General features: G+C 38.7%; 6 protein-coding genes and 1 long non-coding RNA gene across 7 annotated transcripts in view; 3 read left to right on the top strand and 4 right to left on the bottom strand.

Moving 5' to 3' along the window:
* Positions 1–418: 418 nt before the first annotated feature.
* On the bottom strand, positions 419–11,150 carry LOC144650351 (uncharacterized). The gene is made up of 9 exons (XM_078510005.1): positions 10,959–11,150; positions 10,575–10,678; positions 10,387–10,429; positions 5,143–7,356; positions 4,903–5,000; positions 3,131–3,279; positions 2,421–2,515; positions 1,226–1,319; positions 419–690 (listed from the first exon to the last, which is right to left on the bottom strand). Exons 2-9 carry the CDS (start codon positions 10,616–10,618, stop codon positions 566–568), a joined length of 2,862 nt encoding a protein of 953 aa, XP_078366131.1. The 5' UTR covers positions 10,619–10,678; positions 10,959–11,150; the 3' UTR covers positions 419–565.
* A 1,054-nt stretch (positions 11,151–12,204) lies between these two features.
* LOC144648518 (CUB and peptidase domain-containing protein 1-like) lies at positions 12,205–15,526 on the bottom strand. Its single transcript, XM_078508048.1, has 2 exons — positions 15,284–15,526; positions 12,205–12,426 (listed from the first exon to the last, which is right to left on the bottom strand). Exons 1-2 carry the CDS (start codon positions 15,524–15,526, stop codon positions 12,205–12,207), a joined length of 465 nt encoding a protein of 154 aa, XP_078364174.1.
* A 6,985-nt stretch (positions 15,527–22,511) lies between these two features.
* Positions 22,512–24,247, bottom strand: LOC144648777 (uncharacterized). The gene is made up of 2 exons (XR_013569766.1): positions 24,113–24,247; positions 22,512–23,204 (listed from the first exon to the last, which is right to left on the bottom strand). It is a non-coding gene; the product is annotated as an uncharacterized LOC144648777 (long non-coding RNA).
* Positions 24,248–26,434: 2,187 nt separating this feature from the next.
* On the top strand, positions 26,435–36,932 carry LOC144652577 (voltage-gated purine nucleotide uniporter SLC17A9-like). Its single transcript, XM_078512632.1, has 10 exons — positions 26,435–27,145; positions 28,699–28,918; positions 29,527–29,626; positions 30,261–30,512; positions 31,253–31,349; positions 32,634–32,721; positions 33,149–33,183; positions 34,173–34,344; positions 34,778–34,807; positions 35,336–36,932. The coding sequence occupies exons 1-10, from the start codon at positions 26,933–26,935 to the stop codon at positions 35,473–35,475; spliced, it is 1,347 nt and encodes a 448-aa protein (XP_078368758.1). The 5' UTR covers positions 26,435–26,932; the 3' UTR covers positions 35,476–36,932.
* LOC144652605 (potassium channel subfamily K member 15-like) lies at positions 36,659–45,343 on the bottom strand. Its single transcript, XM_078512670.1, has 3 exons — positions 45,248–45,343; positions 40,131–40,751; positions 36,659–38,058 (listed from the first exon to the last, which is right to left on the bottom strand). The coding sequence occupies exons 2-3, from the start codon at positions 40,447–40,449 to the stop codon at positions 37,391–37,393; spliced, it is 987 nt and encodes a 328-aa protein (XP_078368796.1). The 5' UTR covers positions 40,450–40,751; positions 45,248–45,343; the 3' UTR covers positions 36,659–37,390.
* Positions 45,344–47,468: 2,125 nt separating this feature from the next.
* Positions 47,469–59,182, top strand: LOC144652568 (uncharacterized). The gene is made up of 6 exons (XM_078512623.1): positions 47,469–47,988; positions 49,984–50,327; positions 52,711–52,792; positions 54,410–54,635; positions 57,095–57,252; positions 57,554–59,182. Exons 1-6 carry the CDS (start codon positions 47,568–47,570, stop codon positions 57,775–57,777), a joined length of 1,455 nt encoding a protein of 484 aa, XP_078368749.1. The 5' UTR covers positions 47,469–47,567; the 3' UTR covers positions 57,778–59,182.
* Positions 59,183–64,201: 5,019 nt separating this feature from the next.
* The window catches only part of LOC144650350 (zinc finger CCHC domain-containing protein 24-like), a 7,432-nt gene continuing 1,382 nt past the window's right edge, over positions 64,202–70,251 (top strand). The window contains exons 1-3 of the mRNA XM_078510004.1: positions 64,202–64,440; positions 65,764–66,039; positions 69,731–70,251. The exon at positions 69,731–70,251 is cut by the window's right edge and continues 1,382 nt beyond it. Coding sequence (XP_078366130.1) covers positions 64,315–64,440; positions 65,764–66,039; positions 69,731–70,015 — 687 coding nt within the window. The 5' untranslated portion in view covers positions 64,202–64,314 and the 3' untranslated portion in view covers positions 70,016–70,251. The remainder of the gene's footprint in view (positions 64,441–65,763; positions 66,040–69,730) is intronic.

The raw sequence follows: 70,251 nt of genomic DNA, 5'->3' as shown, positions 1-70,251 counted from the left end.
CGAAAGATGGATCTGAAAGGCAGCTGCTGTGCATGTAATACTGAAAGTGGTATAAAAAATTATTGAAAACCAAATTAGTAAGGTTAGGCTCCATGCATATTTACCAGGTGTTTCGTGTTCATAGAGAGTCATCCAAATAATTTATCCACTCTTACAATGTCCCCTCGACATCCAAAACTTCATCCAGTTCAGATGCCATTGAATTGAGTAAAGCTAAAGTAGCAGTTACATCTTCTTTTTCAGACTCAGCCTCCATTTGCACATCAGGCAAATCTGAAGACAACACGTGATTTTCCTCAGTTTCCATGAGTTGAGAATTCTGCTTGTTATGAAGTCCTTGTGAAGAAAAACTAGACACATGGTTGTTTACGGAACTAGCAGTAGCTAACGAATGTGTTCTTGTTGGAAGAGATGGCGTCGAGGAAGAAATTTCAGTCTTGGGCGACAAAGAGTTTCTTGACGGTGGTGAATTATTAATGTTTAATAGAGAAGAAATTTTGGAAGAAGCTTCTGACACAGTATTTTTCATACTGCTGACAAAGTCATTTTCAGTAGTTGATGTCACTTAAGGAGATATGTCCTTTCTAGAAGGTAAATCCTTTATAGAAGTGTCCATTGATTCCACACTGCTGGAGGTCTCCTCAAGTTTGTTTTCCCTTTTAATAACATTTAAAAGCTCCATAGGGTTTTCTGAAAATAAAATGGCACTAAACTTAAAACTAGTGCATTTAATTAAGGTAAACAATTTGTAGGTAAACAACACGGTAATAAAATTCCTTGGAACAGTTGTACCTCCCATACACAGACAACCTGAGGATGTGAAAACCAGAGTACCTGCTTAGAAGGGGACACCTTTTCTTTTTTTGGGTTTGGCTTTTTTTTGCCTCTGCTTACAAGAAGCACCTGTTGACAAAGGCTTGATTGTATTCCTCTTTAGTATATTTTATGGTTGTTACCATAGAACATACTATAATTTTACAAGGTTTACGGCAACATCTTATGTAGCATGAAAAACATTTACACCTGGGCTTCAACTTGACAGCCAAAAGCCAGTAAGTAACAAACAAATTCTCCCAACTGGTCTCCATACATTTCTCAAACCAGCAGTTATGGGAATTTACCCTTTGGTCATCATTTCCTTAATACTTGAAACCTGTTGCTAGTTATGACAGATGTATAGTTATTATAAGAAGTTACTTTATACAGATGTAAATGCATCACATACCTTTAGCTAGTTTCCTTTCTTCTGCCAGTGCAGCACGTTCATTTGTTAAGAACACTCTATAGAGCATAACCATTTCTGCAGATGGATGCTCCCGCTACAACACAAGTAGTGAAAAAAGCATGTAAACAGTAAAATTAATACTGACTGGTTACAATCACAGGGTTCATACAAAAAACTGCAACCATTTTTCGAGGACTTTTCAAGGACTTTTCAAGGACCAAACTGAATTTTCAAGGACCACCTACCAGAATGTAATTTTACAGATGGTACATTAATGGACATTCCCAGTCCAAGCTAACAGGTTTTTAAATGCATAAAATGCATGCTGCATGCGCAGGACAATTAAGAGCGCTTTACACAGGAAAAGACCAAAGTCTATGTAAAGCAATTCTCTTTCGACCAAGGAAAAATGGAATTCAAGGACTTATCAAGACTGTGCAAACCCTGCAATCAGTGCTTAGTAGGAATAATAATAATAATAATAAAACCTTTATTTGAGTGTCAAAAAACTAAAATAGCAGTAATAAAACCACTAAATGGGGACACTTTAAAGTAAAAGAAAAATAACAAAATCGAAATATCCTAATAAATGCTAAAATCGGTTAAAATTGGTTAAAATATTTACAATATATACAAGTTAAAATACAAGATAAAATATTTTCAATATGTACAGTTAAAATACAAGCTAAGAACTTACATTAAGAACTACATAGAATACAATTAGCGCAGCAATTATCATTCATTAAAATATCTAAATCTAGCTTACGAATGTTTTTCTTAAAAGATGACAGTGTTGGTAAACTCCTAATGTCCTTTGGTATTATGTTCCATATCTTAGGCCCAACGTATCTGATCGTATGTTTGCCATATGTGACTGTATTAAATCTAGGGATAACAAATTCTTTGTTGCGTAAGGCATACTTCGTCTCAGACCTCTGAATGGAAGGAATGCAGCACTTGATACAATAACAGATGGAAAACAGAAATCTACAGCTGGAAAATGAATGTTACTTTGCAGTTTGCTAAACAGTTCCTGAAAACAGTGCCTGCAATATTATTCCAGACCATGTAAATCACTTTAACTAGAATCTAGTCAACCTTTGGCTACAGCTTACTGTTATTACAACAAGGGCTTAATGCTTCAAATAGAAATGGACAAAATAGGAAATTTAAAGTATATAAGAGGGCCACTTACCATACTCTCGTCAAACAAAAGTTGCCGGTACTTTTCCATCATTTTTTGGCTGCGTTTTACAAGCTGGGTTGACACAGCACCATAGAGATTGTCAGCTAGGTGTGAACAACAGTAAATTAGCACAACTACATGTACATAGTTACCTCTTATATAAATAAAGGGCTCAAAATTTGACTGATGCCGAGTCACAGCATTTCTGATTTCAAATGTTTAGAGGGATAAAGAAATTAAAGTTCTTAGCTTACTCTAGACAAGAAAATGTTCTCTAGCATCCCAGCGTCACCAATAAATGGACAAGTGTGCAAGAGATGACAGAGACCATGAAACATTTACTTGGACAATAATTATGCAGATTAGCAAGGAATTGCCATCTTCAATATTGGAAAAGACAAGAAATAACTTTAAAAATAATTCAACAATTTCTTCTGAGCATATCACTAATTGTATTGCGCTGGCCTGTTAAATGTCGTCCGCTGTTTTTAACACAAAGCAGCCAACAATACTCTCATGTATAGTATAAAGTTGTCAGAAATGAAAAACATATAATTAGCAGTGGAACAGTGAAACTTGATGGAATCTTGACGGTAGAAAAATTGCTTAACACTTATTTATAGCCTCATAGACTGGCATGAAATTGCAGTTTTTCCTCCATGAAACAAACCAATTGGCAATGAAATTGTCAATGAAACACACCAATTGTCAATGCTAACCTTTTTGAACATCATCAGGAGTTGGACTAGGGTCGTAACACACATGGTAAGGTGTAAGTCTCTTGATGACATCCTCGCGAGAAGTGAAAGCCGTTTTTACATCAGGACGAAGCACAGCCTGTTGGTCTTGTGAAAGGCCTTGTTTTAACCTGCATGGGCATAATACAAGAAATTAGTCCTGAGGAATAAAGAAAAACCTACAAGTACATGTAAGTGACTACGTCCTGAGACAAAAGAAAAAAATAAGATGGTTTTCGCCCAGCACTCGAGCAATACAGGCAAAAATAAAGTTACCAAAAAGACCTCTTAGCATGGTGACAGTTTAAGTACAGCTAACAAAAACCTGCCAAAAATTTAGCACTCAAGCTGACCCCCCGAGAGAAAAATGGATTTGAAATTGTCAATATTTCAGTGTAAATGAACGTTTCGCGCCAGTTCAAAACAAAATGGCGCGCGTTATAAACATTTTTACGAGGTTTAACTTTAATTTTCTCAAGAATGCGTTAGAACTTATCTATGGGGTCACTAAGACAAATGAATTTCAATAAGATCTTTTAAATAGTATATAAAATGTTGCCGTGCTATGAGTAGATTTTTGGTACTTAATTTTCGCACTCGTTGCTCGAATTTTCAGCGGAAACCGTCTTAATTATTAACTCTTTCAGTGCTAAAGTCGACTTTTGTCGACATTTTGAGGAGCAGTCAATGAACCACTTGTGACGTCATTAATTTAAAAGTCAGCAGATTTTGGTGATAAGCATCTGATAGAGCTAGGTTTGACCTTTTCAAAGAACTATTCATTTTGCGTATCGGTCGCATCCTAACAGAGCTAATCGAGAAAAAGTCAATCACTTTTTGGTGCAAAATCGGTGCTTAAAAAGGCCAAAACACCTGTAAAAGATCGAGGTCCTCTTGACAGGGTTTACCAATGTTTTTATCAAAACTTTTTTGGTCTAAAGGAAGGATGGATACAGTAGAAAGTAGTGGAAATAACAAAGCCAAGAGAAACGAAAGGAAAAGGAGCAAGAAAAAAAATGGAAACAATTTCGCAAAAAAAAAAAAAAAAAAAAAACAAGTCCAAATTTTGGCTTATGCGCATGCACCAAAGTACATTTTTGTACATTTTTTAATGGAATCTTCCTCAAAATCTTGCTGCATTGTGGAAAAGTGCTTTTTAAGCAAAGTTAAGGGAAATTCAGGATCGTACCATCAAAAATTCAGTTTAACGGTAGAAAAAAAAAACCAGTTTTTGGAGAAATTCAGCACTGAAAGGGTTAAAAAGAAACATTATCAAGATAACAATGACTTTTATCAAGATGATAACCAGGGCTTTCAATAACATTTTACAGTGTAATTAGATGACAACTCCCCTTTGTAGGGAGCTGCATGCATTTTAGCAGGTAGTTCACGACAGGACACCCACAGAGCCCTTTCCGGTGCCAGGTCCTATTAAAAGCCCTGGATACCTTTACTGTACTGTGAATGGATTCATTTCATCAAATTAAACAAACTGGCGTGAACTTCTTAACCTGCAAGCTTCACTGTATGTGAAATTCACAACTTTGTTTTGAAGTTCACAAATTTGATTGAAATTCCCAAGTTCATAGCAAACTCTAGGAAATTCTAGTTCAGAAACTGTTTGTCAAAGGTTTTGTGAAACGCATTGTAATGAAGGTACAGTGCATCTCAGGAGCACTTAATATTCTGTAGAATTTGTGATCATTTTTGGGGGGCTATTCACATTGTTATTTTAATGGAACAACTCAACTAACCTAGTAGCAGCTTTTGGTACGTCTGCAGCATCTGAAGAGTGTGGACGCTTCACTCCTTTACTTGTCTCCTGCTTTATCGGCACAGAAACCTTGACACTCTGAGAAATAACAGATAGATGGATGAAGTGACAGACAGACCAGACAGACAGAATGACAGACTTGTGAACAGACTGACTGAATAAGATAGTTCACCTTTTTCATTTACTATAACATGTTATTGGAATTTTCTTAACCACTCACCTGGGACACTGGTTGTCGGCCTGACGTTTGAAGTATTCTAGGAATGTGCTGCATTTTTCCTGGTGTCTTAACATTCACTTGTCTTTGTTGTTGAAGAACAGGTTGTGTTCTACTTTGCACAATAACCTGTTTTACTCCCGAGCCTTGCAGTTGCTGTTGCAACTGTAATTGTTTCAACTGATCTGGTGTCAAACTTTTAGCTTGCACATTACTTCCTGTTTGAAGACTGCTAGAAGTAAGTTTCTGTTTCGTCGCTTGTTGTTGTAACTGAAATTGTTTTAATGCCTGAAGTTGTTGTGGTGTAATTTGAATAGTTTGTTGTGTTTTGGCTCCCTGCAATCCCAGCTTTTGTAAAAGTTCCGGTTGTTTTATGATAAACACTTTTTGAACTCCTGTATTCTGTGCTTGTTGTGTTTGAGGAAGAGTGTTTTGTTGAGTTGTGGTCACAATTTGCATAATGGGTGTCGTTGTTGACTTTCCCTGCTGTATTACTGAGTTAACTTGCTGAACAATACCTCCTTGATTTAACACCTGCGCAGTGGAGGTTTTGTTGGGTTGACTTTGTACAAAAGTTACTCCTTGAAGTAGCCTAGCCCCTTGGTCCTTTGTTATTTGTTGTTGCAGCATCAGGTTCACTTGTTGTTGACCAGTAATGTGCTGCACCTGTTTCTGTTGATTATTCAAGACTTGCTGTAACTGAATACTAACAGGAGAGGCAGTAACTGTCCTTTGGTTAACATTAGAAAGCTTGGAAGGAGCACTTACGTTAACTTGTAAAGTCTGCGTATTTTGCTGTCCTCGTCCAAGTGATTGTGGTTGAATATTCTGTACTATGATCTGCTTCTGAACAGGTTGGGACTGCTGTTGTATTTGCTGAAATAACTGTTGAGGTTGTGGTTGGACAACATTCTGTGCAGATTTTTGTTGTGCCATCTGTTGAAGGAGCTGTTTAATAACCTCTTCTTGGACCACAATGTTCTGCTGTTGAGCTGGTTGAACAGTTTGTGTCGTAAGCTGCGGCTTTTGTTTCAGAGCAGCTTGAAGTTGTGCTGGACTCAGCACCTTCTGTTGTACGGTTTGAACGACCTGTGGCTGCTGCTGCTGCTGCTGGTTGGAAAGTTTCTGCTGAACTAATTGCTGAATTTGCTTAATTTGATTTGCAGGTAAGGGCTGAGATTGAACAAGCTGGGGTGGCGTTTGCTGAGTTGTCTGACTAGCTGGATTTTGATTTCTTATCAAATTTAAAAGCTGTTGTGCTTGGATAAGTTGCGTGTGGTTCTGTTGTTGGACATTTCCTGGGGACACTTGGTTTACGACGGTTTGCACCTGAGGCGTGATTTGATTTGACACTTGCTGGAGAAGTATCTTGTGCTGCGTACCAACCATTTGAGGAGGCGATGACATGCCAGTCTGAGGTAGTATATTTGGCTGCTTAGGTGCAATTCGTTTAACTGGAGTTGTCGAAAGAACAGGCTGCAAAATACCTGGTGATGATTTATTAGTATGAACATTTCCACTAGCAACATTAGTTCTCACATTTGCTTTAGAGTCAACTCCATTTAATGCAACACGATGTCCAGGTGAAACACTTTGCTGTCCAGCAGTAGTCTGTTTATGTGTGACATGCGAGACAAGAGGCAATCCCGAGTTTATTACCTGCATGCCACGATTTCCTGGAGATCCAACCGTTGAGCTACTCACAGCAGAAGAAACATTGGGTGTTTTAGGCTGGATTGGTATAGGCTTTTTTCCTTGAAACGTTGATGCAGAAGTCACAACAGGTTTAGGTACTGTAACTATCCCTGGTGAGGCAGAAGTGCCTAATCCAGCACTTCCAACTTTGTTAACTGCATTGCCAGCAGTTTCTAAACCAGGAGTCTTAAGAAAACTTACTCCAGTAGATACTGGAACTGATGAAGGAACAACACCGACATTGAAGGGTGCATTTATGCTTCCACTAGTTCTTGCAACACTGTTATTGTTAACAACTGCATTTACAAATGTGCTTTGAGGAGCAACAGACAGATTGATGTTAGTTGATGAGGTTCCAGATCCTAAAGAGGCAACTCTTGTATTTGTCGGCAATGCTCTAGTCACACCAGTAGTTCTAGTTGCACTTGTGTTTAATGTTGATGTTGCTAAATGATTCAGGTTCACATAAGATGATCTGGAAATGGCATCTTGAGGAGAATTCTTTGACAGAAGACTACTATCCTATTAACAAAATAAAAATAAAAAATGTATTTTATCCAAAGTTTTACTTCTTAAAAACTTCAAACATTAATGGCACACAAAAAAGAAATATCTCATCGATCATCGTCAACCATCACCTAAGAAAGAATACCCAAAGGACAGTTCAACATGCTTGCTTGAGAGAATTTTATATTTTTCTTAGACGATGATTGATAAGATTTTTTATTCTTGTGTCTCGTGTCAATTGTTTGGCCATTTTAATTAAAGATATTCGGCTATTACATTTTCCCATGAATCATAGGAATACTCTTATATTTACTGTATAAGCAATACAGCTATGTGCCACCAGACTGAACATAGTTTAGGCTTATACCAGCCACTTTCTTGAGTCATCAGCACTAGATCATTGCACTCAACAACACTTCTGATAGCGCTTTGGTATGATTTTCAGTGGATACAATTTTTACCACAATTAGGAAGGGAGATGTTGGTTTTACACTGTTACATTAAAACAAAATTAAGCAAACCTTACATGTTACTACAAAATATTTGGATATTAATTTTTGCTTGTTTTAAAACAAACTGATTTACATGTAGGTAGGCAGAAAAAGAGGGACAAACATCTTTTAGACAGTAAAAACTCTGATTTCATGTAAAGACCCCATCTCAGACTAAAGAGGCAAAATTTGAACCCCGTTACAGACATGGAAGGTCAAAAATGGAACACCATCGAAAATACTCATATCTATGTAGATGATAATGTCATGTACTTCACCTCCCCGAGGATAAAAGTGTGCTTCACTTAGTCAAGGTTCTTTACTGCACATACAATGGGCCCCAAAAGTGTTGACACTCGCCACTTTTTGAGTACCTCGGACAAATTTTACCCCTCACCCCTTAGATGTTACCCCCTCCCCCCGAAACAATGTTGGATTTGTCATCTGCAAGACTTGCCTCGGTTTTGTACAACATTGAAATGGGGGCAAGGCTATGCTCTAAGAAAAATTACAAGGAGCCCAAAGGTTCCAAACTATGAGATCCAGGGTGCCCAGCATAAAGCTTATATGAAAGAAATAAGATTATCTGGTCGCCCAAAGACAAAAGTTAGTCGCCTGAGGCACCCGGGCACCCTTAGAGCACAGCCCTGGGGGGAGGGGGAGTGGTTCACAAGCTGCACCGGATTTAAGGTGGAAAAATGGGAATGTTAAATTAGTATCAATTTCAACCAACTGTCTCAAGGACTTTTGGCGCCCATTGTAGTCTGGAAAAGGGTCATTTATAAAAACAGTTTTTTGGTAAATTATGGTATACTGTGGTACAATCCATTAAGCGATTACACTTATACCCACTTGCTATGTAGAATTGAACAAACTGTACCAATCTAAGGGCCTGTTTACATGGAGGGAGGGTGCCCCGGCTAACCGAGTTACCCGGCTAGAATGGATAAAACCTAGCCCGCCTTTACATGTAGAATTTACAACCCTTCTACCCGAGATGAGACAGCGTCATTGAAGCGTGACACGGTGTGAGAAAACATTGTAGCTCCAAACGATTGAAGAAAAATATGACTTTTTACTGAATAATCAAGGCCGTTTCCTCTTCAAACCTATTTTAATTTGATGTGCAAGTTCTCAGAAATTTACTGCGTTCATTTTTGGCGAAATTCAATCGAAATTCAACAGTATTTGGCTGTCAAATTGAAATTAAATTTGTTGTGTCATGAATTAGGATAATCATTCCAACGAAAATTTCGAATTAACTAGCTGTTGCTCAAAGAAATATTTTCCAGCCGACCGATAAAACTAATTTTGATCAAATAGCACTGTTTGGGTCCAGAATATATACATTTTATGCCATTTACTTCAAATTTAGTTCAAAAACACGCGCGAAAACCTATCCCGTCAAGCCGGGATAGCTCGGTCATAACCGTTTACATGGCAAAAAGCTGTCCCGCCTAGAAGGGTGCCCCGGGCAAGTAGACCGAGTGCCCGGCAAGGAGGGTTACCCTTCTAGCATGTAAAGGCTTCAGTACGTTTTCTTAAGAAACGTATGAAAAGTTGGCTCGCCCAGGGTAGCTCGGTTAGCCGGGTAACTCGGTTAGCCGGGGCACCCGCCTTCCATGTAAACAGGCCCTAACTCTGGCATTTTGAGATCTTGCAAGAGCATTTCCTTAGACTTTGACACAATTTACCTTCAAACAATTTTCTGGTAATATGGATTAGTTGTACTACATGTAGGTTTATGTAGTGGTGGAAGAATAGTACCATGTAGTTCCATTGGCCAACAAATTGAAATTATTATCCTTACAGAAAAATCTTTAGTGTTCCTAGTATCCCAAAGTCATAGGTTATCGAATTTACAACCTCATGGTGTGAAAAACAAAACTGTGTTACTTTTTCTTCTAAGCCTGGTTCTCATATGATCGCCTGGATTGTTTTTATCACATTGATCGTTTGCAAATACTGAGAGGATCATAGGCGATCAAAGCTATTGGAAGCGATCGAGATTCTCATATGATTGTCCTGATCGCCTGGTATGAGAAGAGACCTACGAAAAACAATCATTTTAGCACTAGATCCAACACAATTGCAGTCTTCAGTGAAAGAGCAAAACTCATGGCCTCCTATCTTTTCAGTTATTTCAGTTTTACATTGAAGGGAAAGAGAAGCTGGAAGGATAGAACATGGGTGATCCAAGCAATCGTGATCGCCCCAATCGCCGCAGACATTAGCGATCGTCTGATAATGTTCTCATATAATCGCCCCTATTGCAAGAAAACTTTTTGAAGTGACAGAGGCGATAGAAACGATTGGGTGATTATATGAGAACCAGCCTTTAATGTTCCAGATCAATTGTACATATTTGTATACCATGAAATCATGTGTTTGTAATTGAAATTTTGTTTCTAGACGTTTGGAAGGAGGGTAGCACAAAAAGGGGGAAACAACAAGCATATGTATTCAGTTACTAAGTCAATAAGTGCTCATTTACCCAAAAATCTTAAGAGTTCTGTCAAAAAGCACATGTTTCTAAGAGGTAATATATACCCACCTGACTGTTGCTCCTGAGAAATTCCTGCAGGGCGTTTGGGTCACTGTAGAAAAAAACAAATTTACCATAAGGCAATTGATTACCTTCAATTTATCTAAAATACATCACTTCCTCTTTAGGTCTTCCTGATGAGCTGAAAACATGCCATGTCAAAGCTAATAGTGCTGACAGTGACTATTTTAACTTACTTGATCACATCCAGAAGGCATTTAGCACTGCCATCATCCATCATTTCAAACGGAGAACGGCCAAACAAACTGCTGCTGCCGCCTTAGCATAAACTCCAGTGACCCTGCAGTTTAAAATAGGTGAAATTCGTAACGAAACTTGCAAAATATAATTTAAGAAATTACAATTTTCTCACAAAACAGGCAAATATAGAATTACTGGAAGACAATTAGAGCTTCCGGAACGATATTCGTGGGGCTTCTCTCCAATTCTCGATACTCCGAAACGTCTAAAAAAAATTTTTCGGCATCGGGGGGGTAAACAGCCCCCTATCCAAGAGGTACAGCCGGCAAAATAAGCGTAAAATTACGAACTCTATCTTCGTGTTCGATCGAATGGCCTACCTGTGCTTGTTTGCATATGACCAAATCCACGGGCTTTTATCGGTACATGGACCCGAATTGCTCCCTCATGTCGACTGGTAGGAGAATGTACTGTGTCTGGAAATGGTCGTTTCGGCCTCGGGCCGGGCAAATTTCCTGTTTTGGAGTGATTTTAGCTAAAATTTCACGACGGACATGCGACCGCGACTCGCATTTGTTCCAAGCAACGATATGTGGGGGGGTCCAGGGGCGCGCACGTGATCAATATGTTCAAAAGACTGGGTTCTATTTCCGGTGAGTTTGGCGGGAAGGGGCTGTGCGTGTTGATCAGATAAATTTTCTATAAGTTTTTTTGTTCATAAATATTTTTGAGACTGTCACACTGGCAAAATACGTGATTTTCGTGATTGCTCGATATTATTCAAAAAGTTGCTCGAATTTTCTAAAATTTGTATTATTTACAAAGTGCTCGAAATTAAAGTTGCTCCAAAATCCAAAAAAGTTGCTTTTGATGAAAAACGTTGCTCAAAAGTTGCCCCCTAAAATCCAAAACGCTGCCTGCTTTTTATCAAGAAAATTTCTCCAAATATATGCTAATTTCCCTTTGAAGATAAGGTTCAAAGGAAAATTAGCAGTTCATGCAATTATTTCACTGTAACAGAAGTATCTAAATTAAATAATATCTTCAGGCAAATTTTTTTTTGAATAACAACAGGAGCCATAATCGGGGATTATGGCTCCTGATAACAAGGATTTCTTTCAGTAAGAAAATCGTGAAGATATCGATGACGTTATGTTTGCTGACTAATTTTACATGGTTTTAATGAAGAATGAGTCGAAAGTCGAAACATCTACTCTAAAATTCGAGTGAAAATTTGTATGTATGTATGTATGTATGTATGTATGTATGTATGTATGTATGTATGTATGTATGTATGTATGTATGTATGTATGTATGTATGTATGTATGTATGTATGTATGTATGTATGTATGTATGTATGTATGTATGTATGTATGTATGTATGTATGTATGTATGTATGTATGTATGTATGTATGAAAATATTATGTATGAAACTGGTGGGAGCTCCCATGCCCACCCATGTTCAAAATCTATTATGGACAAAACAGGGGCTACTCTGGTTTCTGAGCTCAAAACCAGAGTTGCATACACACTAAAGACAGGAAAAAACTACAATTCATTTAATGAGTATTATTCTATTTAATGGATCCGCACTTTGAAATCATTTTGTAATTACTCTTTATGATTAGTTATTTTTGATGGTATCTGTGATCCACGGAAGAGCAGTTCGCACATCAGCCTGTCCATCGTAGCGGCCAGGCTGAGCGCAAGTAAACCGTCCCCAGCTGTGAACTCCCTCTAAATACCACCGGCCGTTTCGTTCATGTACCACTGGTCCACCCGAGTCTCCGCGGCACGTTCCGTGTCCTTCTTGTGTAGCGGTGGTAAGGAACTCCGAGTAAGGTAACTGAGAATGAAGAAGAAAACAGAAAAATAACAGCCTTGTCGCTATTTGAGATCTTCGTTGAACAAAACGTGTCTAAGAAACAAACCATAAATTTCACAGATGTTTAGATGGAAGCTTTACACAAAAACAGAAATAACACAGCTTTTACTTGAAATTTTAAACACAATAGTTTATTCTTTAAAGTTGTCTGCATTCAGACAGTACTTTTTTCAATTTGCGGCTTGTGGGAGAAGTCTGCGTTCGGGTCGGAGCATTAGGCCAGAGCTAATTACAATTTAGATGGCATTTAGTGACTAGAGTGTTTCTACTAGCTCCCTGGATGGGAATAAGTAAGGGTTATTTTTAGGCAACGAGGGGATATGTGATTTATTCACAGAGGGCGCAGCCCGAGGTGAATAAATCACATATCGCCGAGGTGCCTAAAAATAACCGGCTTATTCCCTACTAAGGAGGAGGGAAAGTGCTCGTTAAAAAAGCATTAAATGCTAAAAGAAGTGCTCGTTTTTTGCCAAAAAACGTGCGTTTTTCGCCAACGCACTCGCGCCTTCGGCACTCGCGGGATCGCGCCACCGGCGCTCGAGCAGTTCAATATTCATTTACGCTGCCCCCGAATAGAGAGCCTGCTCGCAGGCTAGTTTTTTTTGCCAAAAAGTGCTAAAATAATGCTAATTTTTTAAAAAAGTGCTCGTGGGTTACATAATAATGCTCACTTTTTTCCGATTTTTTTAAACAAAGAATATTACATTTTTCAGATTTTCAGTTAGATTTTTCAACAATAAAATATAACGATCAATGTTTGATGTCAGAGTACGCTCTCGAGCTATCTCTGCCTTGGCTGGCTGACTTTCATTGTTCCTTGATGACAACGTGGATGACGTCATCTTAGAAGGAGTGTGATGGACTGGGTTTCTAGAAGGCAATCACTGACGTATCAAACCGATCAAACCTATTCCCCAGGCCTCCTCGGCTCCTTTGACTAAAATGAGGGCATAATGCATCTTTGGACGCCATAAATGAAGTCAGATTGTGCTTTTTAACACAAAATTATACAAATAATCAGTCGAAAATCCAAAATAATGCTAGCAGTGCTTTTTTGGATAAAATGTAAAAAAAAAAATGCTCGCGAAGCCAAATAATGCCAAAAAAAGTGCTAGCACTTTCGGTAAGAGCCTAGTCTTATTCTTGGTTTTCACGTGACGTCATCAAAACATCAAAATTCTAAATCCAGAATCGCGAGCCCCCTGACTTTTTATCCTTCACTAGCTATTAGACGTCCTTAATATATATCTTATTGAAGGTTTTCAGCTCGATAGCATCCACCGTCTTTGAGAAATAACATTTTGAATTTCGGAGTTTTGCGCCACACGACATCAGAATGGCCGCCTGAAGGCTGGCTGTCACGTATGCTTAAAAAGAACGCCTCATCCTGTTATTTTTAACGACCTGAACAGTTGAGGCTTTACAAGAAGTGTTTGTATGAATGTTTACGTGTTCACGAAGGTGAGCTGACCGCGCTTTATAGCAGAAGTTAATGCCAGATGTTTTCATTGATTTCCGGCGGCCATCTTGGTGCCCCTACACATGGGATCCAATATGGCGGTTCCATACTGTGCTCTCTAAATTTGTGTTAAACATTATGACGGATAACTCGAGTACGGAATACCGTACAGACCTGAGACTTGGATACGTAGACTATCTTGTTATTTTCTACAACCTGTAAAAATCTTGATTTGTTTAACTCAATAGCTTTGGATTTATTTTTTGCAGCGCGTGACAGTATCGTTACTTGCGTGACAGTGAAAACCAGCAATTAGGCTAAGCCAGAATTGAATTGCCTTGAACTTAACCAGAAAAGTCTATCTTCCCTGCGTGACCAGCTTTCTTTATTCATTATTTATTTTAGGCGATCGCAGTCATTCGTTGAAGGTTGGAATGTTATTTATGTAAATGGAACCAAACAATTGCTTGACATGAAAATGAGAACCCTGGCTCATTACTCTCTTCGTCCACCTCAAAAAAGTCCCTACCAAAAACTTTCACCGCACAAAATTTTAAAGGAAAAAGTCCTAAATGCAAATTTCAACTTAAAAAGAGTCTCCACACCTCCCTGTAACGAATAGTACCCCTCAGGGGTAAGATACAACTGCTATATCTTAGCTCTGGTATTTCATAAACCGTCTTTTTATTTTTTGTGGTAGCAAAATACTTCACTAAATCAAAGTGCCCTTTGAGCTATCTTGTGTAACCTTTAATTATTAACTTTATTAACCCGCTTTGAAGTATCAACTGTTAATAGGGACAACGGACACTTCTGTTACCCATGCGACACGCTCTTATGCTTTAGGGACACATTTCGGTCACTGTTAATCTGTTTACGGTATACTTTTTATCTGTTACTATTTTCTGGTAATTTTACCCTGTCAGGAGCCGGGTTAGAAATTAAATGACTTAATGTGTTTCAATATTTATAAAACAGTAGCATAATTTCGAGTTTTTTTTTCAACTGTTTTTTTTTCCCTGTGTTTGATTGGCTTGTACACACCTAGGTGCGTAATTGAATGAGCTTAAGGTTTCTTCAGTTTAAGTAAAGATACGTTAAAAGTATTCAACGTCGTTCTGTTGGATGTAAATTGTATGTTTCAGTCTTTTTATCTACGAAACGAACAGGCCTCGATGAGATGACACAGTTTTATCTTTCTTACACAATTTCGCTTTAGTATTCTAAGTAGTAATTGTTTGAATCTTTCAATTCATGACCCGCCTGTCTCCTGATGAAATTATATTGAGCCACCAAAGCAACAAGCGCGAAATGTTTTTTTTTAAAGATGATTTTTGATGTTCATTACATGATACCTACATTTCGATACCATGGTTTAATGTCTCGAGGCACGATGACAACCTCCAACTCTTTTAACACGTCCGACATTGGGCCACCGTGGGAAGTTTGACCCCAGCCAGTTTCCCAGAGAACTGTTCCGACCGGCAGTTTCTCGGTGGACTCTGGCAAGCAGATAGTACCCACGTGACCGTTTAAAGTAGCGGGGTTTGTCAGTTTCATCAATGCGAAGTCATATCCACCATATTCATACTGAGGATGCATGATGTATTTACTGATTGAATGGATCTGCTCCTTCCCACTTACTTTATTGACATCATGTTCGCCAAGACTGAACGAGGGAAAAAATAGGTAGAGAAGATTGATATTCATGATTACTGTTTCCATGGAAAATACAAATTAGATTCAAATGTACTTAATTTATGGACACTGATTAACATGTGTAACGATGATGATGATGACGAGGACGACAACCGCTGTTTTTAGTTTAATAATTTTAATGAAAAAACCCCACCCTTTTAGCCTGAGGCAAGTCAGTTATCAGTTACTCTCATGGCGAAAGGACAGTTCTATTTAAAAAAAATAGAACTATCATGATGAATACTGAGAACAGCACGTTACTCACGTTATTTTGATGTCTGCAGCATTTATATCTTCCACACAATGTGCGGCGGTAATCACCCACTGTGGAGTCAAAAGCGAACCGCTGCACAGGGAATATCGAATGGAATAACTGCGTCTCACTTGACCCCTTACTTCCGCGTGCCAGGGCCATTCTCCTGGGCTGGCGTGTTGTCCACCCACGATCCTTTTGGACAACTTTACACCGCAATCACTCGGTGACACATCATGTATTTCCGCATCTTAAAGATAATCAGTGAAGTTCTTAACCAACAAACCTCTATTAAGATGATTTAAGGAAAAATGCTCCGAACGACCATAGGGTTCTTAGTGTGAGAAAGGTTATAAGTTGGTTCCTTCTTCGTGTAGAAGCACAGAACACGTCACAATAGAATACTGCATCGCAAACCTTTTGTTTTTATTATATTCCTCGATCTTTTGTCCTTTTGTTCTCTATTGTTATAGGTGAACTGTGTCTTCTACACGAAGTACGAGCCTATAAATTGATTGACGAGGCAGGGTTAGCCTGTGTTTAAGGTGACTCGATCGAAATAAATGACGTGCTGTATGCCTATCAAAAATTTCTAATAACTTCTGACTCGATTTCCCTGAAACTTTCGCATTTTACTCAAAATTTATCGAAGATTAATACGCACGTCAATATGTCGATGTAATGATTGCGAGTTTTGGGTGATGTTACTTTTATTAAACACATCTATTTGGATAACACTGCTATTTAAAGAAAAATGAGCCTTAAGATTTCGTTTAAACTACTGCAGTAAGCTCATTATAACATCTTTTTATGACTCTCTAAGTTTCCGAAAAATCGTCGGAACAGAAACCTCGATTTAAAAAATAACTCGGGCAAACTTCGAGGCTGGGAAAGCTCCAGCGCTTCCATATTTCGCCCAAAAGTACCATAACCGAAGACAAAGAAAGTTCAATGCATCAGTTTTGTTTGCTCAAAATCACATTCGGCTATTTGCAACGATGAAAAAGTTTAAGCAAATATTATAAACTCACCATTTGCGTCAAAATGTAGAAAGATCGCCAAATTTACGTTTTTCTAAATTACATGAAAAGTAACCGTACGAATTGCTTAAAACAACCGAACCATTAAATTGAACATCTTACACAAACTTTGCGCTACTTGACGTTTCTGGAGCTGCCTTGATTTGGATGAAATAATGTTTTATAGTGAAGGACTACTCAACTCTCTTTTGAACACGGCCATGTTGTTGTTTGGATTCTACAGCTAACGCTATGCAAATTTCCTTGGATTTGATGAGAATGTGAAGAATTTACACATGGATAAGGGGGGCACCTTACGGACCCATTCAACAGCGGTTATTTCATTTCGCATAAAGACTACAATGTGTTAATTTCAACTTTTTTACCGACCCTTAAGGACACCTCTGACATCAGAACATGAAGCAACTGAACACTTTCAATGCACGCCCCTTATCCATGTGCAAATTTTTCAAATTAATTCTTTTAACAATTCGTACGGTTCTTTTCATGTAATTTAGAAAAACGTAAATTTGGCGATCTTTCTACATTTTGACGCAAATGGTGAGTTTATAATATTTGCTTAAACTTTTTCATCGTTGCAAATAGCCGAATGTGATTTGGAGCAAACAAAACTGATGCATTGAACTTTCTTTGTCTTCGGTTATGGTACTTTTGGGCGAAATGTGGAAGCGCTGGAGCTTTCCCAGCCTCGAAGTTTGCCCAAGATTAATATTTTGATGATCAAATTGTATCGTGGTTTCTGTTCCGACGATTTTTCGGAAACTTAGAGAGTCATAAGTAGATGTTATTACGAGCTAATTGCAGTAGTTTAAACGAAATCTTAGCGCTCAGTTTTCTGTAAATAGCAGTTTTACCCAAATAGGTGTGTTCAATAAAGTTAACATCGCGCAAAACTCACGATCATTGCATCAACATATTGACGTGCGAATTATTTGTCGATAAATTTCAAGTAAAATGCGAAAGTTTCAGGGAAATCGAGTCAGAAATGGTGAAGTTATTAGAAATTTTTGATACAACACGTCTTTTATTTCGATCGAGTCACCTTAATCATTTCTGGGACTAGGCTTCAAGAAGTGAATTTGAACAATTAATATCTAGTTTGGAAGGGTATGAGTCTGTTTTTATTGAGTAAATTGAATATTTATATTTACAGTGAGGGCTACTCGATTGGTCATCTTTCTTCCAAGTGGCCCGGTTCGAGTAGCCGCACTGTAAATATGATATTAAGGTGGCTGGTAACGGTTTCAAACACTTTCCAGCTCTTATACTTTGACGGGCCAGTACTACAAATCTCTATCAGTTGATGCAACAATAATGGTATAAAATTAATGCCCAATGATTGGTATAACCTGTTTAAAACACCCTTAATTTTGGTTGAAGGGGTTTAAAACAAAAAAATAGCTCGGTGGGGAAGGGAGAAAACTAACATTTAAACTGTTAAATGTTGTGTTTACGTAATAAATGCAAATTTTGCTTTGCTAGAAAATTCGCTTGTTTCTTCAACGAGTGTTTCCTTTGCTCACCTGCATCAGAAATTGCCCCGTTTATCCTCCCTGGAGCCGTTTTTGCATCTACAACCCTTCCTTGGACAGGAATAAAAGATTTGTAGAGAAGCATTGCGACGGAAATTATAAAACAACACCGTAAAGGAGTCATATCTCTGCCGGCTCTGCTCTGGACAAGCTTAAATTAAAAAAAAAGATTATTTCATCTCATAAAGCGTCTCGTTTTCATAGTGATCAAGAATTTTATGGAAAGAAAAAAAATTACTTATAGTTCTTCTCTACTCTTTAGTGCCACGTAACGTACCTTCTTCTGTGATTTTCGGGTATAATGGAAAGTTTATGGAAGCCACGACAACAACGCAACAAGAATTTCCAAAGATCTATCCTCGGCCATCAGCTAAAGCTACTTTTGTAGAAGTAGTCTATACTACTTACCCTCTTTACTGCGTGTAGTCTTTCCTTGTGTAGTCCAGATCGACAATTGGAATAGAGTCATTTAAAAACATTTATATATCCTCGTTATGTATACGTTACCGTTTTAGAAACGAGCTGAATGTACAAATCAACACTCTTTACAACTGGAAAGTAGCATTTGATTTCAAATCAAGATAATCTGAAACTAGTATAATGTTATAATTCAAGCATGATTATTAGTTGATCCATAGATAAGATAAAAGCAATAAAAGTCGACTAGTTTCCTTTGACGCTCTGGTGCTATCCATCTTGATCTTGATTGTCACTTTATTTCAATGATGTACTGATTGCTGTTTCTATAGACAGGGTATCTTAATTATGATATTTAAATGTTTTTTTTGTTTTGTTGTTGAGCGAAGGACTAGTTCACATGGTTTCAACGAGCTCCAACGCTGTGGGATGCAATTTTTATACCAGTAAAACCAAGAAGTCCCGGGACTTTCTAAGTTTAATGAATGAATGAATGAATGTTTATTTTCCATGAAGTGATTTAAGTACATTAGAATGTATACTGATATAATAACTTGGGAGGAAGACTAAAGAAACCGTCACGGGCTTTTACAAAGTAGTCCCCTTTAGTAACAACTATTAAAAAAATACATTCAATTTGTATCAGTCAGGTAGTAAGATTATAGTAGTAAGATTTTATACATGTACAATATTAATATCACTCTAATTAAGTAATTTCTATATTTCATAGTTTTTTACTGAGCGGTCGCTGCTAAGGATAAAATATACTAAGACGCTGAGTATTTTATCCCAAAAGTCAATTATTTTGTTTCTTGACAAGTATTTTCCGTAATTATATAATATAAACAATAATATTTCTTCGGCTTTTACTGTTTACGTAAGTAACAGATAAAGACTGCAGCAATAACAATCCAAAAGAACGGCCGAGTGAAAAGCCTAACATGTGCATAACACATGAAAGGTCTGAACAAACAGATGATATTTGTTTTAAAAAACAATGATATTTAAATTCATTCGAAATATCGCTGATTATTGACCTTAATGAGCTGGATTACCTTTCCAGACAAAAGAATCCCCAGTAAAACAGTTTCACGTTTCTTAAAATTAAACGATTGGTACTTTCTTTACCTATAAGAGTGATTTTGACATTGGAAACATGTGGAACGTGACCAACACTTAAGTTCGATTTCAAAGTCAAATAATCAGGAGCTGATTCGATGTTATTCACGGTTATGTACTCACGGAGGAGTTTCTCTTCCCAGGGACATTGCTTCCTTCATTGTTTTCTTCATTTCCCGTCTAGATATCATTCACAATCTATAGATTTCCTACTCGTTTTTTTCCTTTTAAAAAATTTTAATTTTAAAAATTTTAAAAATTTAAAAAATCGAAAAATTAAAAAACGAAACTCTAAAGGAGCATTTTAAATGGCTCCTTTTAGAGATTTCGATTTTTTCCTATGATATAAACTGCTTGTTTTAGCGAGTCGCAATTTTACATATTTCACATTTTGGAGATTCCTTCTTTTTAAAGGTTCCGTCTCTCATAGATTCTCCCTTTGAAAATTTTCCAACCTACTTGAAATGAGTTTAAGTATTTTTTTGGTATTAAGTTTTGGTAGCTTGGACAACAACAGAAATGTCATTTTGTGAAATGTAATTCCACTGGCGACAGAAGACAGTCATCTTTTCTTTCTTTCCAGAATGAAATGGTATTGGGATTTATTCAATGTAAGAATAAAAGGGAATATAAAAGAGGAGCTTAAAGGCGCACTTTTTGTCTGCTGTTTTCTCCTTTTATTAGATATCCATTGTTTTTCACCCTGGCACCATTTGCTCTTGTTACTTCAAGCAAACCATCTCAGTAATGTAATGTTTACGACCAAATTTACTTTAAAAAAGATCCCAACTAAATCACTAAAGTCAACTTTATTACAGCGGTTTTCACTGCGAAAGTAATTCGCATTTGCTTTGGTTTTGCATTACAACGCTTAGTGATTGATATATTTTAAAATTCTCGCAACCAGTGCTATGAGAACTGAGTATAAAACCAGTAAAGAGGAATTGTACATTGACTTGGGTTGAAGCGTCTCAAGCCTAAGACCTTGGTTTTTGTGCATTATGCATGCGTTACACCACCACAGTAAATGTGGACACCCGAGTACCCCCACCCACCCACCCACCACTGCACCCTCTCCATCCCACAATCAACTGCGCGGTCTTTTGAAACTTAGAATAGGTAATCATAAATTACTGATTCACACATAGGGCAGAGTCTATAATCCCTTGGGATTTGATCATATCTGCCAGTTTCGATCAGTATCCTATTCTGCACTGCAAATCATCGCATCGTTAAGAGGGGATAATTCGGCGACCCGACAGGTCGCAGTGCAACTAAGTTCATCATGGGTGGGTGGGTGGGTAGGTATGTCCATACAAGACTCCCAACAATATTTACCAAACTTACCAGCTGGCTACTATCGCACTTGGCTTTTCCTTCCCCGCTGCACTGACAATGTCAATTTATTCATGATTTGTGTACTTTATGCGATGCTGATAATATGCAGTGCGAATAATAGAAAAATTGAAGACGAAGTTCATTTACTTTTCCATTGTACCAAATACTGTAGTTTTGGAGATGAGTTTTACAAAGAAATAGAAAATCAAATACCAAACATAACAAAGTACCTCCTATGCAAGCCACCAAAAAAAATAATGAATTCTGATAATTATTACTGAAATACTCAACTAATAAAGTTCATTGTGAGATGCTTATCTTTACGACATAATCGTAAAGTACTCGGGGGGTACTCGGGATTTCAAGTGGGTACTTAAAACAATCTGAAGATTTTTGGTAGTGCCTTGGCTGCGTAGTTCTGCGAATAAAGTACAAACAAACGTGCTTTGCTGTTGGTTTTTTAGGGGTCAATTTTTGATCTAGGGATTTTTTGCGGTTATGCCTCGAAGCCCTAGGGATTTTTTGAGTCTTAATATTTGTCCCCATTCGATCATCCCCGTCACTTGAAATCCCGAGTACCCCCCCCCCCCCCTGGGATTTGAAGTCCTTCTCCAATGTTTATGCAAAGAAGCAGTTTCTGGGTTTGGTCTGGTCTGAAATAGGGTAAGGTAGGTAAGGGTTTTAGGATGCGCGCTGTACACCCCGCCCAAATTTTTGGAGAGTACCCCACATGTATTGTTAACCGGATCATGACAGTGCCGGATCAGGGATACTCTTTGCACTCCTGGTACCGCTAAGGGTTTTCCTCCACTAATTTTTACTGTTACTATGTATATTTTGGTATCTCTTGGGGGCACGGTTTCAGAGTAAGTAACAAATAAATGGGAACTAAATAATTTTTTCCTAGGGATGTGGTTCTTGGCCCGGTGCGATCTACTAATTTTTTTATGCGGGGCCGCTCCGGTCCCGCGGTCCAACATGTGAAATCCCAACTCGTTTATAACTTTATACAGACAAAAGAAGGAGCCCATTTCGGGCGAAGCCTCACCGTATAGTCCACTATTGGTAATAGCCCTGGGGGTTCTCGACCGGCCAGGCTCTACATTGGTACAACATTTGAGTCACGAGTCATTTGAGTCAAGTCACGCCTCCAGTAATCCAGTTCAAAGATTTTGACAAGTTTTCCCGCCATATTTATTTCTCTGCATTGGGGCATTGCAGCACGCCAGGAGCCCGAAACAACTTCAAGGAAATTACACGGTAACGGTGAACCGGTGTTAATTCTACAACAGTAGACCAGCGCTCGGTATGTTGGCAAACGGAAGACAAAAGTCACTAAATGACAAAAAAAATGCAAAATAAATGAACAGGAATTTGCAATGGCATACCCAGTCGTTATTCCTCAACTGTGTCTTCAGATCGAAATAGAGTCTAAAGGTGTTTTTTACCGTTACAAAAACGAACAAATCTGACTAGTTTTGAGGTGGGAAATATAGAGGAGTTGAATGTACTGAACATCCTGCCATAATATTGAAATACACGGCATTTTAGCTTAATTATACAAGTTTTTCGCCTTAGTCTAGTCATTCTTGAGGTTTGGCAGTTTGCTAAAACTGAAACATTGCGTCAAATGATCCGATGTAAAGTTTAGCAATATTCATCTAAGACTTGTAGTCGGTGCAGCGGTCGTGTCTTCCTTTGCGTTCGTTGGTGCTTCAGTCTGGTTTGCTTCAGGCGTTGCCATAGTACCGGTAGGCATTTCATCGCTGGTCGAGATGGACGAGTTTGCTTGTGTTATGGGGGTCGGAGACTCTGTTGTCTGTGTACCGTTTTTTGATTTTTCGTTGGTTTTTGTATCTTTTGGATCCTCGTAATTGCCCAACCTGGGTAAAAAACAAATGACAGAAACATATTTACAGTGACCTATTTTCGCGTTGTTTAGTTCCCTTTGGTCGGGGGGGTTGGGCTGGGTTCTAGAATTCTGGATCATTAAATAAAGTGGAGCCCCAGTGCGCCTCCCCCTTCCCCTCTTTTTCCCCATCACGTAGCGCTAAAACCTAACTATATGTATTATTTTTAGGTTAAATCTTCATAACCCTGGAGCCCTAGCTCTCTTTTTGGACCCTAGCGGTTTTGAATAACCCATTACAATAACATTGTACGACCTTACTTACATCTATAGATATTCGATCAACTACTCTCTTGTTGCAAAACTGATTGAGTCAGATATAAGAAAGACATTAGAAAATAAGCATTCAAATAACAAACAGCTTGAACAGCGCAGTTTTCAGAATATGCTATAATTACGACATAATTAAAAACTGAGAAACCGTGAAAACCACCAAGCGTTGTTGTTAAAAAGTCTTAGAAGTGCGTTGAGCATAACTTACATTTGCACTGTAAAAATTTTCCAAAAAAATGGTCAACAGTTCTTCATCCATATATTTTGGAAACTTTTTCGCATTTTTCCCGATAGTTAAATCACAAAAGAGCTTGGCATCTGTGGCTTCAAAGCTCAGCTGTATTGTACGAAAACATCTGACGTCAGTTGTGCTGGGGCACATAGCACGAGAAAGAAAAACTCTACCTTAAAACTAAAAAAAAATCATTGCCAGTTCAAACTAAATTACACAAAAGTATGACAAAATTGGATTATGTCTACTTAGAATCAGTAAAAGTTGAAATTAATTCTTTAATAGAGTTAATTTCCTCGTTAAAGGGATGATAATGTACCGCTACCTTTTATGAACACAAAAACGTTCTTGATTTCAAAACAATGCAGTAAACTTACCCTCTATCCAACAAATGATTGATTGTGGTTGTGACAACGAACAGAAGAAGTATCGCGGTAGATACAAATGACATTTTTACCCTGAAAGTCAGCGGAAAAAGTCACGATAGCGGCTATTGTTGCTGTGAATCAGTCCTGTGAACTGAAAATCCAAAACACCTGTTCTGGAAGGTCTCTTGTTTTCGTAAAATCAGTTTGAGGCTAATTAAGAAACAAAAGAAGTCGTAACTTCTTTTTTGGTGATTCTGACGCACTACCGGGAGACCAACTGTGGAATATGAGTAATAGATCAGAAATAAAGCTTTGATTCTATTTTCCAACTATTCTTTCAAATACTCATTTCTTTTTTTACTGAAAAATGCTATTCTGGTTCCAAAGGATTTTTTTAAGTCGTCCGCTTGTCGACAACCGCGGTTACTTCTCCGCTTCAGGAGTAGGAAGACGTTTTTCTCGACATTTTTAAGTTTTAAAGGGAAATTGAGGAATTAAAAATTGCGCTATCTCGCGTTGTCTCAACAAGTTTTATCTCGGCGATCGAGGGTAAGAGATTGCAAGATCAGAGAAGCAGGTTTTTGTGCTGATGTTTCGGTGTTGCTTCTTTCCAGAAATATCACAGTATTTTACAAGAAAGATCAAGAAAGATCCTGTCCATAGTTGGATAATTCGTACACACATTTTGAGACATTTGGGTCAATCATAACTTTCCCAGGGCTCGATTATTTCAAGCTGTTTTGGGAGTCCGCGCGCAGGTAGTTTCCACCTCCTAAGTGAACTCTCCTTTGCTATTTCAATGTGTCTGAGATCTCAGATCGCGTATTTTGTTTTCCTTTTCGGCAGCTGAAGTATAAGCTCAAAAACACGCAGCAAGAGTAACGTCACATAATATCTGAGCATAGGTAAACAAGACGTGCCACAGTTGTGCATCCCTAAAATCAAAAGACACCCTTCCTTTTAGGTGTCTGTCTACAAGTAGGGCTTTCTACAAGTTGCTTGGCAACGTTTTGGCAACTTTTCATATTTCGAGCAATTTTTTCTCCACTAAGCAACTTTTTCCTTTCGAGCAACTTACGCATTTTGAGCACTTTCTAGACCGAAGTGTGCTCCAAGGGGTTTCCTCGAGGGTTTCCTGCTAGTGGGAAGGGTTCTTTCTGTAGAGAATTAGCTAAGACTGTTTGCCGACGCGGATATCTCAGAGCTAGGTACGAAGTCGTTTCGAACAGCAAGCGACTCATTAGTCTACTTTAGAATTTACAACATCAGTCATGTAAATATACGTTATCGCCTTCTTCTAGATCTTACTCAGTGAGAAAAATACTTGTAATTCAAGTCTTAACTTCCATTAGATACTTCCGTTCGTCAACCTCATGATCTGCTTCGAACTTTCTTCTCCTTCTAAGGAAAATTAGCTAAATTTACAGCGATTGCTTGATAAAAAGTAGTGTTTTGAGCTGCTTATTAGCGTGCATATCTCTTAAATTATCTTCCCTTAGTTACTAATTATCAGCAGAATTATTAAGATACATTGCTAACGTCATTGTCGGTTGCCCTATCGAAAGTTAATTAAATGTTTCGTGAGAATTTGTTTGAAATATCAAGATCCTTTCACTTTGGCGATTACTTTATTTCCTTTAGACTAGTTTATGTGTTAGGAGGAGAGAAAATTTGACAACTTCTTTTTCAAAGGACCAAGTAAGGTCAAAATTAGAACAGTATTAGACAACGTCCTGGGAATTTTAGTTGACTGTTCACAGCCCTCATTTTTTTCGTATTTTTTCGTCGGGCGCGGGCGGGCGGGCTGGCGCGCGCCATGGCGCTGGGGGGGGGGGGCGCTGCTCGCCAATTCTTGTTTGCTGGGGCTGTGGACAGTCTAGATTAGTGTCGGTAAAGATACCCGGCCCACCCACTTGGGCTTGGCCAAAGCAAGTAAGTAAGTAAAGATATCGGTAAATGTCGTAAATTAAGACGTAGAAGCGCAATTAACAATATTATGATAATCGTAAACTCCACCCAAGATAAGAATTCTCTAACTTTTTCCACTATCAATTTTATTTGGTAAAAGAAAATATTTTTAAAGTCTTTTTAATTCTTTTTAAGGGAAAAATTTTAAATTTTTTAAAAAAAAAAAAAAAAATATATTTTTAAAAAAAATTATTACTCTTAGCGATTTTTACTTTTTATTACTTTTAATGTAAATTTTTAATTTTTAAGATTTATTCAGCTAATTTAAGGAATATCTATCGTATTTGTAAAGCGCCTAGAGCAGACCTGGATTGGTGCATATGGATAAGGTAAGAATATCTCGTGTATCTGATATATTCATGATATATCGATAACATTCCGCAAATAAACATGCATGTAGAGACTGGGAACAATAACGATAATTCGCGTGAAGTCGCGTGGAAACAACTTCCACCAGGCTTGGTTGCATGGCTCTTTCCGGTTCGACAGACGTGGCAAAAGGCGTCGAGTTGATTTGACGAATATTTTGGATTTTGGCGACTCAAAAGCAATTTATTCGACCGGGTACTTAAAAGATTATTTCTCTTTATTGCCACATAGCTCAAGACGTCTCCACTCAGCGCAAGACTGCGAGATCGTAACGCTTCAAAGAGTTTTGGATAGGAAGATGTGCTCGTTATCAAATATGGACGCTGTCGCGTAGGTGGATTTTGGGTCTTCCTTAATTTGCAGAAATCATTGGAAAGATCGTGGAAAAACACACGTTTTTGCCCAGACTTGTATTGCTGCGATATATGTTTACAGATCGATCTGAACATCAAAGCAGGAACCATTTTAACCATCGAACAGCATTAAAAACAAATGACCACTTCTGTACCGATCCGTTTGAAAATCGACATGGATAGTGGACGACGTAAAGTAGATAACGGATTTCAGACTTGGCCAGAGGAAAGTAGAAAGCATTGGATAGTGGCTATGTTCTGTGGCACTCTGCTATTGTACGCTGCCAGATCAGCTATCCCTTTGTGCCTTGCTGCTATGAGTTCTGACATGAATTGGGACAAGGAGATAGATGTAAGTTGACGATCGATGATGACATGCCTTATCTTCCAGCTGGTGTGTGCATTCATTTGTGATACACAGTGCAGAAGATCGTAGTGTTTGTGAAGATCTCTTTCTTTTGCACTGTTTATTTCGCAATTCACAATTAACTATACATGTATATCTTCATGTGTACATATAAAATATAACTTAGGCTTAGGTATACATGTAAATGAGCGAACTTGCTGTTATCCCTTGCTATTCACCTGTTCCCAATGGCTTCATATCAATCATTTGGGCGAGATTAATACTATAGTAGTGGGGTACTGGTTAGTGCATTGCTTGAACTCTGGATCAACAGGCGCGGATCCAGGAAACATGGTGACCATTCCCGATAACACAAGTGCCAAAGGAGCGAGCCAGCGGCATGCTCAATGTCGACCAGTTCCATTATCCTGAAAGCTTAAAAGTTGCATTTTTGATCTTGAAACTTAAAAATTTTTCTTCAACTCCATATTTATTATAAAAATTGAACCGATTGCCACAAAACGGTGAAAGCGGCCTGGATCTGCATCTGACCAAGATGTCAGGGTTTGAGTCATGGCCAGGGCCACTGTGTTGTGTTCTAAGTGAGACACCCAGCTATCTCAGTACCTTGCTTCATCTAGTAATATAATAATTATTTAGTAGATAAACGCCCTCAGTTGGCTGGTAAACTGTATATTGGAGAATAATGCACAAGGCTAAAGGATTGTCCAAGAAATGAACAGTTGGCCGAGAAGCAAAGCTTCAAGGACAACTATGAAATTTTGAGGACAATCTTCCAGCCAAGGGCATTATCCTCCAATGTACATGCAAGCCATAAAGGTGCTTATTTATTTTATAACCCTCCGAATAATCTCTACAACACACTTTATCAATAAAAAAGTCAGTCTTGAAAAGGTGACTTTCTTTGTTTGTTTTGCACTTGTCTATAAAATCGGGCAACAGATATCAAATTGTACAGGTGTATTGTCTATGATTCATTTTGTCCAATGAGCTTGCACGAAAATTAATCGGTGGTTATAAATGATTTTATACCATGCCATGCGCCTCCGGCGTTTCGCGGTTCCCCCCCTCGTCCCTCTCTGCGTCTGGCGTGCCCTCGTTCTGTCCCACTCCTTTCCCCCCCTGGCTCGTGTGTTTCCTGACAGCTCGTGTTTCGTCCCGTGCATCTAGTATATATCTCATAAGACATTTTAGTATGTGGTATTGCTGTATATTTTTACAAGTCTTGCAGTATTTTGGTAGGGACAAAGGGGTAAAAGTGTACAGCGTATGATACTACACACTATTATTATATATTATTACCCAACATTTTCTTTTCCCCGAAACTGACTTTCCAAAGTTTTATAATCATTTGCACGCTCAAGAGGAATACGGAACTGGTTAAACTGGTCTTGTGGAGTACAAATATCATTAACACAGTTTTGTGGAGTACAAATACAGTGAGATATCTGTATGTCATGGTCATAAAGCAAAGTTCTCATCTCTCCTTCCCTATGCATCAGTAAGGATATATAAATCATAATTTATGTTTATTTCAGGGAGCCATCATGTCTGCATTCTTCTGGGGTTACATGCCGGCACAAGTTGTTGGTGGATATTTAAGTGATAAGTACGGTGGAGAGGTCATCTTGGGACTGGCAGCAGTTGTCTGGTCATTATTAACGCTTGCCGTGCCATTTCTCCCTGTGTCACCAATACTCTTTGTATCTCCAACTATGATCATAATCGCTGCCAGGATGTGCACTGGATTGTCACAAGGTAATATTTCATTTGGAGAAGAATATATCATTCTTTCATACTTACAGGGATTGATAAGGATAACAATAAGTTCTCTTCTTAATACCATAATACCTTATTACAAAGTCAAGTGTGCATTAATGATTTAGCTTATCTGTCAAGGCCTTTGAGCATTTGGTCACGGCTGACCCAAAAATGCACCAGCTCTGAAAACGAGGTTGGAGTACACATTCTTGGTGCCGACGTTTACCAAAAGAAGAACAAGCTCCGGAGGCTAGATTGCCTTCCAACTCAGTCAACACCTCCATGAAGGATAGTCTGTATTTTCCAGACAGTGACGCATGCTACATCAGGCCTGTCATTAAGGGCCGTAACCCGTAACACCTGTTACGGCTGAGCTCACTCAATGTTACAGGTGAAAATGTTGATTTGTGTTACTTTATACTTGCATTCAGAACGAATTGCTACGGGTGATAATTTCAATGTTACGGCTGCATAAAAACTTAATGACAGCCCTGCTACAGGACATTTGTTGTTATAATAGTTAATGAAGGGATATGACCTGCCATCAGTTATGTAATTAAATCATTGCTTCTTTTAAATCAACATAATGTTTTGTTTTCTTTCAGGCCTACACTATCCCTCATTAACAAACATCATTGCTAAAAGAATTCCCATAAAGGACAGGACATTTTTAACAAGTACAATATTTGCCGGTGGCCCTGTAGGGTAAGGAGTAAAATTTATACCTACCATTAGTTTGTTTTCATTTTTTAAGCATTGTTTTAGAAAAGTCCCCAATTTATGCAGGGAATCCCCTCAGCCATTTTTCATGTTTTTTTGTACCGAACAGAGCTTGCATTGTATCTGTGATTTTGTTTGTGTGTAAAAAAGAATGTAGACAAAGGGGTCTTTGATTTGTGATGTAAATTTTGAACTGTTCTCTTTTGTCTGCTTTGTTACAATTACTGAACTACATGTAGCGTATGCTCTCACAAATCATCTAATCAAGTACATTGTATGGTATGCTCACCAAAAACAAGCAGTGATATTTGGCCAACCTTGTCCAATAATTGCTATATTGTTTTCTATATCTATCCCTGCACGTAATATGAATGTGTGGTTCCAGAAAATGTCCATACTCCCCCCCCCCACAGAAGGGATTGTAAATTCCTGGGGGTGGGAGGGGTCTCAAAGGCCAAAACTTTAGGGAAATATATAAAGCTTTATTGGAATTTCTAGAGGGGTGGGGGTATGGATAATTAATTTTATGGAACTACACAATGTTATTTTGTTCCAAATTCCATTTTTTGTTTACTTGCGGTTTGTTTACAAGTTACTTTTTACTATGTTTCCTCCATAGCACATTGTTCATGGGCAGCGTGGGCTCAATATTCCTGGCTCAGTTTGGCTGGCATAGTGTCTTCATTTTTCATGGTCTCATGGCATTGTTATGGGCATATCTTTGGAGATTCCATTTAGTTTTACCAGAGCAACATCAAAGGCGAGAGCAGCTTGCACTTGGGAACATTAAAATGGTTGAAGCAAGTAGTTCTGAGAGAGCGCATTTACACAGTGTCCCCTGGGGAGCATTTTCAAGACATCCGGCTGTGTGGTACGTATTTTATTTTTTTATTGTGTTTTCTCGATTAAAAGTCAGGCACAGTGGCGAAATGTTTAGTGTACTGGACCTTGGATTGAGTAGTCCAGAATTCAACGTTGGGGTAATCCTACGGTGTCAGACTAGAAATACTGTCTTGTAGTCACTTCATGCTAATGGAAGTGGTGTTCAGAGCTGGCCACTTTTTTTAATGATATTTTTGGGAATTTTTTTTTTAAAATTGTGTTACTGATAAATAATAAAGACAGTAAATTTTAAGCTCAATGATAAATAATTAAGATGAAATGTTCAATATGTCATGAGCGTGGGACAAACAAAAAATCTGAGTCCCAACAGGAATCGAACCCATGGCCTCCAAGATACATAATGTACCAGTTGGGCATTAACTAGGTTTTTATGTGACACGCATCCTGCATAGCTGCTAGGATCAGCAATGTCGAAATCATCAAGTGTGTGATACTGTAATAATAAAAATGGTAATTTTTTTTAACTCGGTGATAAATCATACTTAAAGATGAGAAGCTCAGTATATTGTCACAAGTGTGGGACAAAGAAAAAATCTGATTCCTGATGGGAATCGAACCCTTGGTCTCCAAGATACTGGTTGGGTGCTCAACTGGTATTTGGGAGGCCATGGGTTCGATTCCCATTGCGGACTCAGATTTTTTCTTTGTCCCATGCTTGAACATTTCATTTTTATCAATATTGTGTTATTGTTTTACTGTTTGTTTCAGGGCCCTTGTCATTACTCATTTCTGTCAGGGATGTGCATTCTGGAACGTGTTTGCTTGGCTTCCCATGTATTTTGAAGAGCACTATCCTGGAAGCAAAGTAGGTCATTATCTCTACAATTAGCTTACACCTGCCAACTCTCACGCCTTAGGCGTGAGTCTCATGCCTGCGAGTTGAAAACTTCGATCTCACGCCAACTAACCCTTGCGAAGCAATTTCTCATGCCTAGTCGAAAAATGTGAGTTATTATATGTAAAGCCATAACTGACGCACAATCGAGAAAAATGTCATCTCAAACCAATGCGAGAAACGAAAACTCCGTTTAAAATGAGTAAAATGACGATACTTTTTCCGAAAATCTCAGAGTTTTGACAAGAAATGTATCCAAAACAACGTCATGTTTAGCCAAACACGTCCTGGAACTGGAACTGGGATACTTTCGGAACGTCTTCGGAATACTTCGGCGGGTTCGGAAATCTTCGGAGATGGTCGTGTCTTCTTCGGAAATCCCGGCACTCTCAGGAAAAAAATCTCACGCCTTTGACCCATAAAAGGTTGGCAGGTATGTTAGCTCTGGGTTCATTTGATGTGTTTACCTAAACAGGCATAAATTAAAAAGTGTAACAGTCAACTCTCTCTCTGAAAAGGACATCGTTGGGACCAGCTTCAACTGTTTGTTTTAGGGAGGTGTCCATCTTATAGGAAGTTTAGTTACAGTAAAATGACTGGAAAATGGCAGAAACAGGACCAACACTAAGTGTCCATTTTAAATAGTTGTCCGTCTTATAGAGGTGTCCTTAAGAGACAGTTGACTGTATTGTAATTCACCAATACTAGAAAATTGTATATATGGATCACAAATTCACTTACAGTATCGTCATTGCAATTTGTGTCTTGTTTTGTCACAACACTACCTTCAAAACAAAGAAAACTTGGTTTTCTTTAAAATAATAAATAGGTTGCAGAGATTTTATTTTTGTGGCTTAAAACTACTGTTTGATCTTGGCATTGTACAATATTATTGTACAATTCCCACATTACGAACCATCTTATTGTTCCCTATTTAAATATGTTGTAGTTTAAAATGAAATTTAGGTCAAAATGATTTCAAAATGGTTGGATTATTTTACATTTTCTTGTTTAAGAAGGATAGCAATAAATCTGGAACAAAGGAAGATTTAAATTAAAATTGAAAGCATTTTGGCCTGAAATTCATTTTAAACTGCAACAGGAAACAGTGATATTAAAAAAAGCTAAAAAATTTACTTAGTAGTTCAGTTGATATAACTGAGAATAAGTACATGTATTTACCATCATCATCAGTACTAACCAGAAATGCTGTGGTTAACTCTGTTAATGATATTGTCATTTATTTCCTTTTAGAAATGGGTATTTAATGTTCTTCCCTGGTTGCTGTACTTTCCAGTTGCATTATTTGTAGGACGCTTGGCTGATTACATGATTAGAAAAGGTTTGTGCTTAAAAAATTCTGCAAAACAAATGATTCCTATCCCAAATGGTATTCTCCTACATGCATGCAGATCACTCTTAGCTCATTTTTTTGGTGTGTATGTGACACTGAATTTTATTTGGGCTGTTTTTAAAACTTTGTTATATAAAATGTACGTTGTTGTATGACAAATGATTCTAAACTAAAAAACCTGGTAGATATTTTTCAAGAGCAATTTGCCCTAATTTTTAAACTTGTTAGTTTGGTTTCAAACTTGTTTGGAGACTAGCCTATCCTGTTCATGTCTTCACTTGTTTACTACATTTGGCTACACCAGCAAGGAAAATTTGTAATTGTTTGTTTCAGTGTAGACAGCAGTTACTGGTAATGTGTAACATTTCCTGTATTTAATTTCTTAGTTTTTTTTTTTTTTCGATTATTTCCATAGGGTCGTCAGTAACATTTGTTAGGAAATTTTTTCAGGTAAATATGCAAAGTTGAGTGGAAAATCTCCTAAATAATAATTATTCTTAATTTTTCCGTAGCATGAAGTACTGGAAGTGTTGTTTCTCCCTGTCAGCTTTTTTGTTGTCTTGTCCCAAAAATGTTATTTACCAGTTCCCTGTTTTACTCTTAGTTGGAGAAAGGGAATGTGCAAGTAGTAAATAGAGGATATTACGGTCCGTCGGGGCGCGTCGTTGGCCGCCCTCCGGCCGGCGCTGTCGCGTCGTCCGGGGTCTTTGGCTCTTCACCGGGCCTTGTCTGGTGTCGGCTTTCGTGGTTTTTCCTGTTTCACTGATGTTTATATAATAAAGTGGCTTATTTCCTAAGAGAACAGCACAATGATCCTCACAAAGACAAGGGGAGTAGGGATGGTGCAGTGGTGAGAGCACTCGCCTCTCACCAATGTGGCCTGGGTTTAATTCCGGCCCCTGCTATAATTATGTGGGTTGAGTTTGTTGTTGGTTCTCGCCTTGTTCCCAGGTAATTGTACCTCCGGACACTCCAGCTTCCGTCCCTCCTGAAAAACCAACATTTCTAAATTCTAATTTAATCTGGATAGAGCACCCACATGAAAACCAGCCAGGGCTGATGTGGCTTTCTCTCTAAATATAGAAATTTAATTTAAATCAGAGTGAACCTTGCTAGCCATGAAACCTGGCACTTTGCATACCACGTGAATTTGGGGGGGGGGGGGTTTTTTTTTTTTTTTTTAGAGAAAGAGGAGAAAAAAAAAAAAATATAAATAAGAGAGGAAAAAAAAAAAAAAGAGAGAATATATGCAAAGAAAAAAAAAAAAAATGAAAAAAATGTCGGGGTGAAGAAGCTTCTTTGTGAAAGGGTCGTGTGTTTCTTTGTTTGTTTGTTTATGCTTTAGCTGTTTTGTTTTTTAAAAAAACACCATTTCAAACTCTCTATCGCCTTTTATACATTAAAAGCAACTCACAAAACTGAACATTTTATTGTTTCAGACTCTGTCCATGTGTGGCGGGGCAATGTTCATGATACTCATAAACAAGTCAGGCACATTCAGTCAGGCGCTGTTCTGTATGATGATGGCCATGAGTTTAAACGCGCTGGGTAACGCGGGCTCACCCGTCACACCACAGGACATGTCACCAAAGTATGCAGGGACACTCTTTGGTAAGATATGAACGTTTGTATTGACCTAGGTAAGGTTAAGTCTGCGTCGAACCAAGTGGCCCATACCGCCAGAGCTTATCCCGGTGTCTGTAGCATTAAACGACTAGAAATATTTCTAATCCCCCTGGATGGGATTCTAATTTAACACAGGATTACCCTCCCCCCCCCCCCCCCCCCTATAAGCATTATTTCGCCGGTACCCATTTATACAACTGGGTGGAGAGAGGCGCTCTGAGAGTAAAGTGTCTTGCCCAAGAACACAACGCAGTGACCACGGCCAGGGCTCGAACCTGGATCGCTTGATCCATAGTTCAGCGTGCTATCCATAAGGCCATCATGCCTCCCACTTGTATTGCATTGATTAAGCGTGGGATATTTGTGTTTTTTTGATGATTATCAAATCACTAACATTCTGTTCGTTTTCTACTTGAAGGTATAATGAATTCTGCAGGAGCGCTTTCAGGTGAGTTTAACTACCGAAAACCGGACTGACTTGACAACATTAGAAAATGAAATGCTTCAGATTGGCTGTAGAAACATAGTTGCATTTGTTGGGCTCCGTGATTGGTTAGAATAATTCGTGCAACGTTCACTAACCAATCACAGCAGGAGTATTTTTTAACCAATCAGAAACACAACCAATTATAATCGCGACGCGGCTTGCATGCAGTGGATTTGCTGCGCTTTGAAACGGCTACGTCTTTTTCCTTCAAACTCTGATTGGTCCATGAAATTCAGTTTACGTTTGTTAACGTTGTTGTTACGTTTGTTACGACAATTAGTCTACGTTTTTAGATAAATCTCTTTTCCTTTGCGTGTTGTTCAAGCTGACTTTTGCTTAAAATAAAGTCACGCTTTTGTTTCCGAAGATGTGGAAAATAGGCAACTGTGACTCGTCATGACAAACTCTGGACTCTTTCTGTGAACACAGATGCTTTGATAGCTTCCCTCAAGAGTCTAAATCGATTGTCTTCTTTTCTTTTTTACGTAGGAATTGTTGGCACTCTCATCACAGGTCATATATTGGAAGTTTCCTACAGCTGGAAAGACGTGTTCAATTTAAACGCTGTAGTCCTTGTCTTCGGTGCTGTAGTTTTTCTTGTATTTGGAACAGCGAAGAAAGTCGCGTAGAGCTACAGTGATAATTATTTTTACGTTGGAGGCGTCGTGGAGAATTACTGTGAAAATTGAATTGTTTGTATTGGAAACTTGTTAAAGGGTGTTTTGGAAGTGGAGAGTACATGGTGCTACATGTTCGAACATGTTTTCGAAACAGGGTTTTGCAGGCTTAAACATATTCGAAGAAAAAACAACAACTTCACTGTGTTCACCGTCTTTTCAGCACGTTCAAAAAACATGACAGTCAAACCAGTATTCACGAGTTCTGTGCTTAAAAAGCGGTTACTTTTAATTCAGTGGTCAGTTTTCAAGGTCCCGGAAATTTCCATTCGTCATTGCTGTAAACTCATCCGTCATTCAAGCGTTCAGCGAACGCGGTCACCGTTTACAAAGACCCAACCAGTGTGTTTTATAATTATGTTTCAAGAAACCCGGCGAACAAACGGTTCTTAATCAAACGAACTTTCCTTAGAAGTCCTGGAACTGCTTGGGTTGGTCTGAAAACAAGTGTAAATATTCTACAATTTTATTCGAACTGCAAATATCGCTCTCGGATTGTAAATGTTCTGGCAAGAAGCAAATCTGCTTCGAGAACTGTTCAGCGCAGTGCACAGATAGAATATATTTTTAGCCTGGATACCAAGTCTGTTTAAAGCTCTAAGACCTCTTCCACGAACTGCAGTACAAGCATACACGGGTGCATCGTGGTATCAAGAAGAAAAGTTGTGGTTATGGACATTGAAATGGAAATGTTGCTGAATTACTGAAAGAGTTTCTCTCAAATTGACGTCGTAACGCTACTCCATGTTGCCTAGCGACCTCACCGTTTTGGACATGAAGGAGGATCGCGGGCTCAGCTCGCTCAGAAATGTATGATACCAGCTGCGACGAGTGTGCGCGGAGGAACGATCTGAGATTGACAGTCACAGCGAAAACCGTAATCAAAATTCTGAGGGGTTATTTTTAAATTTGTTTATTAAATAATTAGTAAGCAACCTTTGCGCTTTCAACTCCCCCTACTCTCCCCTCCCCCGAGATTCGACCCGAACAATTCTAAACTGGTGACGTTTCTTTACATAGATCCGTGTAGTTCATCTGATTGGTTGTTGGTCGCGCGCGAAAATTTGCGACCCAGCAGCAAACCAATCAGAGACACTACACCTGACCCGTGCACGCAACATCATCTGTATGGAAATTTTTCTTTGGGGGTGGGAGAGGAGGAGGAGGTTGGGGGGGGGGGGGTGGTAGATCTGAGAGCGCAAAAAGACGTTTGTCTACTTGGGTTTTAATGAAGTATCGCCTTAAAATAGCAATGTGGTGGGATATTTGCAATTTTTTTAAAGGGGGGCAAACACAATTTTGAATAGTTTTATTTAATTGCACAACCAACAAATATCGAGTCACGGTTCGTTGTACCACAGCTTTCTGTCGTCATTATTTGTTGCACAATAAAAAATATCTTGACAGAATTCTTGTTTCGATTTCTGTTGCCATTATCAGTTAATTGAAGTCCCCAAAAATGCGAGGCCCAAGTAAATCCTTGGTAGAAGGGTCACCCTCTCTCCCGAGCCATCGTTTTACTGAGCGGTTGTTTGAAAGAAAGTTGATTGGTTGACCGAGCCTAAAAATTGGCTGCCTGGTTTCGCGTATGTTCTGTATCGAAGCTTCCAGTCCTTCAAGTGGCCTTAATATGGAGGCAATGTATTTCCAAGAAATCGCACTTCAAAAAAAGTCGCGTTCTCGTACTCCGCTGTTTGATTTCTTATATGTTAGCTTTTCGTTAGCCCGTGAAAAGACACAGCTTAAAATTCCCACGTGGAACTTCAATTTTAAAAGGCGGTTTTCGGAATTTAAATCCCGGATGAAATGTTGATGTTTCCCGGATGTTAAGTGAAACGGGTTCCCATCGGCTCCCAGTTCGACCTTGTTATTGATTACAGATTCGATTGCTTGGTGAGTTTTCACAGCCTTTTTCATTTATTTCATGTTTAAATTCTTGTTGCTGTCCTTCGTTTGTTTCTTTCTTGATACTTTTCAGCTTGACCGAATCGTCTTCCCTGGAGAAAGTGGATCGACTCCTCCAGGTAGCGGGGACTTGAGACATTTCTTCGATAGCGTTTAATATCGAGCAGAGAACAGTTGAAGTCACAGACAATCCTACGATCGTAAAAGTGAGCATTACAAACGTGGCAAATATACGCTTGCCATTTTCGCCTAGACCGAGCTTGTCCAGTTTCGAGGCTTTCTCAACTCGCGGAAATAGATCGCCGAACCCGATGGTGCTGTAAGCGATAAAATTGAAATAAACTCCATCGAAAAATGTCCATCCGTCAAAAATCATGTCGGAGGCTCCTCCCACAAGAATAACCATCGCCATCATCATGAACGAAACGGCTGCCGCTTTGATCCCCACATGGGAGGGGTGCCTTCGTCTACAGTACTTCTTTTCGATATGTTTAACGGTGTTATAAATGTACTGATTGATTCGTTCGCCAACTGTTTTTAAAACAACTAGGTTTAACGGGATTCCAAGAAGGGCACAGAATATGCAGAAAAGTCTACCGCCAAACGTCAGTGGAACGATATGCCCAAAACCTGAGTGAAGAAGAAAATAAAAACTAAAATAAGTTTAAAGCAGAAAGCTGGTGTAAATAGATGTCCCTCTTTGTGAGCTCGATTGATACGCGCTGGAGAGGTCTGGGGCTCGAACATACTGATGACGTCGCACCACAGAGATCAGTGCAGGGTGCGGTGGTTGTTTTTAATTGGTTGTTACTCGAGCGCGAAAACTGTAACCAAGAAACAACCAATGATAGGCCCTCCCCGGATGTCTGTAGAAGTACGTCATCAGAGTGATTTTTTCTGGTTCGATCAGTAGGGAAGAATTGATCTCAAAAACATAATCAAAACAAGATACGGTCACCATTATTTTATTTTTGAGGATCATTAGGACAACAAGTCCCTTTTTGAAAAATATTATCGAAGCACTAGTATACCTTCCGATTTTTATTACCTTATTGTAACGTTTTTTCGCGGGGACTTCATTTCGCGAAAAGAGACAAATTTCTCGAGACTTTCAGAAAAATCGTGTCGAAAGGCACACTACGAGAGATAAACGCCAGCAGATTGTTTTATAGCCTTTAAATTCGCCATCAAGTGACACTTAGTTCCTTGAATATAAAGGCGGCGGTGAAAATAGGTAAATGTGCAGACTGAGCAGGCGTTCTTTCCCTAAGTTCGTCAAGCGTGAATCGAAAAAGGTGCAAGAAACACTGGTCGCGCAAGGATTGGGGAGAGCAAGGATTGTCAAACATAATAGTGGTCATTTCCGAAAAAGATTTAAAAAAAAAAAATAATAAATATTAACATGTATTTTAACCCTGTGCGTAGGAGGGGAGTTAGTCTGACTGTCGTAATTACTATCATATAAACACCACCTGGAAACCAGCCTTTACGAGGTCAAAGCTAAGAATGTAATTAAAAATTGCGAATGACTTCCCAAGACTGTTTGGCACTAATTACTGAAAGACGACTAGCTGCAGCTGTAAGAATGAACTCGCGATAAATTTAAATTAGTTTTGTATGGCACAGCTATATAGAACTACAAGTGCGATGTGTGAAACTTGCATTAGGGGAAAGGCTTTTTTTGTTAATATGCCTTCAGTATTTATGCACAGCCATGACAGCACATCAAGACAAAAGTGTTAAACGCTTGATTCCCATCAAAATTCATTATTTATATTATATTTAAAAGTCTTGGCTTCTGGCTCCGATTTTCCACCAATAATTTTACAAAAAGCCTTTTATAATATTATATTTTCATAGCGACTTCATCGCTCGACTAAGCGCGACTAAGGTCGACTTATGGAAAGTATAGGGCTGTCTGTATGCATGCTGCCAACGACTGGCGAAAGTAGTTTAAAACAACTCACTTTGCGGTGTTATATTAAATTACTGGCTTGATATGGTTGCGATAACTGCTTTTATTTTCTTTTTACGTTTCTGATCCATCGGTATGATTTACCGGAGATTTGCAGTTTAACGTGGACAATATGACATATTTCAAAGGAAACCGACGTAAACAAAGAAAAGGCCCACAAGACATACAACAAAGATTGGGAATGTTATCTCAGAAATATGACGAAACACGTCATTTCCCGATAAACGATATTGAGTTTACCATAGCAGTCTGTTTGTTAATCTTATTTTTCCGGCTGCATAAAGACCATAAAGCACCCATATGGCATACAGGTTTTATGGACTTGAGGTTTAATTTTCGGCCAAGTCAGTTAGATTAGCACCTTTTACACCGCAACACAGCTCTAAATTAAAAAGAAAAAAATTGCTGAAATTGGAACTGAACTTATTGCTCAGTCACCGCAATCTTACGAGCTCACGAAAACAGACAAAAACAGGTAAAAAAAGATGCCCAAAAAAACCCTTCGTTTGACTCGAGCCCTTACAATACGAAACTCGGTCCATCGCTGAACTACAAATTTACATACGATACTCGAGGCTATTACTGATGTTTTTTCTTTTGATTTTTCGTTGTGTAATGTGCACTTGATCTCCTTGATGCTCCGGGTTCGCTATTGGCTTTCCCTAGCTCTACTAGTTTTAAATTCTCTGATTTTTAATTATGAATTTCTTAAGTAAACTATGCTTACCCATTGTCGTAAATACGGTTGTTGTAAACCAGAACGAGTGGTAAAAATTCCAGTAATCTCTGTAGCCGCCAACGTAGCCGCGCTTGAACAAAACGTTTGCGTCGGTGACGAACTGAACAAAGTCCTCCTCGCTCATGTTGTACTTTCGCTTGTAGTCTTTCTTCAGCCCTTGATAAAAATCGTACTGTGTTCTGTCGTTCTCTTCTTCCAATGAGTTAAAAATGACAGCGCAAATACACATGTACAGAACCAAAACAAACATTAGGATGAGCAACCTACATGATTGCCTCGTGTGTTGAAACTTTAGGCTCGACGTCATTTTTCCAGATGGGCATCTGTTTGTTACTGTTGTGTTTAAAATTATCACTGAATATACCGAATGCCCAGCTCACAATGGTTCCAAAATTCACCAGTCTTCATTGCGCTGTCGTGCCATGATGCTAGTAAGCGAGTGAAGACGAACACAAGCTTATGTACAGCCTCATTTCCATTGCCAGCCTGATTGATAAAATCCTTTTGGATTGCTGTGACAGGAATTTAAGGACCTCGCTTTGGATTATCGTATCCAGAAAAAGCCATTTATGGAATCCGTCTTTTTGTGCCAAGTGTTATCTTATATATCTGCAAGACAAAGAAATATTTCACTTACATATCTGTATTTTTCTTTCATTTGCAACTCTGTCTATGTCAAAAATTGAATCATAAATTAATACGTTATAAACTGTGAAAGAAATGAATTATTGATTTTACTAATATTAGTTTCTTTACAGACCTCCCCGAGGTGTTTCGTGCATATGGTCTTCGATAAAATTAAATATTTTAAGCCCACAGAGGAAACGGCGATGGCGGTGAATTTTTTAAGCAAATTTAATTCAAGAATATTAGGAAATGGAATCATCTAATTGGTAAAAGAGAAAACCAGACTGTGACAGATTTAACATGAAGTGTTTCAAGAAAGACAAGTTGTTCATCATGTTCATAATGCAAATAAAAGATCTGACAATGTTAATATTTCATAGATTTGCCACTTACGCTCTTATATATGTTGCTATTGTGCTGAATGGAATTTTTTCAATTTAGTTTTTGTTAGTTGCTTTTGTGTTCTCGCTGAATGGGCATTGAGGTGCCAAAGTAAGGCCTTTCTTCACATCTGAATAGCCTGCTTTCTGATAGAAAGTGTAAATGCATTATTACTTAACTACCAAAAAACCTTTTCCAACAAAAGTCAAGCCTAATTAAATGAAACGCTAAATCAACACAAAGAAAAGTTACCTTAGTGCAATATTCAGTAATGCTTTGCTACGATATGGCAATTTCTTTTTAATTTCTTACGTTTAATCAATTTAGTTCGAACTAGTGCTCGCTCAAACGTTTATTTTGTTGCTCAAACTGGCATTACTACAAGTCAAGCTCGAGTAAACTAACTTAACAAAATAGTTAATTCCTGAGAAAAAAAGCTATCTGGTCGGTTATATTCAGTCATTGTTTACTTCAGTGATGTTCACTTATTGATAACATCAGTATTTTACATGTCAATGTTAATCTCAGCTGCATAAACGCGGAAAGCTTTTATCCTGGCTTGAAATGAACGCCGCAAGCTTTTAGCACTGTGTGCGTAAAGGGCGTAATAGCGTGCTGGGCAAGCTTTTAGCACGAAGTGTTACTGAAGTCATGCAAGTTAAGTAGTGAAAATCACTTACCGTAGTTTCTATTGATTCAAACTAATATTTGATATCCCCTAAGCTATGCCAACGCTACTTTATTGCTCATTGTTTCTCGGCGGCTGATTGTTTTTATTTGATGCAGTTTATGTATATTTTGTTATTATTTTTTAGCTTTCAACAGAGATTCTCTGTTTTTTTTTGTATAAATCTCCAGATTTCAAGTTCCCACAGTTTGACACATCTAAAAGCGAAGCTTTCGAGTTAACTTTTATTTACATTTGAATGGTAGCGACGTAGGAAGATTGAGGTTTAAAATACTGAACGCAAATTATGGTACGGAATTATGCTACCACCCGGATAGTCAGTAGCAATAAATAAGAATACCAAAGCAAAGGATAAAACAATCACTCGGTTTTCTCCATTAAATTTACTGCCAATGGGTGATCTAAAGAACAGAAATGGATGTAAATGGTGCAAAATGATATTTTATTAATTAAAGCCGAAAGTCGGTGGAAAACTGTTTCAGCTTTTTAATATGATAGATTACCGTCACGGAACATCTATAGAGCAATTTTAAACGTGAAATTTTACAAATAAAGTTTTTAGTTCCTAAGCTGTAGTCACTAATTCGTCTGGTGACCTATGATTGCGAGGAAAGTCAAGGAAAAAGCCATTTGGGAGATGCCCGGTTCGCCTCTGTTAAAAGCTAAGCGAATCGGGTTCAAAATGTTTCATCTGAAAATGAGTTTTACCTGCACGTTGATTTTCGTGCAAATCAAACTTATTTTCATGCGAAAAACTTTTGAGCGGAGGCAAAAGGAATTCAGAAATGCCGCCCTATTAGGAAACTCACCTAAATAGTAAAATTTAATCGATACTCATCTTACTTGTTCCCAGTCCTCTTGTACGAGAAAATGATTGTAAGTTGCGAGGGATTATAGATCATCCTCTGCGCATAAAATTTTCTTGTAAGAGAAGAATGGGGTCGAGCCAGTTTCGGCGCCTGGAGCCGAGCTGGTTCTCCTCACGCAGTACCAGCAAAAGCGCTGAGAGGGAAGGGGAAAGGCGATCACCTGAAAACCGATACTAAATCAAAGTTTGAATTTTGTGACAAGGTACGTACCGCGATGCGAGTGTTAGGCTGTAAATAAAAATTTCTTGGGCGAGATATCAGTTAAACATTCTCTGCCGGTTTTATCCTCCTTTAAGCTTCTTGTTGCATTTGCTTTTATGTCGGTGAGGGAACTAGAAATGACTCTTGCACTTGTTAAATATGTTCTCCAAATTGGAATAAAGAGATGATTACAACACGAGCTGGTCTTAAAGTGCCTATGAAGTAAAAATCGATTCTTATTTGAAATAATTTTACAAATAAAGAAGAATGGCGTTTACCGTTTTGAATGATCTTCTTTCGTTTAGGAGTTATTCAAGTTTTTGTGTTATGCAAATGAGGAATACAATGACGTCATTTATTGTTCCACTTAAAGATAAACACAAAATCAAGGATATCTCTGAAGATATAGAAGGGATATTTTTAAAACTTGGCATCGGTAGTGACCTTTCTTAAAAGTGCAAGATGGCTCATACTATGATGTATCCATGCAAACACTCTTTGTTCCAGTCTCTTTCTGTCATAAACCAAATATCTCTATGTGCAACCCTTTAATGTGGGACAGAGGGTCCAGCTTGGAATTCTCTAACTCCCCTTATTAGCTTGTTGGAAGAGGGAGTGGATCATCATTGCAAGCCGGCCGGAGTCCTTTTCTGTTATGCAAAAACTCCTTAATCTCAGCGTCGATCCTTTTAACAAAAATTGAACTTCTGGAGAGGACTTATAAGAGAGGGTGTGTGTGTAAATAGCCATGTCCCATAGGTGGCAGAGCAGGAGGGAGGCAGGGCGGGGGAAGGCTGTAGCACCTCCCCCAAACGAAAATTTGGGGGGCTGAGCCCGCCCCCCACGTTCTTTAGCCGAAAATGTTGCTAGCGCAGATTCTGTAAAATTGATTTGTCCAGATATTCCGTCTCGTAAGTTGGTTCAAACATCTTCGAAACCTCCTCAGAGTCTTCGGAAAAGTTCGTAAAACAATCGGAAACGTTCGAAAGGCCTCCAAACAACAATCGGAGAATCTTTGGTCTAGAAACTGCTTAGATAACAAAAGTTGCCGAGTATTTTTGGGACAGTCTAAGTCTCCCTACGTCCAAAACAAGCCGCCGTCTCTGTAAGTCCCCATAGTCTCCAGGTGTTCTTTCTGTGGGGGAGACGAGACGCCTTGAAACTTGACTGTTTCGTTCATACGTTTTACTCGTTTACTTACATCATAGTAATCAAAAGTCTTGTAACAACACCTGAGATCAGGTTTTTGTACTTCATGTCAGTATTGCAGTAAATGGCTTTCGCTATAATTGAATCAACTCTTTGGGAAGAACTAGTTCAATAATCAGTCATTGAACAGTTTCAAAGAGAGTGATTAATCCATTGCAAATATTAGATTCATTGTTTTCATTTCGCGTAAATAGAATATTCATATGAAGTTTATATCGGGGTTATATTCATTCATATTACAGTAGTTAACAAAACAAACAGCTATATAATACAACGATTATCGTGAATGTATATTACGAAAGATTCATCTTTTTCTAAAGTAAAATAACTCAGTTGATGGAAGACGCATTTCCAAACCTCCAAACTAATTCTAGAATCTTTTTATTGACGGTTGTCCTGGATCAGTTTAAAAAGGGGTTATCTTTTTTATTCACAACTCTCCTTTATTAGATTAGATATTCAGTTTAACAGTCCTTTATAAAAACTAACAAAATTTCATTGCGCGCAAATGTAACGATAACGCGAATCTACAGAATGTCATAAGCATAATAACGTTGGATGAAACGGGAAAAGCAGTTATTTTCAACAATTACTTGTTAAATAAATTGAAATGTACATAAGATATGGTGAAATTTTGACTGATAATAAGATTCAAACAAATTTAGTATTGACCTCCTCTCAGGTGTTTGGTTAACATATCGACATAGTCTCACGTTTGATATATGTAAAGCTCAGATCCACAAGTATTATAAAAATAAGGTAAACCAGCTTCATAATTTTGTGTAGCTTGCGAATACGGCCGCTTTGGCGTTCGCCGAGAGAGCCCATTACGCCTTTGTGGAAATGAACCCTTAGTTTGGACTAGTTTCACCGCATTTTCCTTATGACACATGACATTAATATTGTTTTTCCCAGAACGGAACTACATACAGTTGTTTTTATACACGATTTTACTAATTATCTAAATAAATAAACCGAGTCAAGGTAATACCATTTACGCTGAATTGTCGGTTTTCAGCATGACCGAGTACATCGCGCGCACTTCGTTCGCGCGCAACTAATTTGGCCAATGTCGAACTGTTACAAACAGTTATGCCATTACAAAACATAAAAAAAATTCCTGTACCTACCTCACATATTTTCGGGTTTTGAAGCTCTTTGAAAGTGAACCCAGTCGGCTTAGTCTACGCACTCCGCGTGTGTGAAACTTCTGTCAATATATGTTTGTACACCGGCGGGTAGAGAACACACAACAGCGTAACTTAACGACAATCCCGTTTCACCTGCTCGTTTCGTTGTTTTATAATGTGATATGAGCTATTCAATTTCCACTTAGGACTACTTGCGCCTGCTGAGCGATTCTGACGTGTTTTTAGGCTTATGAACATTCTCATTGGTGATTTCATGAAAGGATATCAACTGGCGGTCAATATTAGTGGTTCTAAATTGACTTTTTCGCGCTACTTTATTCAACTTATTTGTTTTTTAATTTGCATGGTTCAATAATATATGACCAGAAACTGTCGTCTGTTTAAATATAACAAGGAAGAGAAAGTTTCTATATAATTTAGTTTAGAAACAACAAAACCGTAAATGCCGAGTGCAGTCTAGGTCAAGGTAACAGTCCTTAAAGAACAAATTTAACGAGACCAAACCGAGCACAAATTTTATATTTACTACGTTTAATTTTGAATTCTTGTTTTATGGTGTTGCGGACAGTACATACTTACCGTTTCAAGTGTGGGCTGTCGAAAGTCGCAAGCCACGCGTACCCTTTCTGCTTAGAAGGTAGCCTGTTCTACACTCACCATACCACTACACTAAATCCTTTGGTCCGCATCGGCATACAAGGGAACGATACGAAGTACCAGTGCACATGTTTAACAGCTTAGAAGCGAAGTTGACGTAAAACGCCCATGTAGAGCAGGAGTTCCGTCTAGTCCTGTTCTCTTGATCCTCCTCGATTCTGACATTTAATTTTAGGCGCCAAACAAAAAGGGTTGTCCAAGTCAGTCAAAAGGCGAAAAGTAATAAATGGACTTAAGAACTTAGGTATTCCCTCGGGGGAAGTGGGGATGCTCGTCGTCTCGCTTAGAGGTGTACTGAATTTCGGGTTTTGGTCTCATTTGGGATGTTCCGGCGAAACTCAAATATTTTTAGCCGTCAAGGTCTCGTTTAGGGTTGCACGCAAAGAAATATAGAAATGTAAATTCTATTTTTGGCATTTTGGTACCTTTAGGGGCCAAAAAAACTTGAGCCACACCTCGGGCTGTCCCAAAAATGCTCGGCAACTTTTGAGCAACTTTTCATCTTTCAAGCAACTTGTTTCTTTTTGAGCACCCTTTTTGCATTTTCAAGACCGAAAATTTCCGAAGATTTTCCGAATGTTGTTCCAAGGCCATACGAACGTTTCCGAGCATTTTTCAAACTTCTCCGAAGATTAACGAAATTTGCGGAAGATTTCCGAGAAAGTTCGGAAGATGCTTCAACTTTCGGATCATTCAGCATTAAAAATTGTCAAAACTGCTCAGCAAACATGACGTCATCGGTGTCTTCACGATTGTTATTAGTGAAAGAAATTCTTGTAATTTAACAAATTTTGGCCTTAAAAACGGTTATGTAAATATTTCTGTTGCAGTTGAATTGCATGAAAATGCTAAGAAATCGTACTGACCTTCAAAGGCAAATAAGCAAAAATCTGGATAATTTTCTTCTTCAAAAGCAACGTTTTGGATCTTTTTGAGCAACTTTCGAGCAACTTTTTGGACTTCGAAGCAACTTTTTGGGCAATTTTGAGCATTTTTTGGACAGCTCTAGTCACACCCAGAGTGGTTTCCTTTAGGGGTTTACATCTGTTTCATATGTGAGTTCCCTTCCCTCCGGTTTCATTTTAGTTAGCTCATGTCTATGTTTGACTCCAGGGCTCGCACGGACACATACTTTCGTGATTCTTTTAAGAAAGAAGCTGAAAACGCTGTAGAAAAAATTTGAATCGAGAACAATAACATGTTAAGCCACTTGGGAGAGAGAACTAACAAAGGCGTTTCATTACAGCTGAGTGAGTCACTTGGTAGTTGTTCTTGCGCGCGCCCTATAAAGTCTCGGTATAAAACCAAGCAACTTGGAAACGGACCAAAACATAATGGCTTTTCTGACTCAGTTGATTTAATAAACCATTAGTATCTTAGAATAATCAATAGTAGCAGTCATTTTGGAGCCACAAATAAATTAACATGAACCCGCTTGAAAGCTTGGTCAAATTGTTCGGAATTTCTTATTCATGTTTCTATAGCGACGGAACAACCAATTAGAACTCCTGGAATGATTACAGTGTGTGTGACTTGACATTGGATCCCGGCTACAAACTTCATTTGGAGGGATCGCGCTAAAGTTGCCTGGTTTGCTGAAATCGGCTCGAAAACTCTCAAAAAACACCGATTTTCCCAGGGAATGGACAATATGCCTACGTTTACACCAAGCGGAGGGCAGCCACTCCTCGTTCGAGGTACAGTTCAGGAGAACTTTGAAGATAAGATGCCGCTAACAAGTCGGTACGCATGGCCTCGCAGATCCGAGTCGTCGCTAAGTACTACGAGTAGTTTTCCCAACAGAAACAGCAAGAATCCATTTTTTGCAAGGCATAACCCTCATCCACAGAGAGTAAGGCATCTAAAAGGACTTTTAGACATCCCAGTTTGTACTGTGATCGACTCTGGCGTTGAAGAAAATGTGGGGAGATACATGGTTTGCACCCCGACTATCGACCAAATGCGACAAAGGCCTTTGAAATCTAGCCACGGATTGCGGCTACCGATCAATGCCGATACAGTTGTCTTCGCTAAAGAAAAAGCTGTTCCGTCTATCGGATTAGGTAAGAATTTCACCATTTTCTTGTTATAAGCTGGCGGTAATGAAGTTCTAATTGTACTTAGCAACGATGAATTGTTGTGAGTTAAAAGGTAATCGACACCGTACCGCAGCGATTAATAATTCCTGATAATTCCTTTATGGCTCTTGAATGCCGTGTAAAATGTAAGTAAAGAAATAGCTAATGTCTGCCGTCTGGAAATTGCTTCCGTTGACTTTCGAGAGGCAAACAGAATGAGTGTTTTTATTGCTTTGTTCAAGCTATTTCTTTGCTCTGCCAATTTGCGTCATCTTTGAAAAGCCATAAGCAAGGAATTGTCAATAGGATTTTAAGTTGAATTCTTGAAATTTTTTTCGATGATTTTTTAGCAGAGAGAAAATTTCCTGTCTGAAACGAAAATATTCTAACAAACAGTACTAATCTTTTTTAGTATTTTCGTGCTTTCCTTTGTTTGCATTCCTCTTCTGGATATAATGCAAGAATATATTGATTATTATTAAAAAACAAACCCTCCCTCTAAATTTATATTTACGTTGCTAGATCTGTAGACAATAATGTTATTCATTATTTATACCCGCTGTTTTATTTAAGTATTAAAGAAGTAAAGTATAAAGCCAACAAAGTTTTCTCCACTGCCCTCCCAATCTCTACCCTGCTGATTTTTGAATAAAATTTTGCAAAGGATTTAATACCTCACAGGCTTATGCTAATCTGCAAAGTTTACCACACAATTCTTTCACCTGCTAAAAGGATTTTTTATTTTGAAGTAAGTGATAAATCACTTCCACAATTCTATTTCTGGATTTGTTACTATTCGTCATTGTTGTAGTCTGTTGAAAATTATATCAGTGACCAGCACATGCACAGCAAATTGTTGAACAGCAGAAAAAAATTTTAAGTCCCAAATTTGTTTTTGAAATGAGCTGCAGTAACAAAGTAAACATTACCATGAATTGCTGTCAGAAATGCCAAAGAACTTGTAAACACAATTTGAAGCTTGTAAATGCATTGGCCATTAAACTCATTAAACTTCTAAGCAAGTACCATACATGATAACTCAAAAGCAGATAATTTTATATGTTGTTGTTGTATTACATGAGTCAGCCATTAGCTATGGAAAATGATGATTTATAAAGTTGTTGTTCAGTTGTATTCACTAGCAAATTCTTAGGTTATGTTGTGGAACACGAGATGGAAAAGCGCGCTTCGCCTATTTAAAATACTCTCTTGAGTGAAACTTTATAGAACTTACATGAGGGAGGGGGAATGGGGGCTGAATTTTCTGTTGCCCGTACTTTTTTGTCTGTTTCCTATCCTTTCCTTAGTGGTTCCTACCTCTTGGTCCTTTTTCTATTTAACAATTAGACTACAAGCCCGAGTTTTCTATGAGCAAATAGTCAACGAGGCGAAGCCGAGTTGACTATCGCTCATAGAAAACGAGGGCGAGTAGTCTAATTGTTTTAGTAGAATTTCTAAAGGATTGCAGTCCAAAACCTACAATATTGTGTACCTTAATGACATAAATCGAGAAAATTTACCACTTAAACAGCTACGTGCGCACGCGACTGTTTTCTATCAACGAATAGAAAACAGTGGGAGAACCAATCAGATTCGCGGATTTCCAATAGAACACAGTTGAGTTTCTACTAATTTAAAATATTACTCAATGTCACAAACATTTCCCCTATTCTTTCAGTTCCAGCCACCTTGGGCACCCCCCACCCTCTCTTCTCCTCCCTACCATAGGGCTCCTACCTCCTGTACTCCCAGGTTCCTATTCCCCCCCCCCCCACCAAAAAAAAAATTCATTTACTTAATGCTTATTGACACAAATCAGACCAATCATGCCATGTTTGATACCCAATTAGATAATGTTTCAGCGGCATGTGTTCACATGTAGATGCAAGCGGTGGTACACTGTACTGCATATATGATCAATCATCATAATAATTATTAATTATAACATGATTTTTACAATACTTTATAATTGGTTTACAGTTCCAATCACACAAACCTGGCGGGAGGAACTAAAGAGATTCACCGAAGCTGCAGGCATCAAAAGTAAGAACCCTTACACAAACACGACAAGTTATCAGGTGCCACCTTCAAGGCAGGGGTCAAGACAAGGAGAGAGGCCTCCACCATCCAGAGGCCGGGAGCTCCCTCCTCCATCAAGGAATGGGGAGAAACCCCCATCAAGGAATGGAGAAAAACCTCCATCACGGAATGGTGAGAAGCCACCATCAAGGCAAGGAGAGTCGAGACAAGGAGACAGACCTACCATGTTTCGACAGGGACTTCCAATGCAGCACATTGCTCCAGAATCTGATAGTGATCTCACAGTAAGTGCATGACAATGTACAGTTTTCCTTGGAGATTTGCATTTGTGTAGGCAGAACCAGATCTGACATACTGTACTGGTACATGTAAATGCATGTATACCTTAAGTCAAGGTATTCAAGGACAAAGTAACAGGGAGGTTTGAAGGAAACAATGATTTTATACACCCAATACACCCATACGTAAAGAATCTACCCGCACACTTACCGGTACCTAAGATTTTTTTAACACCCCCACTCCAATGGGCGATTCCAGAAAATGTCCATACCATACCATGGACGGTTTCCATATTTTAGCCCCCCCCCCTTGCCTTTCGAAAATTCAAAAAAGGAACTTTGTAATTTTTAGAATTATAAATGTTCACTTTTAAACGAGCCCAGGCTAATTGGTGATATGTGTTTAAATAAAGTACTTACTTAATTGCATTATCCCCCCCACGTCCTCGGAGTTCCATAATCGTTAACCCCCCCTCCCATTCAATTTTTTCGTTTTTTCGTCAAGCCCTTAAGAACTCCCAGCAGGGTTTGCAACTACGCCCAATTTGGTGTATTTTAAATCACATTATTTCAAATGACTCGATCTGTAACAGAAAAGTCATTATATGACTCAGGAAATTCTGGGATGAAAATGTAAAAAAACTAAGAGTTTTCTCCTTACCCTTGTTCAACAGATACAACCTACATTAACTTTATATTGCCTCAAACTGGTAATAAACATTAAAATAAGAATATTGTGTGATGTACGTGGGTACACTCGGAAAATAATACGATCAAGTGCAGCCATCTTGAATTTGAGCCTTCAGGGTCAGCAGTCGCTTCCAATCCCATGTGCTTCAAAATGGCATCTCGAAGCGTAGCAAAAGACTTTCACACTCCAATGAATGGACTAAATATTTTGTGGATCCACTTTGACAAGAAAAAAAAAAGAGAGAATGAAGAAATTAATCAACCTTTAGGTCACTGGAGCTTGATGTACAACCCACATTTTAGCGGTTTTCTTTTGTAAATAAACACAAACACATGCCTGATCGTTCAATACTCGTTTTGTATCCTGCTTTCGCGACGTGGTCATCAGTTCGTGCTTTATTTACGAATAAGTGGTCCACAAAATTAGCATTTTCAAGGAACACACTCTTGTCTGTCACCCCTGCAAATCCAAGATCTGGAACAACCCCATGCCTTCGAATTCCAATCGTAAGTATCCCCTCATGCCTTTAGAATTCCAGTTCAAAGAACCCCCCTTGCCCTTGGAAGTCCAAAAAAGCCGTCCGTGGTATGGTATGGTTATTTTCTGGAATCGCCCAATTTTACTGTATATGAGAAGCCATCTACAGGGCCGATGGGGGGGGGGGGGGAGGGAGAGGGGTACTTGACCCATGTTTAGGTATAAGGGACAATAAAAATGTAAAATACCTACCCTGCATGTGTAGGACAACATTCTCTATTTTAAGACCCTATTTAGGATAAAGTATTTAATTTATGGCTCATTGTCACTTGTATCCGTTCGTGTTGTTCAACGCACAGAGACGTAAACACCAATTGCAGCAAATAAAATAATGCTTTTAATTGAAGCAAAAAAACAATCTAAATACTCAACAACAGACGTGCAGCAATACCCTGTTAAGGATGGATACAGACCCTGATTAGGACAGACGAGCTTGAAATTATATAACTTGTTCAGGGCCGGTGGGGTTAAAAACCATACCCTATCCAGTGGCCCGTCCTCGTATAGTCCATATGGGGGGGTGCCCCCCACCCCTGGGCTACAGGGCTATGCACAGTGATTTTACACATGGACTGCAAGGTTGAGGGGATGTTTTTCAGTTGTTAAAATTTGACTTCCCAATAAACCTTCTAACATAGACCTCTTGTATGTGGGCACCTCTAAGGGTGTTTGCGTCTGTAAGGTTAATTATTGTTTGTTGAGTAATTAACTTCTTAAGTGTTGTTGCTTTTCTGCCAATGAAGCAAGATCCTGGGAGGAAGATACTTAAGTACCAGAACAGGTTTCTATTTGGTTAATACACAAGAGTGCTAAATATCAAGTACAATAACGCTTTTGTTAGATCTCATTTTTCATTTAAAAATTTATTACCCAGAATAATCAGCGAGATACGAGATGCCTCTCAGTTACAGATGCAGAGGTGCTCAGCAGGTTGGAAGAATGGGGGTGAACCTACTCCTCACTCTCCCACCCTCTCCCAAGGTGATGGCAGAGTGTAGGTGGGCTCTTTTCTGCTCCAAGGTAGAGAGGGGGCCTGCCTTAAATCTTTTTGCCCCTCTGAGTTTTCCTCCCAAAAAGCAAACCCTACTTCAGACCAAAGGGCAAGACATCTCATGGTCAATTATCATTAAATTTATGCTTTAATTTACTTTCTTGTTTTAGATGCTCAACATGTTGGTAAACATCCTCCAGCCAACTCATCCTGATGACATTAAATCATGGTTGGTTTATGCCCCTGAAAGAGGTAAGACTTGGCAAGTTTGTTTAAAAAAATTGAAAAGCAATATCATGAATGATTACTTTAACAACAGGGTAGCTACAGTATCAGGAGGAAAAGCTATGTTATTTTAGGTAAGGTAGGTTGGAACCTAATCATCATAAAGCCACTGAGCGCTTATCTCTTGTTTTCACAGCATGAGGTGACTTGCAGTATATCCCTCCCCCCCCCCCCCTTCTTCCCGTATCTGGATAGGATGTTAGTCCATCACAAGGTTAAAGCCTAGCATTAAATTTGCCAGTATCCATTAATACACCGGGATAACAAGAGGCATTGTGAAAGTAAGATGACTTGCCCAAGAACAGAATGCAAAACCCCAGCCAAGTCTTGAACCCAATCACTCAATCCGAAGTCCAGTGCACTAACCATTAGGCCACGGTACTACTCACACCATATGAGAAGAGGCTTACAAATTCACAATTTTCTCAGTCTTATATCTGAATAGAGGTTCCTCTGATGGCACCCTAGTGATCAGATTGCATAGTTTATTTATCAATCCTTTGAAATTTTGTCTTGTAATATCTTGTTTGCAACAAAACATTTCTTCCAAAAAAATTCGATTTTTTGATATGATTTAGATTACAAGTTATGAAGTTCTTATCTCTCTACTGAGACAACATTTATCACTTAAAAGCTATACATTTGACAGTACCGTATTTACTCGAATAAGCGCCCCGGCGCTTATTACATTTTTTGCACCTCAAGTGCGGCGCTTATTCGAGGGCGGCGCTTATTTGAGGGCGGCGCTTATTTAAAAATTTGGACGCCACAAAGAATCTTATCTTTAAAAGTAATTGAAAATAGCGTCTTTTGATTGTCAGTAATCGTCTTTTTCTGAAGAGAGAAGTGGCGCTAGCTGTCCTGGCAAAGTTTGCGGCCTTCACAATATTTACAGAGCTAGGTAGAGTAAGAATGTTGGATAGAAAATTTATGGGCGAGAAGTACAGCAATTACATTGAACTGCAAAACATCTCTTTTGTTGGAAAGAAATGTCCAAGTTTGTTTTGAGTTGCTTTGTAGTGCTGTTTTTAGTCAAACGGAATTCCTCGAATAAGTGCCGCATCGGGACTGCGGCGCTTATTCGGGGGCGGCGCTTATTAACTTTTTTGTCTAAAATGCGGCGCTTATTCGAGAGCGGCGCTTAATTGGGGGGCGGCGCTTATTCGAGTAAATACGGTACCTCCTTTTCATTTTATGATACATAACAGATCAACAGGTTTAAAAATGTAATATACAGGTGTACCATCCTCTGTAAGTTGAGTTTGTCTTGTGTAGTTAGATTTAAACAACTTAAGTTAGTTGCATCTCAAAGTAAATTTGAGTACAGCCAAACAGATACCTCCATAACGTGGAAACGTCATTGATAAGGAAAGTTCACTTGGTGCCTGCAAGTCTCACTTGCTTGAAATGAAACCTCTATTGATAAGATCTTGTTTGCAACAAAACTTTTCTTCCAAAAAATTCGATTTTTTGATATGATTTAGATTACAATTTTTAAAGTTCTTATCTCTCTACTGAGACAACATTTATCACTTATAAGCTATACATTTGACAGTTCCTCCTTCTCATTTTATGATAACACAGAAAAGGAACTTGTCCTGGACATGATCAGGGCAGTGTGCACATCAGATCGTGAATTCAGGGAAGGTTACAATGAAGCAATGAAGTCGCCCATGTACGATGATCAACTGCTACAACAAGAATCAAGCCTTGAGTTGGATGAGATACAAAAATACAATGACGCAAAGAGGAAGGAGAGAGAGGAACTGGAGAGGAAGAAACGGGAGAAAGAAGAGGCTGAAAAACCAAGGTAACTTTGAAATTCAAAATACTTATTCTTCTTGCCCACAGAAAAACAAGCAGATATTAATTGATGGTTGTCTATCGGTGAATTTGCAAAACAAGCAAGATTTGAAAAAAATGATACAGCTTTCTTTCAGATTTCTTCTCAATATACAGATTTCACTCTTGTTGGCTGCTACTTATTCATACACAGAGATTTTTTTGGTTTTTGCAGCAGTGTTGCACTATTTTTTTTTTTTCATTGTATGTTAGCTGTTCACTGAACACTAGAAATGTTACAAGTTCAATATTCTTGTGTTTACGCAACAAAATGTAAAACAAGCAACGTGATGTAAATTTGATGTCAGGAAAAATTAATTGAAAATTTTGGGTTGCTGCACAAACGATTCACCAGCACTCATTTACACTCTTGGGTGAACAGAAGCAGCATGAGAATAAAGGGTTTTGTCCAAGAACACAACAGAAGGACCCTAACGAGGGGAAAGGGGTACCTTTTTCAGGCTTCAGGTATATAAAAGGGTAGCGATTTCACAAGCTTAGGTATATGAAAGGGTATGAAAATCCGCCATTTAGGTTTTTTAAAAAAAAAAAAAAAAAAAAAAAAATATATTTAGGTTTTTTAAAAGGCCTGTAATTAAAATATTTCGAACAGACGCACTTTATGGCTGTATTATTTTAATTTATTAAGCGCTACATGAAAACGACAAGAAAACGTCCTAGTCCTGTTCTAAGGCTATGCCACGTCTCTAAGGTATATGAAAGGGGTACCTTTTTTCAGTAAAAGGTATATGAAAGGGGTACAATTTCTGTCAAAATGGTATATAAAAGGGTAAGGGGTAAGAGCTTGGGGCGGAGCCTCCCCGTATAAAACTTTTTTGAGTGCTCCCCCCCCCCCCGGGTCTTCTTATTTATACTAAAAGCTTGCAATCAATTTTGGGTGGTGAAATAAGCATCTGTGGTTTGTTTACACTAACCATATATCTATGTCTGTCTGTCTGTTGTCTGTCTCTCTGTCTGTTTGTGTGTTATCTTTCTGACGCTTTTCTCTTACAGACTTCTAGGTCCAGAAAATACTTCATTTCTGTCTTACTTGACTGTCCAAAGCACCTCTTTGGCTGTGCTGGGCTTTTCTGTGGCATCAACAGGTTTATCTCTTCATATCTTCTTTGTTGTCTATGCTGATTCTCTTGAGTTCCATTCCTGAGCTATGCACTTTGCATAACACTTGCTTTTAGAATTCTCCTCTCGTCAAGACTTATCTAAAGAGTTTTGCTAAAGCCCTGTGCAGTCACGAAAAAAAAAAACTATCAGGCTTTAGAAAGTTTTGGTGCTTGTTACAAAACTTCTGTCATTTTAAGGATAAAAAGTGCATTATTCCACAATCCATTCCTTTATTCTTTTCCTGTTGTAAAATCACACTCATATCAGCAGAACTGAGTCCACTGCCCAGACATGAGATTTCTATAATACTGGTCTGTTTATCTGCCCAGACCGTCTGGGAGGTCGACACAATTTTTTTATGGCCCTATTAATACTGTTTCTATTTGTTTGGTGAGTTAGGGAGAAGCCCGAAAATGGGTTCTGCCAAAGAATAGTGGGTGAAAAGCCGCAAAAATTGGTGGTCATGACATGGGGCCCCTGTAGGTGGTCTAAACGTTGTCAGTCTCCAGTTGCTACTATCCTAGTTTCTTTCTGGTTTATTTTTATCTCTTGTGTCCTTCTAAAGTTTTCCTTTTTAGTCCAGGGTACATGTATTAAAGATACTTAGACATTGCTCCTTTAAATAAGGAAACTGCACGGGAAAACCTCGTCTAAAATTAAGATCTTGTTATTGAGGCGACCATCTCGTCTGTAACCAGGTTTAGTTGATTTGATTGAAATTATCCAATTGAACACTTTTTCAACCGTTTTCGGTTAAATTAGTTGAACTGTTAGGCCGTGTTTTAGAGCGGTTTTCAATTGAGTGTCGTAAAAACAAAGCCAAAGAAATCCCTCTGGCCAATCACAAAAACACACACAGATAATCCAGTGAACCAATCAAAACTCGCAGGAAATACATGTAAATGGCTTGAGTTTTTTTTCAATCACTAAGCATAACAATGCAAAACCAAAGCAAACGCGAAGTACTTTTGACACTCAAGCGAAAATCGCACCACTGTGATCAACTGTTTTCGTATGGTTGGGCTGATTTTTCGTGTTCTACTGGAAAAAAAAACCGTTTTCTTGTTTTTTGTTGATTCAGTTGAAAGGTTTGTTGAATATTAATCAATGGCTTTAGCCGAAAATGGTTGAAATTATATTGGAAAACTTCAACCAGATCAACCTTGTGAACCGAGTTTGATGTTGGCTGAAAAACCGTGATCAGCCAAACAAAATGAAAACGGTTGCTCCCGATAGAAGACGAAAGGTTCCACCCTGCCCCACCCAACCTATTACACATCGTAACTGTTGTTTAAATTTTCCCAGAACACCCCGCACTGCAGGCTCGCAGGGTTACACTCAGTATCAGTGGACAAGTCCCGGATGTAAACCCAGTTCCCCGTTTATTGCTACGGAAAAGAAGAAAGATGCGTTGATCGAGCAGAACAAGCCGAGGCCTGGTACGGCGGAAGCAGAAATTGAAGGTAAAATTTGAAATGATTTGTATCTTGTTTTGTAGTGTTGGCAACTAGCGGCAATTAAAACTAACTGGCAATTACCATTTTGGGGTTTTGATTTGTAAACCTTGAAGTGTTTAGACTAAATACAGAGGAACTGGAAAGAATGATTATAAGGTCTTGGCTGTTTTCTACAGAGGACGATGCAACGCGAGAACACATTGGGTTATAGCTGTTAAATTTGAGTCCATCTATTAGCTATTAACTTGACGATAAAAGAGTGATCGATAGAAGTGGTTTACAAATAAACTTTATTGTGTACTTTCAGAGATCCGAAGCCGGCTCCAGTCTCGCTCGTCTCCGCGGGTGTTCTCTCACCACAGACCCTCAGCATCACGGCACTCCGCTCGGCCCCAGACCCAGCAGAGTTTGTACGTTCCGCCCGCGGAGTGCCTAGAACCTGCTGCCATCAGGCCGCCTAGTCACCAGTCTATCAAGTCACAGCAGTCGGTGATTCGTAGTATTTTGTCATATAAGCCACAACAGAATTAGAAACGAAGTGTTGCAGGAATTTTGTTAACATAAAAAATGTAGTCAATTTGAGATGCAAAATTTTACAGTTTGTAGATGCACTGTTCAAACACAAGAACAACGCAAGGAAAATTCAGGTTAACAGATCAACAGGTTTAAAAATGTAATATATAATTTATAAGGTGTACCATCCTCTGTAAGTTGAGTCTGTCTGGTGTAGTTAGATTTAAACAACTTAAGTTAGTTGCATCTCAAAGTAGATTTGAGGACAGCCAAACGGATACCTCCATAACGTGGAAACGTCATTGATAAGGAAAGTTCACTTGGTGCCTGCAGAAGTCTCACTTACTTGCTTGAAATGAAACCTCTATTGATAACGAGGCGTTACCATTTAGTCCCCTCTGCCTCCTGGCCTGCGCAGCCATTTTCTGTGGTTTCATGCAACGCTCCATGCAACGCTCCGTTGCGTGACACCGAAAAATGGCTGAAAGGAGACTAATACTCGTTAGGTGTTATCTCAAAATTGTAGTATAACTTAACAGGTATCCCATACATGGCTCAGATACGGAGGATGGTATTCCTGTGACGTAATTTCTATTAATCTGATATTTCTTGCGTCAGTTTAATTTGCATCACGACTGAAGGTCTTTTTCTGCTTTATTAAATGTTGTGAAAAGTTATGGACGTGCTTTACTCGACCTCTTTCCAGATGAAAAGCTCATCCCCAGGGCCTTTTGACCAACCGCCATCTTGAATAGCAATGTCTGCTGAGAAGACCCTAGCGACTAAGTTGGAGAGAGAGGCCCTGGGAACCTTTGTGTTTTGTTGTTAGTGTTATGATGTTGCCTTTCTTAAAATATGTGACCGTTTTGTGGTGGAGTTTATATGTAAAAGTTTTATTTTAAGTTAACGTTTTATTATTCTTATCCATCTTTTATAAACGCCGTGTTTTTAGAATTTTTTTCTCTCTTCACCTTGCCTCACTAGTGCAACGCAATAACAAGCGTAAATAATTAAAAAAAAATACTCGAAGGTAATTCTTGCCTTCTTTAAAATATCACTTATCACCCATTTAATCAATGTCGGTCATTCTGTGACTTAAGCTGTATTTGGAAAAAAATGTAAAAATGTAGGTGGCCATGGCTTTCCCAAGTTAGTTAATCGAGGTTTTTTTAAATTTCTTAAGCTCTCTAAGGGTGTGCACGGTTTTTCAGTATTCCATGGCTGCGAGATCAAGTAACGAACTAAAGAAAGTAGATAACAAATTAGAATGTTATTTGTGTTTTTTAAAAGTACAAGTAGAAAGAATGGTTCACTGCGATAAATGTATTGTGCTTTGTAAGACGGTCTTTTTTAAAGTATTTTCTCTTAATATTTTCAAATTCATTTTGTAAATATCACAAGTAATAAAATTTTAGAAACTGTCTGTTTTTGAATTGTGTGTTTAGACTTCGTGCCGGCATCCAGTCGCGACCGGGAAACGAAACAACGAAAAGTGCCAAAATAAAAATCTTGTTAGAGTAGTTTGTGTGTGGTTTCGCGCGTTTTTTTTACAAGTCTTGCTTTGTTTTGGCGAGACCGTAAAGCGAGTCAGGATACAAATGGCCAGTCAAAATACATGGTGAAAAATCCCCATTATATGTCCAAGGAGAGGCTTGTTATTCAACGTTTTTGTTTTCCAAAACCGCGATGTGTGGCTAGACTTAGGACTACAAGAGATGTATTAACTGGTCTCCAATCTCCCGGTGTAAACATATCGTGGGATATGTGAACTCGTTTCGCGCCTTGTTTGAACTATTTAATTACCTTAAGTACTTCCTAAAAATAACAATTTGTTAACTCAAGTTTGTTTGTGCTTGCGGTGTTGACAAAGCAAAGATACTTATCACATGTACAGTAAATTATCCAGTTTTTACTGTCTGCACCGTGAAAACAAGCGACACGAAAATATGTACTTATAGACTGGTGCGACGTGCGTTAACCTTGGCAATGTGGCCCACTGAAGGATTTTACAGGGTGCGTGGTTAAAGCCAGTAGTTAGGATGGCCCGGAAGTGAGAATCACCGGAAACGAGGAGCTTTCCAGAGCTTAATGAGAGTATGGCCTTGTTTATTTTGCATGTATGTCATTGCTTATTAATGCTTCACGGATTGGAGCACGTAAGAAAATCGTTATCGTTTTGGTGGATCGCTCGTTAATGTCAAAACTGCGAGTCTCCATTTCACAGAGGTCTTTGCAGTGATATATCGTATGTTCTTCCCCTCCCCCACCCTGAAACGTGTTAACTCTACCCCAGGGAGTGGGAGTAATCTCCCATATGATAGATATCTTAACTTGTGTTTTTCAGGGCCCTACCGAGGAATTTTTGTCTTGGGGGGGGGGGGGGGGGCAAACTCCGCACAACTTTAGTTTTCTTAGTTTTTAAATTTTCCCGGCGGGAGCAACTGCCCCCCCCCCCCCCTGCATTTTCGTATTTAAATTTACTTGTGGGCCATGTGGGGATGAAAGCTTCATTTGACAGTAGTGCGGTTTTTTTTCTGGCTAAGCTTGTGGCTTTCATTATTGAGATTCGTATTTCTAAACTGCCAATACATTTACCTCTAGTGGGCTACCTTAGAATAGGTTTTCACACTTTCACCAAGTAGTTTCCACTTTTAATTGAAACATCAATTAGATATAATTTAGTGCACCGCAGAACAAAATGCTACTTCTAATCTCCCAATTAGTTCACTCCCGTTAAAAATAGACTTGCCATGTGATATTTACGTGACCGTACAGTTTTTCGCAGTCTACAAAACTAAAAACAAGACAGCATCTAGTACAAGAAGGCGCTTTTTTTACGTGCACGGAACTGAGTCGGTCCGTACAGTATCATAGAATCCCATCTGCTCGTACATTCTCGAACTGGACTAGCTTCAGCCTTCAATTTGTTATCGTGCATACCAACTTTTTTTGTGTGGACATACAGAGGTCATTAAACCATACCAACTGATAGCCACAAGTTATTTCACAGGATGTCCGCGTTGTTCCGACCTACGAACAATTATTTCTCGTGACACATGCCGCCCACAGCTGTTGGCCACATCCCAGGCGGGAAGGAGGGCAGGGGGGGGGGGGGGGGTAAGCTCGTTGCTACTTCGTTGCTTACGCAGATTTAACCACATTTTCGCATGTTTACATGATGTTGAACTCAGTACGCCCAAGTAAATTGTTATTCTAACGGATTTTATGTCAGTCATGAGTAACATGCTAAAAGTGAACAAAAGAGGGTCATAAAGTAACAGGGAAAATAGCAACATTTTATGTTTATCAAAACAAGCAGTCACCGAATCTCGGCGAAGGTTACAACTTAATTTTCTCCTAAAGGTGGTTTTTTATATAATCGCAAATTGCGTAGCGACTGCAATTTATGCTTCTTAACAATTTGAGGTCAAGAACAACTTAACCCTGGAACCCAGAAGTAATTAATTTTTGAGTGAATTGTGCAATAAAAATCTTAGAAGCTAGGTTGTCATTAGAATGCAGGGCCAATTGTGGAAAACACTACTACCTTCATACAAAAATTATATTGAAGCCGGTATATAAAGCAACGTGGGAATAAAAAAGATGTCCTTGAAACTTAATGACCCAGCCCAACCTCTACCCTCAGGGTAAATATTCAAACAACGATCACTGCCCATCAAAAAGCAGTTTTAAACTTCTTTTATAATCTTCATCGCTCGATACTGTGTTTTTAATAAACTTTTTAAAAGTGAAACTTATGTTTGGACATACATTTTACAAAGACTTCTCGATCTCGTCCTGGCGTTGTAGATTTTCGGTCTTAAGGCAGCGAAATACGAGATACAAAAACCCTCAACTTGTCGCGCATCATTGTTGTATTGCCAGTTGAACGAGTTGTTGCCCGTATTACTACCGCGCGCTCAACTTGTCTCGCAACAAATTTCGGTGTTGCAAGTTGAAAAAAAATGTTGCAAAAAGTAGAACTCGGTTCTACTTTTTGCAACATGTTGCTGCAATTTGCATCACTGAAATTTGTTGCTAGACAAGTTGATCGCGCGGTAGAAATACGGGCAACAACTCGTTCAACTCGCGATGCAACAATGTTGCGAGACAAGTTGAGGGTTTTTGTATCTCGTATTTCGCCGCCTTTACAAGCGTAGTTTTCTTGTTTGTCAGTGGAAGAATGGAAACTAATAACATCTGTGGAACGAACAAGTCAGTGCACTTGGCCTTGGAACTAAGGTTTACCGGATGTTATGATGGTCACAAACCACAACATAATGAGCACTGTACGCCCACCATGATGAACAAAAACTAATTTATACGCGGGGAATTCTCAGAAATCTCATCCCAAGCTAGCCGGGTATCAGAGAGGGTAAAAGTTTTCTATAAGACCAAAGAATTGTGAATAAAAGACTCGAAGAGTTGTGAATAAAAAAGTTGGACCGTACTTTGTGGAATGCCTCGGCGAAAACGTAGGTTTGAGAACGCAAGTGGTCGAATGAAATAAATCTCTCGCACGAGGCACTTGTGTTAAGATCGGGCAACCGGTGTAATTATTATTGTTATTTTTCAGATGACAATCAAAACTTTATTTTTTGTCATTGTACGGTTCACAGGCAGTAGTTTATGCCTGAGATTACTGACTTGACTAAAAGGACTTTATTCGTCATCTAAACAAATCAGTGTTCGTCGGGACCGAGATTATCTTAACGCACGCCACAGCCAAAAAAGCCGAAATTTTGATGAATGCTCCTAAGTACTTTAAGATTCACACGGTTTAAAAATTCCCGGGAATTTCCGGGGTTTGTCAAAGAAATTCACCCTGGTTGGTGGTTTGCTGGCAACGTGTCAAGCCACTTCGTGAATCTTACTTATATTTCCTTCCTATAAATAACGTACATTGTGAACCATCCCTACCCCTGAGAGTACTTATTGACCGGGATGTAAGCATTCCTTGCAGCTCCAAGCCTGGGATTCAAATATAAAACCCGACAGTCAATTTCCTAAACGCAAAGGTCAAAGATTGTAGATCGACATTAGTTTTGTTTGTTTTTACCCCATTCCCGTCGAAATTGGAAAAAATTGTTTTTAACACATGGGCACAAAAAATAAAACTGAAAATGCGTGATTGAATGTCCACCGAAAGATGCGTGTTTCACCTGTTTGTTTGAGATTTGTAAACAACTCATGTAAACGACGTCAACTTTGTCTCGAGATTCGAGAACACAATTTTTTTTTCTCTGCTAGCTTCTGCTCTGGCAACTCAAAGCGATCTCGGCATGTCTCTTTTCATGCTTAATCGCGGAAAAGATTTGTTTAGGTTCGGAAAGCCGCAGTTTTGACTGAAAATAGCGCAGTATTTTTCTGAGGATAACAGGACCCATGCAAAGCGTGTTTCCGACAAAGCTGTGGCTTCTTTATGTTTTTCGTTAGAGGTTTGTTTGGCTACCACTATCATTTGCATTTTAAACTGGAGAAAAACTGAAGGTAAACGCTATATTTATTCCGTGTTAAACACACATGGCATGTTTGTCAGGTTTGTGGACATTTTAAAAATGAAAACAACAACTTTTGCACTGGGGAGCACTTAACATACTATGCAACATTGATTCGTAGAATTGTGTAGGACAGAAACTGTAGTACGCTAGTCTTTAAGCCCAAACGAAAACTTTTTTGCTTGTCTTGAAGAGTGCAACTTGAGAACACATTAGGCTAACAGACAATCAATTTATTCTCAAAACTTCACATGCAACCCTCTTTTTCCCTAAAACAGCAGGACTTCTTAGAGAATAAACAAAGTCTCTGAAGTAATATGCTCAGGAAACTATTACAAGTAGTACTTTTCTCTGATGCTTCCTTTTCTCGTTGTTATTTCACTGTTAATTTCGACGGACGATAAAGCGAGAACCGTGAAAGGGGTAAAATAATCCCAAGGGGTTGACGATCGTCTCCTGCTGTTAAGAAAATCGAATTATTTGCCCGAGGTCTATACGCAAGTTAACTAATACCCCATATCATACCTACACTGCAATTGGTGAATAACGGCAGATATCGAATATAAATGCGAAATATTGCATGGAACGCAATAAACTTTAATTCTAAGCTAAAATTTCATGCGATTTCATGATTTCATGTGATACGCGCGATCTGTTAAATTTATCAGATTTTAATTCAATTAACGACTATTCGCCTTAATACACGGTCAGCAAAAAAAAAAATGGAATGGACACATAAAATAAGAGGCCTTAGGGTGGGTAACCAAAGCGCCCTTTGAAAGCAAAAATTTATAGGATTTCCGTTGGTTTTTTGCAGCGAAGTGTTTTATTTATGGTTCTGCGGTTGAGTTCGTTTGTTGAGCCTGTGCTTTGAAAACCCAGCTGAGGTTACTGTCTGCTGTAAGAGAGCGCGCGTGTGTTGATGACATCTGAAACAGACAACACTTCAATTCATTGGCTCGGTTAACCGGAAGTTGCGCCTCAGGGGAACTCGGTTGATGGGCTATAAAAGTCAGGCAAATTATTTTACAGACTGAACGCTAACGTAATTGCGTAAATGGTCTTCTCGGCCGTCCCAAACAAGAATTCATCGGGTATGTCGACACTTCTCTCCTCGTCGTTCTTTTCGCATCCAACAAGTAGCTACCACAACTATTTTCTCACCAACGCGGAGAATGAAAAGGTAAGCTTTGAATCTATAAGCCCCTGTTTAATAACCGACCGTAAAATTTCGAACTCGTTTCACACACAATGGCTCATAATTTTTACTTTCCAACGCGTTGGCGTGTAAACAAAGCTCGATTCAAAGACGAAGTCATATTAATGCCTGCTTCATGATTTCACAGAGAGTGCCCTTTAGATTTTCTGCGATATGTCTAGATATTTAGCTGATATTTATTACACCAAACGTTGTCGGCATAGAATTCTTTACTCGCCAGATGTTCCCGAACTGAAACTAATGAGCAACTTTGATGTTTCCCGTGATAACGCTTTGATTTCTTTGCGCCTCTTTTCCTGTTTCGCGTTTTTGTTTTCTTTTTGTGGAAATATTTCAATTGAGCACTCTGTTATGTAAAGCGCGACGCCTTGCTACTCATGTGATTGATCTGAGTGCAATCTTGAAAGCGACAACTGAGTGCAGTACGCTGAATTATTTTGACCCTGTTCGACCTCGCAGGCAGAAGCATGTTTTTCTATTAATACACATCAAAGCCACCACAATAAAGATCTTGTCAGTATTTTGTTTTGAGACTGTCATTTAGATGTCTCGATCATGCGGTACACAAAAAATTCACGCCACATTAGTTAACGGAATAATCTTTGGCTTCAAGGTTTCATTTACAATGCAAGGGTACTGACTATTAGTTTTCTAGACGCCTTTGGCTCGGTTTTCCTCTAACTAAAATGTTTTAAATTCCGTGCCTTTGACACTTGTACAATCTTCTGTACAACTGTCAATACGGGTCACGTGACCCTGTCTGCAAGGCCACAGCCGAAAAAGAAGAGAAACCCCTTCTCCATTCGTCAGAAGAAAAAAAGATTTTCGATCCACTCGTCAGGGCTTGTAACAATCTCCTGCTGCCCCTTCCGTTCCGCTTTAGAGCTGCCTCAGGGTTAAAAAAAAACAAGCTGTGTTAAATGTAATGAAGCTAATTCTGCGCTATTAATAGCTATGGTATTTGTTGCTAACAGAGAAAAATTTTTGGAAAAGTTTGATGGATATAAAGTTACTTTAATGACCAGTTCCAAATTTAAGGCCTATATTAATGTTTCGCCCATTTCTTGTTCAATAACGGTTATCAGTTGTTATTCACGCTGTCTAAACATTTTAATTCGCTGAAATTGGCGCCTCAATGTTTCGCATGTTGTTTTAATTCCCCGCTTTATTCGATTTATGAACGTTGGGTTATGACTTTGCACTAAAGAGGTTTTAACAGTTGTGTTTTACCGGAAATATTTCTCCTAGGACATCTCCTTAACGCCATATCACGTTATTTCCTTCTAGAATTTCTTCAAATCAGCCAAAGTCGACGATTATGACCTGGAGATTTTGTCCGCAGACTTTTACCAAAATCTCGAAGATTTTGACCCATCGCTGTACATAGATGACCAACAAGCGTGGTCTTTGGACGATGAAGACGACGAAATCTCAAGCCTGGCCTTGAGTCTACAGAACACTTTGCTTCTTCAGAAGCAGAGGAAACGACCAAAACGACCCCCAGAGGGATACTTGTGCCATCTGTGCTTTTGTAAAGGACATTATATCAAAGATTGTCCACAGGTAAGTACAACAACAACACACACTACTTTCACCTTCGTTTAGTGTTATTCAAGAATTATTTTTTTCTTTGACTTTTCTCGTAAACGGTTTGGAAAAGAGTTGCCAAAGTATACGAGAATTTGAGAAATCTTTCTTCGAACTCGAGGACTGATGTTATATATGCCAGCCATCTTTGTCTTTAACGTCGAAGCCGTTTTTGTCTTTTCAATGATCCGTTTCCGGATTTGTCTGAGCTTGCAATCCCTCTAAAGCCACAAATTTTTTGGATCTTGTGTTGTACTTAAGTTATAAATAGTTTTATTAGCTCTGCGAAATGTTCATTTAAAGTGCTTAATTTGCTAGGTGCGCATGCGTTAAATCAAAAGTTAATAACTCTGAGATGATTAAGTTCTGCGTTCTCAAAACCTCATTTCCTAATTCCGCTATAAGAATGTAAGGAAACTTACAAAATTAATCAGGTTTGCATCAAATTTCAATACAGATTTCAATATTTCTACCACTGTACAAAAAGGCATATTGTCGAATATGGTCACTTTTGATCGTTTCACCTGGTATTGCTTTCGGTATCTGTGAATCTATTTTAAAACACCGCGCATTATTTATGTTTTGAGTTCAAAGGCGACTATCCCTCAATCTTCTACGGCGTTTGCAATTCAGTAATCCGTCGTAAAAACATTGCGTTTCCCAATAAATGATTCTCACGTGCAAAAACAACAACAACATTCAATTCCTCAACTCCGGGCGAAAAGACGTTCTGAGCTGATTAAACCAACATACGGCGCACATTTTAAATCGTTTTTTTCGAGTTTGCTTTTTCGGAAGTTCCATGTTTTTTTCTCGCTGCAGGCATCAGTGTGTGTTCTTGCTACATGCAGCGTTCTCTAGTCAATAAAATTGAGAGCACAAACGTTTTATTTTACTTCTTGGGTGGCGGTCTAATTTAACTTGTTACTATAAACTTTTCGGAAAGAAAAACGATCGTGATGCTGTGAACTGAAAGGCCTGCGGTGAGAATCCTTTGGCTGGTGTGACCTTACAATTCTCAGAAACGGCATCGTAAACCCGTGGTCAATTAACGGTTGTATTAAATCATGTAAGGACAAAGAAAGGACATTATTCATGTATTTATTCACTCGGTTTCATTAGCATTACTTGCTATAGGCCTAACACGCTTCATAATACCGAGGGTAAACAAAGTTTTCATGCATTTCATTCAAAGAAGACAGAGTTGACGATGAACAGTTTTGCTTTGAGATACGTTTGGCAAGTTTCTCAGTCTTGGAAGTTTTTGTTAACAGTAAAACTTCCTATCCACTTTTTACCGAAATGCTACATTTTACATAAAACAACTGTGTATATAAAACAACTATGTACAATGTTTTTCAGCGACAAAACACGACAGGGAAAATTAAAATTACAAATAATGGGAGGAGTGGGTAACATTAGCACAAAGAGTACAGTTTAATACGGCTTTACCGCTGAAACTTTGATCGAAATTGAGAGTTACTGCAAGTATTAATTTTCAATCCCGTTGAGCTGGAAAAATAGATTAAACTGCCGTGAAATAAGAGAGCACATATTTCTCTTTCCTGTATAACCTTGAATTTCTCTAAATAAACTTATAGTCTGGCTTCCCTCCAGTGAGCCCGCAGCTTGAAGTTCAAAACAGAGCGCGTGTGTGGCGTTGCTAAACATTGAATATTTCAATCTGTACAAGCTTCTTATCTATTTCCTGATTTCTGTCACAAATGCTCACTTGTGTAAGCAATTCAATTATTATTATTATCTATGTTTTTCAGAGATTAGATAAAAGCCAAACTAATAAATAGCGAGATAAGAAGGGGAGGACCGTTTTGAGCGAAAATCTCGCCAAAACCTTTCCCCCCCCTTAAACTTTACTGAATAGCTCTGTTTTCAAACTCCGAGAATCAGTTAAAATTTTCTGTTTTTTCTTCCCCACCCCCCAAGTATCTTATTGTTAACTGTAACTTATTCTAAAACCGGTAACCCTTTTGCAACCGTAGACATTATATTCATAAAAAGAACAACCCTACTACGTTTTACAAGTCACAGAATGCAAAATTAGAATAGTTTTTAAAGTTACTTTGAACGGAAAAAGCGTAAAATTGGTTGGGCTTCAGTTTTAAATAAAACGGTTGTCGGATAGTTTCTGTCTTAAACATAACTGATATTTTAAACGTAGAAGGTAAACTGAACCGACCTTACTTGATACAAGACAGTTTTATTGAGGCTAACACCTTCGACAATCACACCGTATCGCTTACATAACATACAGCTTCCTGGCAGAAGATTTTGTCCTAAAAGGTTAATTACAAGGTTACACACGTCAGGGCTTAATGCTTCCAGAAACTTCGTTTAAGTATCTGGTGGCCATAAAAGGCCATAAACGAGAAATTGGAGAGCTTTTTCCTTGCCGCAGGAATGTTAATTTGATGACGGTGCAATTCCAAATGTTACATAACTGGGTTCCCGGTTCAACTTTACAGTCAGCTTTTCGTTTTCTCAAAGCTTGTATTTTTATTTGTAATCCGGAAAGGACATTAACTTAAAATTGTGATTCAGCTCTTTTTCCGAAATAGAAATGTTTAATGTCTTTAACAGTACGTTGTTCTGTCAGAAACTTCGCTCGTGTTAGTTGCCTGATTGAATGTAAGTTTTCACATGGCTTTGAACAGTTCCAAGAAATTGAAGTTTTTGTGTTAGCCCGTAGATGTTTTTGGAGTACCAGGTGAGTTTCAAAATGACTGTTGGAAAATTGTACCACTCGTTATGGAGTTCAACTGCTTCAGCCTATTTTTGGCGCTCTGTTGGTTCTTTGCTTTCAAAAATTTTTCTGCGGAGCGGCAATTTTAGCCAGATATTCCCAAGAATGGGCTAAGCCAGCACATTTTTGTCCCATGATTTTCACCGGCATAATGATTTTGCATCTAAGTCAAGTTCGTCGATTCTCTTGTGACGCTCAAGACGCACAAAATACGATACCTTGTGCCAATTTCTGCGAGCACTTTTTTTTCGCCGAAGAAAAGTGACCACCATGACAATTTTTACCTTCCCCCCTCAGGTTCCACCGGAGGTTCCATGGCTAATTGTTTAGTTACCATAGTCGGCATATAGACCAGTTTTCAATTGAGTGTCGTAAAACCAAAACCAAAGTTATTACTCTGGCCAATCACAAAGGACACAGACAATCCAGTGAACCAATCAAAACTCGAAGCAGATACATGAAGCCGGCACGAAGCGCGGGAAAACGTGCGCGAGCGAGTCATAATTGGTTTTGGTTTAAGTTCTGATTGGCTGAGAAAGTGGCGCGAGATTTTTAAGCCAATCACTAAGCGAAGCAATGCAGAACCAAAGCAAACGCAATTAACTTTCGACACTCAAGTGAAAACCGCTCTAGTGTCATGTCAGTTTCCCGCCATTTTTCATCTTATTGCGCGCTCATCTCATAAAAGTGCATAGCAATTAAACTAGGGTTGATAACAGATGTTAGTTCAGTTCATTGGTTGACGTGAAATCGCCAAGGGCATGACCTCGGAGGCTCGAGGGGAGGGCATGTTGAAGTTGCAAATTGATTTGATAAATAATGAAGCATAATGATGACACAGATAAGGGCATATCGGTTAGCTCCGGGCTCCTTCGTTGTATTTACCATTCCTTGTTTCAATTTCAGGCCAGACCGAAAGGCGAGGGCCTCACTCCATACCAGGGGAAGAAAAGATGTTTCGGAGAATTCAAATGCCCGCTGTGCAAGCGAAAGTGGATGAGTGGAAATAGCTGGGCGAATACTGGGCAACAGTGCATTAAGTGTTACATCAACGTGTACCCTCACAAGCAGAGACCGCTGGACAAGCCTGACGGGCTCGACGTGTCGGATCAAACCAAGGAACATCCTCAAGATCTCTGTGAGAAATGCAAGGGCCTTGGCTACTATTGTCGCAGGGCTCAACAGAGTTAAGAAAATAGGGCCATTTGAATTGCACTAAGGGGTACCTTAAAAAGGCGACTGTAAGCGGAAACCTAAATTTATACTTTTTTGAGGGGCGTGGTATTTTTCACAACGAATAATGATAAATGTTTTAACAGAGGTTCTTCTATGAAGAACATAGCTTTGATTTTTAGCTGCTAGGTAGCTGTGAATCTTTATTTTTTGGGAATAGAGTGTCCCGTTTGAGTGTTGTTAAGCTTATTTGA

This window comes from Oculina patagonica, chromosome 4 (assembly GCF_052425735.1).
Source record: "Oculina patagonica isolate OP01 chromosome 4, crgOcupat, whole genome shotgun sequence".
NCBI classification, from domain to species: domain Eukaryota; kingdom Metazoa; phylum Cnidaria; class Anthozoa; order Scleractinia; family Oculinidae; genus Oculina; species Oculina patagonica.
The sequence above is the reverse complement of the archived record's forward strand: the minus strand, read 5'-3'. Positions and strand labels throughout refer to the sequence as shown.

What these genes read in the sequence shown, in the direction of transcription:
- LOC144650351 (XM_078510005.1), bottom strand. Translation starts at nt 10,618, where the DNA reads ATGATGGATGATGGCAGTGCTAAATGCCTTCTGGATGTGATCAA. An exon ending in TTCTCAGGAGCAACAGTCAG is followed by an intron (nt 7,357 to 10,386) that starts GTGGGTATATAT and finishes TTTTGTTAATAG; the next exon opens with GATAGTAGTCTTCTGTCAAA. An exon ending in GCCGACAACCAGTGTCCCAG is followed by an intron (nt 5,001 to 5,142) that starts GTGAGTGGTTAA and finishes GTTATTTCTCAG; the next exon opens with AGTGTCAAGGTTTCTGTGCC.
- LOC144648518 (XM_078508048.1), bottom strand. Translation starts at nt 15,526, where the DNA reads ATGCATCCTCAGTATGAATATGGTGGATATGACTTCGCATTGATGAAA. An exon ending in TTAAACCATGGTATCGAAAT is followed by an intron (nt 12,427 to 15,283) that starts GTAGGTATCATG and finishes CTTCATTCTCAG; the next exon opens with TTACCTTACTCGGAGTTCCT.
- LOC144652577 (XM_078512632.1), top strand. Translation starts at nt 26,933, where the DNA reads ATGACCACTTCTGTACCGATCCGTTTGAAAATCGACATGGATAGTGGA. An exon ending in TCAAGACATCCGGCTGTGTG is followed by an intron (nt 30,513 to 31,252) that starts GTACGTATTTTA and finishes TGTTTGTTTCAG; the next exon opens with GGCCCTTGTCATTACTCATT. An exon ending in GTATGCAGGGACACTCTTTG is followed by an intron (nt 34,345 to 34,777) that starts GTAAGATATGAA and finishes TTCTACTTGAAG; the next exon opens with GTATAATGAATTCTGCAGGA.
- LOC144652605 (XM_078512670.1), bottom strand. Translation starts at nt 40,449, where the DNA reads ATGACGTCGAGCCTAAAGTTTCAACACACGAGGCAATCATGTAGGTTG. An exon ending in AACCGTATTTACGACAATGG is followed by an intron (nt 38,059 to 40,130) that starts GTAAGCATAGTT and finishes TTCTTCACTCAG; the next exon opens with GTTTTGGGCATATCGTTCCA.
- LOC144652568 (XM_078512623.1), top strand. Translation starts at nt 47,568, where the DNA reads ATGGACAATATGCCTACGTTTACACCAAGCGGAGGGCAGCCACTCCTC. An exon ending in TGTTCCGTCTATCGGATTAG is followed by an intron (nt 47,989 to 49,983) that starts GTAAGAATTTCA and finishes ATTGGTTTACAG; the next exon opens with TTCCAATCACACAAACCTGG. An exon ending in GAAGAGGCTGAAAAACCAAG is followed by an intron (nt 54,636 to 57,094) that starts GTAACTTTGAAA and finishes AAATTTTCCCAG; the next exon opens with AACACCCCGCACTGCAGGCT.